The following is a 60,948-nucleotide window of genomic DNA, read 5'->3' as shown; positions in this document are numbered from 1 at the left end:
TCCGTTGATTTCTTAAAGTGTAACAACTTTTGGTGCTATGGGCGAATGTCTGATGATATGTACACCACCTTAGAGGAGCTTCTTGAGGGTCTTCCACATGCTGGACGACATGAGGTCGTGGTTCTTGCTGGCGAAATTGAGGAAGCACCTTAGGTTCCCTGAGTGATGGAGTAGCTTGTGTCGGTTTCTCAACGACAAGAGCAGGGGCAGGTGTGATGACCTCCTTCTTTCGAGCCGCCAGTGCTTCTTCAACATTGATAAACTCACTTGCTCAATCAAGTAGAAAATCGAAGTTTGCTAGCGGCCTTCTAGCAAGATCCTGAAAGAAATTGTTATCGGTGAGTCCTTGAGAAAAGGCATTCACCAAAACCCCCGTGGCGGCGGCAGCGGCAGCGACCTCCATAGCCACCTGATTGAACCTTTTGATGTATGCCCGGAGTGTCTCCTTAAGCCTCTGTTTGAGTGAAAAGAGACTTCCGGGAGTCTTGTAGTAACGTCGGTTGCTAGAGAAGTGATGGAGGAAGACCTTGCGAAAATCCTTAAAGCGGCGAATAGAATTCTCCGGCAAGCGCTTAAACCATCGTTGTGCTGAGCCTCCAAACGTAGTAAGAAACATGCGAGACTTCACACCATCCGTGAATTGTTGCAACAGGGCAGCATTCTCAAACTTGAGGAGATGGTCCTCTAGATCCGTTGTTCCTGAATTTTCTCCTATATTCAAGTTCTGATAACGTTTTGGCAGAGAATCTTCAAGTACGCTTTAAGAAAACGGAGTGACAATTTGCTCAGGAGAGCTATTACTCACCGGAGCTTTTCCGTTGTGTCTATTTCGGATAGGCACCTCAGGTGAGCTATCATTTACGGGAGCGTTCTCCTTGCGTTTATCTCGAATTGGTACTTCCCTTGAACACTCTTAGAGATATCTTTCTCGATCTTCTTGCTCGAGGGGGTGTGAAAGAGAACACGAGGACGAATCAGAGAAAGGGGTGCAGGACGCAAACGAGTCGGGCCTTCCTCTTGCCCGTGTGCGGTAGTTGATGTCGCAGGATTCAATGGTGGCAACGTACCACCGTCATTTGCTTGTTGTTGCAGTAGTAATCGTTGCTGGACTCGAGCATTAACCAGTAACTCTAGATCCTTGAGAGTCAAGGTGACGGTGGTGAGTTTTCCAGCTTCTTCCATCTCGAAGTTTCAGATTCAGGAGAGATTCCCACAGACGCCGCCAAATTTGATCATGTTTGAAAACAGCGAGATGGTGCGCTGATGACGACGATGATTTAGCTGTGGATTGGAGCGAGATCTTTGATCATCGAGGAGAGGTTTCCAACGATCTCGTGCACAATTAGACGATCCGACAAAGCTTAGTAATCAAACCCGGGGTGGGGATCCCTGGCAAGACCCTCCGACGCTCAAGTTAGTGCGGCTCCGGGGAAAAGGAAGAAGAAGAACAGTAGTGGAAATTAGGGTTTCAGATGCAGAGTTTGCGTACCTTGCCAACGGAGAAGATCCCTGCTTTTATACCACCTCACATAACCTCTGTGATCGTGAGATGGTCACTGGGTTGTTAGAGTTTGTTAAGTGATGGGAAAAGTACAACTTGTATCATGTGTCATAATTCTCCGATAAATCTTTTACTTACCCGTGATGTACCTCTTTTGTCGTTTGCCTGGCTAGGCATACACTAAGAATCTTATACTCGTCCGACCTTTATCCAACCGGTCATACATTGAGGGCCTTTATTTGAACAACCCTTAAGTTTTTATTTAGTCACTATCTCACACAGCTTATCACTCGATCAGGCTAGACCTAATACCTTTAATAGCCAGGTGAGCTTTAATTTTGACTACCACATCGTTATGCCCTTGGTCCAATAATTACAACCCATATCAGCTACCATGCTTGTTAAGTTTTAATTAATTATTCTGATACTTGGTGTTTAATAATGTCTGGATCTGGATGTTTAATTCTCGGCAGTCTCGACTCTGGTGGTGTCATTGGTTCTCTGTTATTTAATTTAATGAAGGCCACTTGGTTAGATTTTGGGCGAAGATTTAGTTAGCATCAGCTATATAGCTGAGACACGTGAAATAATTAATGGCTGTGTTTAATTAATCATGTACAAAGTAATTAATATAATAGAGGCGAGAGGAGTTCTTGAACTCCCAACTAAAAATATCTTTTTGGCCCAGAGTACAGAGATAAAGTTATCTTAAATTTCTACCCGAGTTCAACCACAAAAAGAAAAAAACACACACACACTTTGAAGAAGGGTTCCTTCTTTCTTGAAAATTTTGAGATAAGGATATTATTTAACTCAAAGTCAAAGACGATTTGTTAATAACTTTAAACAAATGGAAAATTTGTGATACTAAACAAGTTGCCGGTCAGTGCTACTGATTTTGACTTTGGGTACCCAACGATTACGGCGGATCGGATAAAGGAGCCACATTTTTCTCTTCTTCCTCCTCTCGCCCGTCAACTCAAAGCCCCCGTTCGGAGCTCAGAAACTCGACATCTCCTTCTCCTTCCATGGAGCTGCATCGCTTCTGAGCTCGACCGGAGACGACGTTCGATTCGCTTTAATTATTCGTGTCTCCGCCTTGCCAAAACCCGGGTATAAATTTGGGTGGAGAAGGTGCTTCCTTCCTGCTCTTGTGAAGCTCGTCGATGGGAAATTGCTTGGGCACCAAGGTCAAGGCGGAGAGCCCCTCCCCCGCCGCCTTCTCTTCGGGTACGACGTTTCACCCTTTTTGCGGATTTGAGCTATTTAAAAAGCTTCGGTGAGATCTCCGTTTCAATCAATGTATTCTTTTGTGTACTTTCTTCATGATTTTTTCAGTTGTTTAATCGAAAGTTGATGTTTTTAAACGATCTGAGTCATATTCGGATATAGTGGTTAGGGATTGTCGACGATAGTTTGAGTAGATTAGGGAAGTGCCAATAGTCTTCCTAATCCCTTACCCGAGCTGTTTGCTTCTCCGGTTTGAATGATTTATCATTCAATCGATGTTAGTTTTTAGTTGAAATGAAGATTTTGACAAGAGTTGTTACTTGATCAATCCGATGCCCAATTTTAGGTGGAGAATCTCAATACAGCAGCAGTAAGGCAAACGACTCGAGCGTTTCTAGCAGCAAGGTGTCTGCTTCATCTTTGCCTTCCACTCCGCGGAGCGAGGACGATATCTTGTCATCTTCGAACCTGAAGAGCTTCACCTTCCACGATCTGAGAACCGCTACCAGGAACTTCCGGCCGGACAGCATGCTGGGAGAAGGAGGTTTCGGTTCGGTCTTCAAGGGTTGGATTGATGAAATCACATTGGCAGCAGCCAAGCCCGGGACTGGACTAGTCATTGCTGTAAAGAAACTCAAACAGGAAGGGTTTCAGGGCCACAGGGAGTGGTTGGTGAGTAGCAATTCTTCCAGCCTTGAATTCTTTTATCTCTGCGAATTTCGGTATAGATTGATATTCAACTAATGGCGATCTTGAATCTTGTAGGCGGAGGTTAATTACTTGGGCCATTTGTCTCACCCTAACCTCGTAAAGCTCCTCGGATACTGCCTGGAGGATGAACAAAGGCTTCTTGCGTATGAGTTCATGCCTCGGGGCAGCTTGGAGAATCATCTGTTCAGGAGTAAGTTCTTTGTGATCGATGGCATCTACCTCCATTGCAATTCTAGCCTTATTGTTCATGCTCGGCGAAATCTGTTGCGGTTCAGGGAGTTCATACTATCAGCCACTTCCGTGGAATATCCGCATGATGATTGCCCTTGGAGCTGCAAAAGGGCTTGCTTTTCTTCATAGTGGCAAGGGCAAGGCAAAGGTCATCTACCGCGATTTCAAAACCTCCAATGTGCTTCTCGATTCAGTATGTGGTTCATCTCTCGTCCTCGCAATGCAATGTGTATATATATTCACTCAATTTGGATACTAATCGTTCTTCCTTTAATTTGCAGAACTACAATGCGAAGCTTTCTGATTTCGGATTGGCGAAAGATGGCCCGATTGGGGACAAAAGCCATGTCTCTACAAGGATCATGGGAACATATGGATATGCTGCTCCGGAGTATCTCTCAACTGGTAATTTGCTTCACTTTTGTTGATATGGGTGTGGTAGTGTTTCTGGACATGGTCTAGTACAATTTTACTTATCATCTAGAGACATTCTTCAATCTATCCACATTTGTTGTTATGTTTGTGTCAGTTAAATTCTGACCTCATTGTGTTCTTGATGATACTATAACTTGAGACATGAACTGGATAGCTGACTCGCTCAACTTTTAACAGGTCATTTGACATCCAGGAGCGATGTTTATAGCTTTGGAGTTGTTCTTCTTGAATTGTTGACCGGCCGACGGGCCATTGACAGGAACCAACCGTCTGGACAACACTATTTGGTGGAGTGGGCAAAGCCTTATCTCACGAGCAAGAGCAAGCGAAGCACTACGAACATGATGGATCCCAGATTGGAAGGGCAGTACCCGGCGACTGGAGCCCAGAAGACAGCTGCTCTTGCACTACAGTGTCTATCCATGGAAGCAAAGGACAGGCCAACCATGGATCAAGTAGTGACTGCTTTAGAACAGCTTCAAGATGCTAAAGACGGGTAGAAGTTCTAAGAACAAACCTAAATGAAGCAGACAGAGAGCAAGCACCGATTCATCGATGCCGCTTCACAGGAAGTGACAAGAAGTTGAAACCTAATAGAGAGGATAATAGAAAAGGTTGATTGTTCAGGGCCCTTAGCATTTGATCTTGCTCGTAACTGATCAACTGTCTTATATTTAGTAATCAGTCTGAATTAACTGTTGTTGTAAATATCTTGAGTGTTGCTCATCTAGTTCAAGGATCATGATCACCAACCCTTTCAAGAAATCATGATCACCAACCCTTTCAAGGGTTACACTCTCCTCCTCTATTTGAGACTGATTATGTATTGCAAGATCATGAAATCCATATGAAATCAGACTTTGATTACAAAGTTTGACTGCGATCTTAGTTAAACATTTCCATCCAATCCAGACGGCATCCAAAAGTTACATGAACTAGCAAAGGCTCATAGATAAAAAGCCCTTCGCTCAAGCATTTCTCCCTTTTTTTTTGTTTTTGAAAAAAAAGATTTAGTTTTTGCAGAATCTACTAAGCAACAACAGTGGTCTCAATTGGAATCTTGGTCGAGGGTTTATCATCCTCTGATTTCTCAGCTTCCTCCCAGAGCTCAGACAATGCTTCCTTCATGTCATGGAGGCTTTCCAAAGCATGGTCTGCGCCGTTGATTCTTTCAGTAGTACCAACCTGAATCCACAAATAAGCAATTTACATGATGGAAGCTTTCTAAGATTTTTTAGGCACCAAGAGATTTACCAAAACAGTATGCAATCCAATCTCTTTTCCCGACTGAATGTTCCGAATACTATCGTCGAAAAAAATCTAGAACACGGTTAGATTTGACAACGTCAACTAGGATTCTGAATCCTGCAAAGGGTGACGGCAAATTACATAGGAAATGCGACTTACAGTTCTCTGGGGATCAATGTTTGCAATCCTGAGAGCATGCTCCATGGCTTCAATGGATGGTTTACACAATATTGGTGTCTTTGGTAGATCAACATTTGGATCAGGTTTCGATAAGTAGCTAATTATGTCAAAGATGTTGGCTGAATTATCTTCTCTAGATGAAGAGGATGGTGGGTTTAGTGTCTCAAAGCAAATAACAGTATCAAAACAATCTTCCAGATCCAGCTTCTTAAGCACTTTAGCCGCATGAGCTTGATCACTATTAGTGAATATCTATTCATTCAGGTCGATTCATGAGCTTGTTAGTGAAGTGAAAAAAAAAACAAAGTTGAATCAGAGAGTTTCAACATCCATGCCCCAGAAACTCACAACTTTTCGAACTGGAAGACTCAGCAAGAGTTGATTTATAACAGGATCTGGCTTTAATGTTTCATATGGTAATCTTCCATGGACAAAGCTATTAAACCACGGGAAATCAGTAAACTCTTTGATTCACTAAAACCATAGAATGAAGCATGTGAAGCAAAGATAAAAAATCAATGATAGAGTCAAACCTATGGAAATCATCATAATCGAAGTTATAGCCAATGGCCTGAGAAACAAGTAGAAAGCTTCTCATTACTGCAATCGCACACCTTTGTCGAACATGAATATAACAATTACCTTTAAGCCAGCCATTGTCGTTCCATAGTGCTTATACAGAACAGTACACAACTCTAGTAAATTGCTTTCTTCAATCCCTAATTTTTCAAGCATATATTCTGAAAAATGATAAAATATACGTCTCAATTCTTAGGGAAAAGTTGATATAGAAACAAAATAGAGACCATACCTAAAATATTCTTGCGGCACTCGGCGGCAATTCCGGAACTCAACGGATAGAGGGTGTCATCAAGATCTGAAAAAAAAAAAAAAAAATCAAAGACAAGCAATAGTGAATTAAGAAAGGATTGGTATGCTATAACTTCAAACCTATCACCAAATAGCCAAAAAGGAAAACGTACCGAACAAAAGGCAATCATATCCGATATTAGCTTTCGTGCACATCTCCTTCGATTCCATATCTATAGCTCACAGCTTCGGAATCATAAACCTAAGGTTAGGAAAAAAGCTAAGCATGACGAACAAAGGTTTGATTTGGACCAATCTCTCCCAAAAGATCAAGTTTTCATCTTTTTGTTACCAATCATAGACCCAATGTGAGAAACCCCAAAAATAAATGGCAAAAAGTCTCGATTTTTTTATTTTGACCAATCATCACTCCCCAAAACAACATTTCAAAATTTCATTTTCTTGTACCATTAACTTCGTGCACTACCAATGCCTCGTGAAGATCTCGTTTCCAGGATTCATTCCAAGGTTTTAGAGAAGATCCGGCTTATAGGTTTCAATCGAAGGACGAGGAATGAAAAGTTATAGCGATCGAAGCTTAGCAAATAAGATAGGAAGCGAAGGCCAGTACCTTGGTCCTCCACGGAGCAGCGCGATTGGCAAAGAAGGGCGAAAAGGAAGGAGAAAGGTAGGAGGCGCACCGGTTTATATCGGCGACGGCGTCGGGTCGCCCCCACGACCGCCAATAACAAACGAGCAACACCCTACGTTTGAATTAATAATAGTACCCATTTCATTAGGAATATACTAAGAATAAATGTATAACCCGCATAATACGCAATATTATTTTTTTATTATATATATATTTTTAAAAAATATAAAATTCTATGATTCAATAATAACGTACCATCTTACAAAAATAAAAATTCTCAAATTGAAATTAGTGAAAAATGATGATAAAATATGTCAGCTTAAAATATACTATATAATATAAATTATTACATCCTACTCTCGTATGCAAGATATGATATAAATTAAAAGCTTTCTGCAAATTAGTTGTCCTATTCTCTCGTCGATTAAAAAAATCAAGCATTAAAATATTGACAAATTGGAAATTATCGCGTCTATTTATGGTATTTTTATATGTTATGTATAAAATATTAGCATTCATCTTTAATAAATATGTAATAATATTGAAAATTTTAGGGGATGTTTAATTAATGGATTTAGGGATGAGGGAAGAAATGAATTTAGAAATCAATCAAATTCATATAACTAAATTTTATTTTCATTCTATCTTACTATTAAATTCATACTCATACTCAACGTCACCTTAGTAATAAATTATTATAATAATTTTTTCTTATAAAAAATTAATTTAATATTATATTTAATCTTCATCAAAAATTTCAAAAAATATTTTTTTTTTTAACGTCATCAACACAAATATTTATAGAAATTTCTGCTCACAATGTTAATAACACAATGTGAGACTAAAAACAATAATGACAATATATATATATATATTTTTATATAAAATAAGAAAAAATTACTGATAAACTCAAAATATTTATAAAAGCTACCATAATGATAATATATATTTTTTTTATATAAAACAATAAGAAAAAATTAATGGTGAACTCAAAATATTTATAGAAACTTCATGTTAATAACACAATATAAGACTAAAAATAATAATGACAATATATATTTTTATATAAAATAACAAGAGAAAATTACTAATGAAAAAAATTTTTAATAATACATCACGACTGAGTCTCAAACTTTAAATTTTTGATTGAAAATTTTTCAATAATACACTGCAGTTGAATTTCAAATTCTAATAAAAAAATTTAATAATAAATTACAACTGAGTTTTGAACTCTAAATTCTTGATTGATGCATCTATAAAAATTATTAATAAACCTTAAAATTATTTTTATTAAAAAAGGAAAAAAATATTAACATAATTTAATTTTAAATTTCACCAAATTAATTAGTAAACTGTCATATTCTTAACAAAAATCGTAAGATATATTAGATATTAACATTAATATGATCTCAATGTAGAAATGAAAAAGATAAAAAGAATTTCTACTTACAAAGACAAAAAAATTAAAGCAAAATTTAGCTTAATGAAAATTTCTATGTTTGATTAAAAAAATAAATAAGACAAATCCAACATGCCAATTAATTGAATGAGTCCAGCATTTGCAAAGTATTGAATTTAAAAATGAAATGAACTTGCAAAAATATTGGAAAATTATAGAAGAACAAAAATATTGATTACAGGATTGCCACTTCAGAGTTCAGACACAAATAATCAAGAGTAATGTTGCAGAACAGAACCATTAATCCATAAGAATGTACAAAACTAGTTTCCAGAAAATAAAGAAATTAATCCCTAAGCACACAAAGTGAACTTTTAGACTGAGAGCAATTTTTTTCTGGGTTTCTATATACGAAAATGACTCAGTCAATCAAGATCAAAGTGAACTTCATTAAAAAAAGAGGAAATTCCAAGTCTCAAAATCCATCACACTTAACTTGAAGAACAAACACCCACTTAACTTTAAGGTCACTCACTAGACTAGACAAAATGCAATGTGCACAATTGATGGACGATCTCAACGCTCACTAGTCTTCATCTTCTTCAACCTTCTGGCCGAAGCCTCTTGGGCCAGGCCTTGCCTTCACCTTTGCCTTCTTACCTCCCTTCTTCTTCTTCTCCTCCTCCTCTTCCTTCTCAAACTTGTCCTTTTCTCTCTTCTGCAGGAAATCTTGCACCGCCAGGTAGATCACCTGCTCCACAATCAATTCCTCACTCACTCCGCGAAATCAAAATTCCTCCTTTAGGGAGTCGGTGGAAATCAACAGGAACACCGGCAAAAAAGAAGCGTTTTCGAAGAGAAGGTGAGATTGGATTTTTACCCCAATGGTGAGAACGGAGAGAACGACGAAGGCGACGAAGAGGAGAATAGAGATGATGGCGGATGCAGCGCTGTCCTCGGCGGCGGCGGCAGGGATCATCTGCTGAGCCTTCTCGATTGCTGCGTCCGCAGCTGGCGGCGGAGCTTCTTCCGCGACGGCTGCAATCCGCCCAAATCGAGAGCTTTGGAACCAATCGCCGCCCCCAGGTCTTCTCCTCCTCGGAGATAGAGGAGGAGAGGAGAGTGGAGCGCTTCTCCTTCCATTGAGGTAGAGATTGTGGGTGGAGAAGAATTTGGGAGGCGAGACGAGGAGGAGCTGGAACGGAGATGCGACTGCTACGGTTGCCATCCTTTCATCTGCTCATCCCCTTGGACAAGGAAGCAACGATATCTTTAATTCTAAGCGAAGAGCCGCCATTGGATTGTCTATTGACGGTCACGATCTGAATTTCAGACGCAACCTAAATTCTCAAGTACCAACATTCTTCGACTCTAAATGATTAATTTATTCCAACTATTCTTTCCTTTTCTAAATTTAACAACCAAAGATAAAATTCGGTTAGATTTTATTTACTTACATAGTGGCAAAAAATAAATACATTCGTCCCAGTGCTCCTGCCAATTCATCTCAGGATCAACACAGAGAAAATAAATCACGGACAACTACAAACATTTGGAATAGTGATTAACGCATAAGGGAAACATTTATCTCGATTTTATCGAGATTTGAACCTCAGATCTCATAATGATAACAAATCGAACCTCAGATCTCATAATGATAACACCTCATGCGTTAACCACAAGACCCATCCGAGAGGACAGATTTTATTTACTTGCATGAACAATATGACGGTGAAATGAAACAACTATGCACAAATAATATTGTCAAAAGGTTAAAGTAAGTTGTCAAATGCAAAGGAAGAGTAACACAACTGATCAAGAAAAAACACAATAAACTGTAGCTTCAGCAGTGGAGTTCATCAATCGGCAACTGTTAATTCACAAATCGACACCTTTTTTCTAAAAAAAAAGAACAAAGATCTCTCTATTCAAAAGCAAACTCTAAGAGATTGATACGGCCTATTACATCTTTCACAAGAAAAAGAAAACCTCAGGCAAAGAAGTTTTGTAAGATGAGAGCACTTACATTGGCACATTTCCTAAAATATGGCACCTAACTCAATTGATACGAAGAGAAGGTAAAACCTGCAGTACCTCCCGGGATGCATTTCAGCTCGAGCTTCTGATAAGGGCTGCAATTTACCAAACTAAAGATCATTAAAACCTGATCAAGCATTTGTAAGAATGATCAAAGAAATGCAGGATTAAAAAAATGGAAGATCCCAGCAACCTGCTATTTGGGTCATAATAGAAACCATTAATAGAACCGTCACTACACGAAAAGCAAACATAGTAGAAGCCGGCGATGGTCAGGCCGCAGTCTATTCCAACATTTACAAAGTACTGCTCTTTCCATCTCTGGAAGATGGAAAAATAATTCACAAAATATTACATACAAAACATATATGATTACAACAATTGTGCTATGATGGTTATTGAGTTACCATAAATATGTATGGATAATTACTCAGGTCCAAATTTTTGCCTCCATCAGCCTCAACCTGACTCTGAGGAGGAAAATAAGGGTTCAGTAAAGAAGAGTCACAGAGATGCAGATTTTATCAATAGATGAGTACCAATAGGGGAGTAAAAGATTGAAATTTCAACCAATGTCTAATATCATCCTCTGGCCTGCCAAAACAGTGAAGGAATCTATGTTAAAGGAAAACAAGAATAGCTTATCATCATTTTGCACTTTGCAGAATAGACATAGAAAGTAATAAAAACCGCAAAGCCATACGTTGCTTCCCACTTTCCGGTGAAAAAGGTGTAATTCCTTCCATCAACAAGTTCTCCCTCCCAGAAAGTAACTACCTGAGAACCAAGGAACCGAAAAAAAAGAAGAAAGAATTTAATTGACGAAGACTGCAGAACCCAGATAAAATGGTTACTTCCTATGGCTTTTGAGATGATAAATATAATGTTAAAAGCACTATAAACGAATACATTAATGCAGAAAGGATGAAGTTGGTAGATCTTACAGGGGTATCTGCTAAGGGGACGTTTAGTGCTTCCATTGTGCCACATAAATAACCATGATCGTTATCAATTCCTTGGATTCTCACATTAACCTTCCATGCTTCATCTTTTTGCAAGCTTGAAACGTTTTGGGTACCAGAAAAAGCCTGAAAAAGGAAAGGTAGCTATCACATAAAATGAGGACATGAGATAGAAGAATGAATGAAGAAATATGTTTGATATGGGAATATCAAAGGACCTTACAATTCATACAAGCCAAAAATTATTGCATAAACCAAGACGGTTAGTCCTAACAAAAGCCCTTTGTTTCAGAAATGTACACAAGAATAGAAATACTAACAGTTTAATGAGGCAACATAAGGAGATCAGAAGGTTTAAAGATATTAAATACTCACCCTCCCAGCACTCAGAAGACTACAAGAAGGAGGCGGAGGATGTCCAGCACTTGAATCTTGTCCTGCAGTTATTTTCATTCTTCAGTAATATAGATGATGAACTTTAAAGATTGCTAAGGGAACAAACATTCTCAGAAAGTATTAAATAACATCTAGGTTACAAAACTATATCAAGCATCAAATAGTCAGAATGCAAGAAAATGATACTACAAAGTGCATGCCATAGATGAGCAGTCACCTGAAGTGGATCAATTAAGCTGCAAACCTGCATGATTGCCATGCAAAACCAAAGACCAAAGACATTTTTACAACAAAGAAAGAAAAAGTTTTTCATGTCCAGAAAATTCAGATTGTGAAGTTGAAAAAAAAACAAAGCTTCAAACAGTCTTTATGCTTATGGCAAATCAATGGTTGTTATTAAAACATATATGTATTTAGTCATTAACCATGAAACTAACCAACTCATTCTTATTAATGGAAGATATCCAAAAAAAATAGAAATCATTATGTCGTACAATTCATACTTGTAATCGTATTATTTGTAATTAAGACTATCTTATAGCAATGAAATAGACTTTCATCTTTCAATCTAGAGACCTGTTCTTTCTACCAAGACTTTCATCATTAAAAGAGATTAATCATGCACCACTTTCAGAAAAGTTACTATTCCACGCTAAAAACCATAGTAGCTAATGAACCAGAAGATACATCAAAAAGAAAATCAGAGAGGAGACATATGAGGCTCAAGTACAGTCAAATAATGTATGATACGTAGACTTAAAATGAATTTATGATTAGTTTTGTGCACTACACCGGTCATATCCAATCCAATTAAGCCTATATTGCCGAGGCTTACACTGTCCATGGGCATGGCTTAGAGCTCAGATTGTGCCAATCTTTTACAGATGACCCATGCAGAAGTTCAGCAGCTAAATTAGTTGCTAATGCAGCAAATAATACCAAAAGTAACATTCAAATTGCATACAACTATCTTCCCCACAGATGTGTCCAACGGACCAACTAAATACCAACTCTCTAAGTAGAAAGAGAATGAATCCCAAAGATGAAAACACTATTTTAACCACAAAAAATAATTTTTTTAAAAAAAATTTCCTGAACCCGCATCATTCATCTGTAAGATTAATAGATAACGGAACTTCGTAAACCTAAATCGAAGGAAAAAATAGAAAGCAAATCTTCTCCACAAATGGAAAAACCGATCGCTGAAAGAAAAAGAAATTAATCTAACAAAGCACACGAACATGCCCAAACCTAGCTGCGACTGTGCAGAAAAACCCTAGGAAGCCTTATTTCAGAAGCATTTTAAGTAGAAAAAATCGAGATCGAAATCCTCACCCAAATCTTGAGAAGGCGTCGAGCTCTCCACTCTAACCGGCATCTTCCGCAACCAAATGCGATCACAAACTGGAGATCCAGAGGACGTCGACTACTGACTCGCTGGGAAGAGCGGATGAGCCGAGCCAGACCAAATGGGCCGAATTATGTCAGACACGAGCCCAATACGGCCCGGACATCATAGCTTTCAACAAAAATGATTAAAATTATTAGGATTCTGATAACGGCTCCTTCTTCCTCCGCCATTTTCTTTACTCCCTTACCGATAACAACACCAAAGCGAATAGCCACCAGCGAAGCAAAACCTAAAAAGCCGCACAGCAGAAAGAAAGAGTGTCAGATTTTTCTTGGGCCTCGTAAGGTCTCCCACGCCATTAATGACCCTCCTCCTCCTCCCTCCTGACCTTTCCATCTGCCACATTGCGCGCACACTCACCCCGTCTTAACTCCCTATCATCATCGCCTTAGATCTACGTCGACGTCCGGCCATGGTTGGAGAAAGGCGTGACCTTTGAAGGAAACATGCCTCCGCGCCTCCGGATCTTTGCGATGCTGCTGTCTCCTCCGGTTTCCTTCTTCCTCCTCGCTGTCTTTCTCCTCCTCGCCGCCTCTTTGTCCTGTGGGAGCTGTGATGAGGCCGGACTCGGTTTCCGCTTCTCTTTCGACGGATCGGTGAAAGATCGGAGCTTTGGGGCGGAGTTTGATCTCTACGGAGACGCGGAGGTGAGTGGTTCGGCGGTCAGGATCACGCGTCCGGCAAATGCGAGCTCGGGGCGGATGGCGTACCGGAAACCGATCAGATTCTTCGGCACCAAACTAGGGTTTTCTTCTTCCTTCTCTTTCTCTATCTCTCCCGCCGCCGCCGGCTTCGCTTTCTTCTTGTCCCCAGCTAGTGCTCTTCTTGAAAGGGGGAACGGCTATCTTGCTGAATCCTCGACCAGTCTCATGGCAGTGCGCTTCGCGACGGCAAAAACTGGTAATCTAAGTGGAAGTCTCATCGAGATCACTGTCTCCGGCGAGGTTTTAGCTAAAAGCAGCAATCTTTCCGTCAATGGCTCTGTGCCCTATCTTAACAGAGGAGAAAAGTTGCATTCTTTGATTGATTTCGACGGAGACTCAAAGATAATTCAGGTGAAACTTTGGCGAGACAAAGATTCAACGCCGATGAACTCGCCGACTTCTTACGCCGTTGATTTGTCGTCCAACTTCTTGCGGCGAGAGGCAGTTTTGGTGTCTTTAACCTCCTGGAGTCGCAATTCCACGCAGGGCAGCAGCATCTACTCCTGGAATTTCACGGCGAGGCATGGAGCTCCATATCTGATGCATTCAGAGCCCCTGGATCCCAATTCATTCCTAGTACGGCCAACTCAGAATCCTCCGGTGCATCCGAGGAGAGCTTATCCCTGGGGAATGTTCATCGCCATGGTGTTCGCTGCCGCATGCGGAGCCATGTTGGCGTTCTTCCTCATGTTCGTGTGGGCGGGGCTCGGTTGGCGGTGGCCGGTGTCTCCTGTAGAATTCTCGGTGGGGGTCGACTACGGAACGGCCGAAGGAACCGGAGAGAAGGACCTCAAGAGTGGTAATAAGGATTAGAAGCTTTGAAGATGAACCATGCATGCCGCCATTGCTGTACATTCACGTTACTTTGCGATTTCATGTTTATTTGCTCGATGGAAGCTGTAGCTTTTCAAGCAAACTTTGCTCAAATGCTATGATTTCCATCAAGAGATGGAAGATGGAACTGCTGCTGCATCTGCCATTCCTGTAACAGAAGTCAAAACTGTGCCGTGCAAAATTTTTAGGAATGAATTGGTTTCGTTATGTATTTCCATTGACTTGTCCAGAATGAAATGTCTGGCGATTTTTGGCAGCCACTTTCTATAATCTGTCTAATAATCGACGTTCTATGCGTTCTTCAGTTATTGGTAATAAATGCTCTTGCAGATCCTTTTTCTGAACGCTTCACATTCGACAGAGAGACAATTCATAGGTAGACTTTCACCATGGACGATGACAATGAACAGAGTAGAGAGTAGAGAACAAATGTATGTTTTTAGTATTCATAGATATTCAAATCACCATTTCATCAAAATTTGTAGCTAGTATGTCCATTGGATAATGATAATATCCTAAACACATTAAATAATTAAGTGGGATAGTTATGGGTACTTGATATTGTTGTCACTCTTACTAACCACCACTAATCCACCACCAACACCTTCTTCCTTGCCTAAACTAAGCAATGACCAAATAAACACTTGGGCTAACAAAGAGTTGTAGTTGCTAGGTGTGCATGCATGTCAGCATCCCATGGGCACCCCTCCCTCTGCTTATGCTTGATATTTTTGCTCCTTCCTTCCTTCCTTCCTTCTAATCCTAGGAGTCATTTTGAACATAGCTTTTGGATGGAAAGTGATGGAATTGGAGATAAGGAGTAAGAGATGGAGAGGATTCCAAAACAGAAGAAAAAACAAAGGAATGAGATAAGGAGGCTTAGTCGATCCAATTCAAGGCCACTTCTTCGAGTTCAATCTCCAATATCAACCATTTTTCTTTACCTAAAATTAACAATTTTCTAAAAACCTTACAAATTTCAAGTTTTTTAAAATCTATAATGAAGAGAGAGAGAGAGGATATAATGCTGGTTGAGAAAGAGAAAGTTGTCAAAGGTGGCAATCTTGGAGTGCCAGACTGCTAGGCTGAGGGGGTAAAATGAAAAAAATATTGAATTAAATAATATCAAATTTGAAATGATTGATCGGGTCGTTAAGATAAATTGAGAAGTGTTTATACTAATAATTCAGAAGTCCAGTATCTCATAATTACATATTTTATTTGATGAAAAATTTATATAAATATATCATAATTGAGTATCGAAAGTACCTAGGTACAACTTAACATCCTCTTGCACGGTAGTCCCAAGGTAATTTTGTGACTAAAAAGTTAAAAAAATTAAAAGAAGAGGGCTCATGTGCATTGGACCATATATAACAAAATGGAATACTATAAGAATAGATTCTAGGTCTCGAGTTACATTTTGACAATTATATAAGGTTAAAAGAAATTTTGTAAAAAATAAAAAACACACCCAACCATAATTAATATTTTTTAAAAAAATTTAATTAATTGAATTTGTTTTTATAGTACTCATTTTATTTAGAAAAATGCTAGAGCATACGACAAAAAAAGATTTCGATGATGTTAAATATTTCTAGAAGTAGATAAAATAAGTATATCCATATAGACTGTAGAGATAAACTTGTATGACGAGGACAAATTTTAATAAAATAATAAAAAAAATATCCATAATTTTTTATTTTTGTAAATTTATAAGAATGAGGAATGTTCTAGATTTTATTTTATATTCAATTTAATTTAGTTTGAATGAAGGGACGAATTTATTGAATTTATCAAATGGATTATGAGTTGAGGTCTAAGTGATTTGGACTAGTAAAAAGCAAATCACGAAATTACCGGGTAGATAGCGATTAATTTGCATATGATTTAATTTTAAACAGCTTGTCAACGAGAACAAGGCACGTGGACACGATTCACGTTCGCACCGCGGCTTGGCGCTATCAACCACCGCCCACGCCATGTGAACCGAACCGGGCCGGGTCGCGTAATGGCTATATTAATGAACCATACAATTAATTAATTACTGGATATTTCGCTCCATTTATTAATTTCTTAAACGCTTTGTCGGTGTTCATATAAGAGCGAGTGGGTGATCCGAGATAGGCTCAGTCAGTCGCTCAGAGAGGAGAGTGAAAAGCCGCACCTGAGCCGTAGGCCTTTTGGCTCCTGCATCTTCTTCCCCTCCGGCAAACGTAGCCGGAGCTCGGAGCCGCAACCTGTTTCCTTGCAGTTTTAGTATTGTTCTTGATGAATGCTTTCCGTCGGCGGGTAGGGTGAGAGGAGGCCTACGTTTTCAGTCACGAAAAGGTAAGGTTTGACTTCATTGAAAGAATAGAGGCGGAGGAGACGTCGAGAGGAGATGAGTGTTCAGGTCGCTGGGACGTGGTCCGCCTCCACGACGCCGTCGCAGGCCGCCGTCTTCGCTGCCGTTGTCTCCACCGTTGGGTCCGGCAAGCGGAAGGGCGTCGTGGGCTGCACGTTCCTTGGGGCTGGCGAATCGGCCAGGCTGCTGCGGACTCGGTCGATGGAGGTTGGGGGAGGCAGAGGAAGGCAGCCGCTTGGACATGGCTTTTTACGCCGCCGCGCCTTCGGCGCCAGGACCGAGTGCTTCCCTTCTGGCGGCGCCGATGATGGTCGGGCGGAGGAGGATAATGTGGAGGAGTTTGTTCAGAGGTTGGAGGAATCGATTCTCGAGCTTCAGCAGCAACAAGGAAATGGAGGAGACGCATCCCTGTTCTCTGCTTCCTTTTGCCTCAACACGAGCTCGCCGCCGTCGTTGAGCAAGCAAGAGCCTTCAACGGAGCCCCCGTGGGTGCCGGTGAGGCCGGAGCCTCCGGACTGGCCCGGCCAGATCGTGCCGGCGAGCGTGGAGAAGAACGCGAACAGCGTGGAGCTACCCCTGTCGCTGCGGATCATAAAGCGGAAGAAGAGGTGGGAGGACGGCGGGTGGCTCCGGGAGGCCGGGGAGTCGGCCTACTGTTCCGTGAAGCGGGCCTTCTCCTCCATGGTCTTCATTATCCGCGAGCTCCAGAGCTACACGCTCCAAATGCGGGAGGAACTCTTCTGCGAGGACTTCCAGGGGATCGTCGCGCGGGTTCACCAGGAGATGAATTCCTCCTTCGTCTGGCTCTTCCAGCAGATCTTCTCCTGCACGCCCACCCTCATGGTCTCCGTCATGCTCCTCCTTGCCAACTTCACCGTCTACTCCATGGGTCACCTCGACGCCCCTGCCATGGCGGCGCCCAATCCGCCGACCCAATTGGAGAAAGTGGTGATGGAGCACCGTCGCCATATCCATCCCGATCAATCGTCCATCAAGACCACTTCGATTGGCAGGACCGCCTCCGTGGGAGGGAACGGCGGAGGCGGAGGTAAAAAGGCGGGGCCTGTGGCGGGGGCCACCGGGGACGGGCGATCGGATGAGGGATCCGTCGCATACGGTTCCGTTTTCCCCGACGGGATCTCAACAGCCCCGGGGACCGTAACCACCGAGGAGGGAGCGATGGCGGTGGAGCATGAGGAAGCTAGGGTTTGGAAAGGGATGCTGGAGGAGGTATCGAAGATGCAAGGAAGCACAAGGGACGATGCCCTGATGGACGAGGAGACGCTCCGGCGGCTCCTCTCGCCCGTGGCAGTAGACCTCGAGGCCGATGACTACGCCGACTACTTGCGCACGGAGTTGACGTACCAGAACGCGCTGTCTCAGGACCCGGAGAACGCCCTTCTGCTCGCAAACTTCGCCCAATTCCTCTACCTCGTCCTCCGCGACCATAACAGGTAATTCTTCTCCCGGCAAGCTATTTGTAGAAATGCCTCAGCCGAAATTAGTGAAGATTGATTTCCGGCGACAGGGCGGAGTACTACTTCAAAAAGGCGGTGGGGACGAAGCCGGATGACGCGGAGGCGTTGAGTCGATACGCGAGCTTCCTGTGGGTGGCAAGGAAGGACCTAGCGGCGGCGGAGGAGAAATTCCTAGAAGCCGTCGCGGCGGATCCTGGCAACCCCGCCTACGCAGCCGCCTACGCCCATTTCTTGTGGAACACCGGCGGCGACGATACCTGCTATCCGCTGGAAGCCGGAGAGGCCGCCGCCTGATTTCTGCAAAACGACAAAATTAGTGGGCAAAATTTCATTTCACCCGAAGGTTTATCTTTATTATCAAACTACCCTCCGGAGGAGTAAAATGATATGAAATTGGATAATGTTAAGATATTTTTAGATTCCAGATAAATGTTGGGCTGAAATGAATTTTGCTTCATAAACACTGATAATTTTTTTTTGAAAATGTGGGTTTTGGCCATGGATTTGTAGAGGAATTTACGACATCTTTTATTATACTTTTAGTTTAATCTTCAATTGGATGATAAATTGCATCAACTTGTAGATATTTGTTTAGTTTATCAAAGTATATGACCTTGTATTTCGATTATGAAAAATTATGGATAAATGAGATGCCTAAGATTCATCAAAGAATAGAAGGCTAACTCATGGTAAAAAAAAATATCTTCAATTAGCCGAAAACTATGAAAGAATATATGTCACAATGGAGGTCTATACATTGTTTGTACATGGAGCATGGCCACATCAAAGTTGGTCCCTAGTCGAGGTCTATCAAAACTTCTAAATTATAGAATTTTTATAATAATTCATTATCGATCTCATAACTACTTGGCACCAAAATGCTTAGGACCTAATGAGTATGTCATCCTTAAAGACTTAATTCTAACATGTCTTTCAATCAATGTGTTGTAGCTTGACTCGATACGCATCAAACAATTCATAAACTCTCTGTATTCTAGCTTCTTCCTTCCACAGTGAACCACTAGTGGCAAGATGGCGAACCAACAAGCCATGCCCATTATCCACACACTACCCGTCCATATGCAAAACACCATTCCCGGTCTCCATCCTCAAAAAAGTCGATACGTATCGCGACGAAAACCATCCAACAACACTTCAACAAGCAACCGTCGGCGGCACTGAAAAATTCCGACAAGCACCTCCCCCGACTTAGGGACCTACAATTCCGATCGACTTTTCACCGAAAGGCCGAGCACATGGGCTAGCCTTGCAGAACACACGAGGCAATTAGTATTGTGTGGGATTGGGATTGGAATCCATGACTCGGCTTGCATCTGTAGGGAAGATGCCAACAACAAGAGGGGGAAGGAAAAGGCACAAGCATTATACTATTGACTCCATTATCTAGTTATTTCAGTGTGACAAGCAAGCAACAAATAAAAGATGGTTGTGTAGCAACTTAGCGGTAGGCATGATTGTAAAAGACAAGCTCAAGAGTGTTGAATGTAAAAGTTAATTAGGCTGTTTCTTCAGTCTCCTCTTATCTTATTAACAATGAACAACTCGATCACCATGTTTGCTTAACTTGATGTTGACATGTCGCCTCGTATATATCTTGTTTATTGGACGTAGTGAGTAGCAATTTGTGTTTACTAAATGCTTGGTGGACTTGGACGAATCAAATAGACTAAGCTAACATAACTATTAAGTTGGTTAGACAAACTTGGTGGATCGGGCAGACCGATCGAGAAGGAGGAAAAGGATGAACTAAGTCAAATCATTCTATATTTTATTCCATTAACCAAATTAATTAACCGCACTGAGCGGGCATGCTTTACCCATGACCAACCTTTACAAATCCGTACCAAATATAGATATTTCCTTCTTGTAATTCTAATCTCATCAGCATCCGCCTCCCTTTTGGCTCCCCTGCAGTTCCATGCTCGGTGCAATGGCCCAAGTTCTTCCCAAGGGTATCTTGCTCGACGATTCCTGTTTCTACGCAAATCTCATCGATGTCACTGACGAAACGGTCGCCCGAAGCGAGGAGTAGTATATGTTAGAGCAGAATTAAGCAAGCAACAAATCAAATTGCTGCTTCCTCTGCTTCGAACGTGCTCGTGAAAGGGCAGCTGCTGCAAGCCCACATGAGGTACGGCAACCGGTGGGCCGAGATCGCCAAGCACATCGCCGGCCGCTCCGAGAACGTAACTCCATCAAGAACCACTGGAACGCCACCAAACGCTGGCTGGCAGCAAAGCGCAGGGCCAAACGGAAGCCGTACGTCGTCGTCCAGCAGCAGCTCCAGGGCACCCACCTCAGTCGTCCTCCAGGACTACATCCGCGCGAAAACCCTAGATCACCTCAGCCCTCCGGTCCCGCTGCCAAATGCGCAGTGTGGAGATCGAAGAGGCTATGCATGACCAACTACGTACTCTTCGGCATCGATGACTTCCCGAGCAGCCTCAGCGGCGCCGAGCACGACGGCTTGATCCGGTGCTTTTTCAAGCCCGCGGTTGCACCATCTGGAGTGGCTTCTGACGACCGATCAGGTCCGACGGTCGACTTTATCGAGCCGGAAGATGATTCTTGCGGGAAGAAGAATCTGGATCTGATAGAGATGCTGTCCCTGCAGTTCTCGAACAACAGTAGTAGCTAGAAATTTACTGGCCGGATCTTTAATTATCTATCGAATACGGATGAAATTGGAGAAGGAAGAAGAGAGTGGTGCAGGGAGTTGAATGCATGGGTTGGGATGTGTGTTGACGTGGCCATATATATCTATATATGAAGGTTTCGATTTCTATGTAAATATACAAATGGTTCTAAGAAATCGATCGTTAACATTTAATTGTCGGGAATCATTTGCAAATCGATCGTTAACTATAATTGCTGGGGAGCATTTGCAAATCGATCGTTCCAAGAAATCTGAGAAACGGTCGGGTTTTACTTTCAGTAAGGAAAGTTTATATTTATCCCTAACTAAAAGAATATATATTACAGTACGCATTTGTATATTAAAAACATTTTGAATGACTTGAAAACCTCGTAACAACTTAACATTTTATCTAAATCCATCTTAACGCAGCGCCCAACGGTTGAATTGGCAGTGAACTGAGAATAATGAGATTGTAGTAAAACTCTTCTAAGAACTCGGTCGCTAATCTATTGCCTATGATGAAAGACATGACAAAAAACGAAAGCTGAGTATAACAAAATTATAAATGAGAAGAGCAATGATATGCTCAAGGAAAAAAAAGTTGTAAATGAGAAATAGTTCATCTTACTGGCTTTGCATATCATTGGTCTCCCAAAAACTTACAAAAATGATTCAGTCACTGACTATTACCAGAGTGCCGAAGAAAAAAAAAAGACATACCATTGTAGGAATTAAATGCAATCATCTCTTGTTAGATAGTTTTGAAAGATGTGACAGTGGATGGAGAAGAGAAACTTGGTGACAGTTCTGGAGAGACGGGTCTACTTTTTCAGCTGAAGACTAGAGTAATGTAGGCCGTAATTTTGAACCCTTGGACCCTCGTTCAGCAGCAGCGCCACGGTCAGCAACTTTTTGAATCTGGTCTGAAAACTCATTTGCCTGCCGTGAAAACTCAAAAGCTAAGTTAGAAGAAAATTAAGAACAGGAAACCAAACCATCCATGCTGCTTCAACAATTACCATGAAAACACTAAAGCTTAAATGACAATCTATTTAGTTAAAAGTAATGTTTAAGGATTTTAGATGCCAAACTCTCATTATGTTTATGATGGGGAAAAGAATCGACACTACTAGGTTATGATTCATGTAGCAAATTTGTCTCTTTAACTTCAACCATTCCGTGGTAAAAGGATGGTCATTTGTATTAACTGAAATGTGAGAATCCTCATGAGAATAATTATTTTATTGGCTATGAATTTCTTTGGAGCAAATATACATTCATGTTTGGTTGCTAAAAAAATTGAACACAGCATAAGTTATATTTCAAATTTATAAGAAATAGAAATTCTTTGCTAAATGGCTAATACTTTTCTATTTCTTCCTAATTTATTCCATCCTTCAAACAATATATTGAATTATTCCAATCAGAATAACTATACATATTGTACAGTCCAAACTAGCTAATCCATCTAGACATGTCACTAGGTCCAAACAAGCCAATTAGAGCGGTAACTAGCTAATCCATCTAAACATGTCACTAGGTCCAAACAAGCCAATTAGAGAGGTAAGTCCAAATGGGCTTGTATTGGATGGTTAGGTGAGCAAGATTTCAACTGTTCTGCAAAATGTCCTCCATCCTAAATTGGAATTCTTACAATAAAAACATCACCTCTGGGATTATTAACTTGGTTGGTGAGATGGTCACATAAAAAATGTTGTTCCAAGAATAATGACAAAAAAAAAAAAAAAAGATATAAGGAGCATCAGAACACAACCTATGAAGTACTTAAAGGAAATAAATTAGAGGGAAAAAAGCATTCCACCCTTACCTTTTCATCTATCCACATTAGAGTGCTCAGCTGATTGTCAAGTATTCGCACAACAACATCAAGTGGATTCATGGTATCAATCATATCCAGGCCACCTCCCTAAACAAGTGTATATAGAATGAGCATTCACAATTTCAAGATTTCGATCAGACACAAACACTTGCAGGATTATACCTGAGAAGCATTCACTGTTTGAATTATTGATTTCACTTGTTCAGTCATATTTTGCATTTCTCTTTCAATAAACTCTGCTTGCTCATACCTGACATTAACAGATGATTCAGCATGCAGGTAATGATATATAGGTATACTTCTCAAACTCTTCAATTTGCAACATCTTCTAAGGAAATCTAGGAGAAAAATAAAATTTAAACAAAAAAATAATGCTAATACTGGCAAGTAACTACAAGTATCACTTTGTATACTAATGCAATTTTGAGTGGGTACACGTTATTAGCTAAATTGTGGCTGCTTTGAGACCAATTCATAAATCTTATGAAAGGTGCCTCTGCTTGTTGTCTGTCATAATGCCAAAGCTATTCTTGAAACGAGTATCAAAGATCAAAGTACTTTCTCCCACTTCAAAAAATGTGGTATTTCTCCCACTTCAAAAAATGTGGGTACCACCACTTCAACTACAATAACAATATTAACATCAACAAGCCGCGTTAATTTCAACTATTTAGGTAGGCTACATGGGCTTGCCCCCTCTATTGAATTCTGTGGCATATATCTCTCCATTGCCTCCCACCTATGCAAATAATTAACTAATTGTCATACAAATGTGAGACTAGATATCAGTATTTGACTTTTGATGCTGATATAAACTGTGAGAGATATAAAGCTCCAAAATCTCTTTCTATTCCATCAGTTTGACCTCAAGATAATTTCAAAATGTTGAACAGATGAAAAGAAGACAGGTGAGGAGATGAGCAGTCCATGGAAATACAAGAGGAAGAATGTTTGCACATTTGAAGAAATAAAGTAAACACCAGACATGTCAATAGTAGCATTGATATTATCCACCGAAAATAAAAGTTCCTGAAGCCGTCTCGAAGGACAGTAAAAGGAAAAAAAGAAAATGAACAATATGGTTTATCTAATATTGATTGTTAATGAATTCTCGTCAACAACATTGAGTGTCACATCTCAAATCAATAATAGAGTGAGTTGGAGTCATGGAAATAATATCTCTTGCAAACCAACGGTAAGACTGTATACATTGACCATACCAAGGGGCTTCCTGTAATGATAGGAGGTCTATATCAAAACAACGGTAAGTTATAGCATATTTTTAAGCTTCAGATGAAAATCTTTACCAATTGATTGTCAGTGACTCACAACAGTTTTTGCTTCTATATCACAATAAGGGTGTTTGGTTGATGGATTTGGGAATGAGGGAATGGAATGATAGTAAAAGATAGTGTTTGGATTGTAGGTTTGAGAATGACAATTTGAGAATGATTTCTAGATTTATAAGAATCAACCAAACCCATATACCTAAGTGGGTATCATTTCCATTTCCATTCCCATTCCACCCTGCTATCAAACTCATACCCATAGTCATTCCCATCATTAAACCAAACGCCACCTAAATGTTGCTAGCACCAACATGTTGAGTGGTGATGGCTCATCATGGAATATACATGTGCCAGGTGAGCATACGGATTAGAGTGATTCTGCTCCTAAAGGCAAACACTATTTTGCTATACATTTGAATTGGCTATGTTTCAGATCTGTTTTCAGTCAATATTATCATTTATTAGGCAATAGTGTAGCTTACATTCCCTAGTTTTTATTCAGCTACACTTTTCTCAAAGAAACAAGTGCAAGAATCTATCAATCAGACCATTTGATAATCCCACATATTTTGATGCAGGATTTATCAGGGGGAACATATGCAGACTATGTAGCTCCAAGGTTTTTACTCCAAAGAACAAATTACAGATTGCCATAAAATTAGTTCAACAATTCTGGAAAAACATTTTTTAATCATATAATAAAATTTATTTTGAAAACCATCCAAAAAATAAGTATGCCAATCATTACTAAATGTACTGAACAAGAACAGCATCATTCACAATATCATTCTAGGATTTCCAATAGAATTTATTTTCTCTGCTAGTATAAACACAACCCATCCTAATGAATGAATCAAGATCCATTTGAATTAATCAGCTCTAATTATTTCAAGCAAATTCTAAAGATTGCAGATGACCAACTGCAACATTAGTTTGTTCTGGTACTATGAGCAACTGCTATCTCCAATTTAAACTTTAGCAGGAAATTAAATAAGAGCATGAAGTACTTAGCAACTACAATCATGTTACAACCTACCCTATCCAATGTACATTTGTATTGAATTAGTATTTTGAACTAGAACAATATATTTCGTTATTTATTGTAGAAATACAGTAAAATTGAAAGATGCTACAACTCAATATTATAAAACCACAATAACGTCAAAGGGTAAGGAAGGAAATAAAGTGTAATTCTAAAACTTCAATACGAAATTAATCACTCAACTAACATTGAATCTCTCACTGAAGTAGCTTCATCTTCTAAAAGCAATGACCGTTCGTCTTTGTATATGCGCTCAGCTTCCGCTTCCATGCTCTCCAGAGCTTTGTCAACCTTGAGGCTCAAAATATAAACCGAAAATTAGAAGACGAAAAATATGATGGAGCATTTAAGCCAAAAGCTTCTTTAAATCATCTAAATTAGGAATTTGGTCAAGATTATTGCAAAAGCATTTATGGTTCAAGGGCTGGAATTTGGATTGTGATTGGCAAGAAAGTTAATAAGATCTCTTACTCGAATTTATGCAGGATGGGTTTATGCGCGATTGGTGAATGTGCAGTCAATTTTATGGTTGGAACATAAATAGATAGGCAACCTTTCATGTCTACACTTTGGGGAATGTATCAGATGTAGAGCGAGTTCAAAAAAAGTCTAATGTTCAACTATGTCTTTACACAGTATATATTTAAGATGAAAAAACAAATCATAGTACAACAGACCAGTTTAGCTATTGTAAAAAATACTTACCAGTTTGGCCAAGAACCAAGTCTCACAAGGACAGATTTTTAAATGCTAATATTATAAGGCTAACATGAACCAGCAAAGGCACAACTACAACTATGGTTCCCTAAAAATTAAATATATATGAGCCAAGTGAATCGAGAAACATAAGAGCATGCCCACAAATGGCATTTGAAAGAAAAGGTAAAAAGTAATTCTATTAGTAAAATCTGAGAGCCAGTTGCAACAAACCTCCTGCTGATGTGTTTCAATTAATTCAAGTTGTCGTTGTAAGCTAGTTTGATACTCAACAACTTTTGCCACCTCAGCCTAGAAATTTACAAGCAAAATCAGGCAAGTAGATGTGATTAAATCATTCAGCATTATATATAAGTAGAGAATGAAGTGTTGTATCAATTCCATGAGCTGGCAGTCTAATAATAATTATGGAATGAAAATACATACAATAAAGCTTCTCAAAGAAATGTGTGCACTTTACAGTAACTTCAAGTTCCTAGCCACCAAAATATGATTATGATCCAGTTTGTGAAAATATGGCATGATTAACAAAATACTAACCTTTTAAGATCTAACAGGATTACATTTGGAATTCATTATAAAGAAATAGACCAATAACAAGTTAAGTTTATACATTAAAAACAATATACAGCATATCTTAACTAAGGTTGGTTAAACTAGATAAAATATGAAAACAATAGCCACTAAAATTGGGTAAATATAAAATCCTCATTTCAAATTAGATGGTGTTGCGTTGAGTAGATTGTTCCTATACTATACTATAATATATGGACCAAAGCTTCAAGAATTGTGCAAAATCCAATAGAAAGAAAGCCATGGAGTCCAGTTATTGATTGGCAAAGAATTCAAGGATTTATAAGATGAACCTGCAGGATTTTTTTTAAAATATAGAAACCAGCTTGTTCACATTCTACCTCTAGTCTAATAAGAATTTCACGGTTTTGCAGAATCCTCATGTCCCATTCAGCTATTGCTGTAGCCTGCTTTTGGAATTTTGTAGTGCGCTCTTGCAGCTCAGCATTCCAATCCTTAATAATCTGGTAAAACATAAAGTCAAGTATATGAATAGAAAGAAAAGGATGGCACGCAAATATAGCTACTTCATTATTATATTTTGTTATATAAAGTAAATATTTTACCATAAATATATTTTTCCAATATTATTCAAAAATGGACCACATATGCACTATGTAGTGGGTCAACCAGATATTGTCTTCATAACTTTTTAGATCCTCAGTGAAATGACAATGACCAATATGACTTCAAGTACACGAAAGTATTTCATCCTTGAAGAGATTTCTCAAACAGAATATCACTAATACTTGTCATTTGACAGAAACTAGTATAAAAGCATACTTCCTCAACAGTTTTTCCAGCAATCTCTGATGGTAACTTGGGTGCTTGGACAGCTGAAGTGGTTGTAGAAAGTCTGTAACCCATAAACCAAAAGGAGAAAATCAACATACCTCTCAGATAGTAGATATGTGTAATCACCACTCCTTTAGTGGGAAGAAAAAAGAAACAAAAATAAAAGGTTGGTCAAAAAAGTGCACAAACCCGTGACTCGCAGCTTGAACAGCTGGCGTTAAAGCTTGACTTGTAAGAGAACTACTAGACAAACTTGAAGATGCCGAAATGGAGGAACCTAAGGAAGAAAAAAGTTAAGAATGCACTTAGAAATTATAATTTAATCAGTAAAACATGAAAGCTGCACATTGCAATGCAAAGAATGTGGTTAATGCACACAACAGCATATCAAGAAACATAATATTGTAATATCAAGCACAGTTAACCAAATATAGTAAGACATTTGAGATAAAAGAGTTAGCAACAAATTGAATCCTTCTCTCAACCCGCCCACTAATATCTTCTACCCTTCATTGTGGCCCCTAAGCCTATTTATCTTGTTATTTGGGGCATGAACTCTCACATAATGCATTCATTTTTACCTCTCATTATTAATATACATTTCCCCTACAAAGAAATTTATTGTAAGAATTTTGATATAAAGAGTTAAATGACAAATTCAATCCTTCATTAAACCATGCCAACTAATATCTTCTACATTTCTTGTGGACCCTAAGCCTCTACTATCCTGTAATCTGGAGCATGAATTCTCACATAATACATTAAGTTTTGCCTCCCGTTATTAAGTACTTTTCTCCACAAAGAAATTGTATTCTATAAAATACTTTAGTTTCACAAAGAATATGGTGGGCAGATTAAGTTTGGTCGAAAACTGGATAAGTTCATTTCAACACTTAAACATGTATCATTTGTCCATATGATCCAAGCAACAAAGTTAGTGGATTAGCTTGTCATGACCCTGATCAATGAGAGAATTTGGCCCACAAGAAAGGACGCATGCAACATGTTCTAAAATGCGTATGCCCAATTTTTCTGAGATTTTTAAGTTTATCATATATGAATATACCTAACAAAGAGGCAGCTGGTGCAGGTTGAAGTGGAATGGATGTTATTGTTGATGCCGTGCTGGAGAGAGCAGCCGCGGGTGTTGATACACCAAAGCTTGGGAAAGCAAGTGTAGGTGTGCTACTTGATGTCGTTTTTGAAGCAGCGGCTGTGGCGGCAGATGCAGCGGCTGCTGGAGATGATGAAGGAATTTGAAATGACAGAGGAGATGTAACAGACGAAGGGACTGCTGTAGCAAACAACGAGGAAGACGTAGCTACAGGTGTCACGGCAGGCGGAGAAGTAGTGCTTGCAGTTGTGACAGTTGGTGCCACGCTTGATACGGGCAATGCGGGAGAAGACCCAAATCCAAATGACAGAGTTGAAGGCTTTGCAGAAGTAGGAGCGGAGAACATAGATGCACCAGAGGGAGTTGATGTAGCAGCATTGGTAAACCCAAAGGAAGGTTGGGACACAGCAGATGTCGGAGTCGCAAAAGAAAAGCCAGTTGCCAAGGTGGACGTGGTAGTAACAGGTGAGGACGAAGTAGTACTACCAGACGACACGGCATCGAACGAACTCGGAGCAAAGGAACTGCCACTCCCAAAGGAGAAAGGAGAGGTCGAAATGCTGGTGATGGCAGGAGAGGAAGTAGCGGCAGCAGAAGAAGAGAATAGAGGGGACGCAGAGGAGGAGGCAGGAAACGGGGATACGAAGGATGGAGCTGAAGCAGACGTCGTCGGCACAGAAAAGGCGGGGGGAGATGAGGACGTAGCAAACGAAGGCACCGAAGGTGCGGCACTAGCTGACGAAGCAAACAGTGTCTGAGCCGAGGACAAGGCCGGCGCCGGCGCCGGAGGGGAAGCGGAAGTACCTAACAACGGAGAGGCAGCAGTGGAAGACGAACCGAAGCCGAAGTTGGGAGTCGAAGCCCCCAATCCAAAACCAAAATTAGGGCTTGAGGAAGCGGAAGGTGCGGCGGATGCTGAGGGAAAAGGGATAGGTTTGGGAGCAGAGACCGCCTGCGAGGAAAATAGACCGGGGGCAGTAGAGGCGGAGGATGGAGCAGATGGCGAGAAAAGACTAGAGGTAGTAGCAGCGGAAGATGGAACCGATGGCGGGAAAAGACTGAAGGTAGAAGCGGCGGAAGATGGAGCAGACGTCGAGAAAAGACTGGAGGTAGAAAAGGCGGAGGATGCGGCCGATGAGGAGCCAAAGGTTGAGAGGCCGAAGAGAGATGGGGATGAACCAGCGGAGGAAGAAGCGCCTAGGGAGAAACCAGTGGCGGAAGATGAGGCGGCGCCAGCGGCGGTGGGAGCGAAGGAGAAGGGGGAGGCGGAAGAGAGGGAGAAAGAGGAGGAAGCGGAAGAGACTGAGGGTTGGGATGGGAAGGAGAAGGACGAGGACGAAGAAGACGACGAGGAAGAAAAGGAAGAGTTGAAGGAGAACGCCATGGTTTCGGCTCTCCCGATCTCCTTCCTGCTCGGCACCGGCGGAGGAGATTTCTAGGGGTTTTGGTTCGTCGCAGTGTTACACAGTCGTAGTGAGAAAGCTGGTACTAATGGGCTAGCCTGTTGTTCGGCCCACTTAGAAGTTAGATCGGCAAAAGCCATAGGCCCATAGGAAAAGCACAAAAAAAAAAAAGATAACAGCATAATAATTATTTATTTTGGTTAAAAAAAATCAAAAGGGCCCAAATTAAGAGAAACTGAGCGCTCTGTGTTTTTCCAACAAATTCAATGCGCCTCCCTTTTATGATTTTATTTTAAAATTATCCCGTGTTATTAGCAGCTTTTACAATTCTTTTAGGGTGAATTAAGAATTTAAAATTTATATTATATACAAACTATCTATTAATTATTACTATATGTAAAAATTATTATTATAATACGTAGAAACTATGCGTAGCTATTATGATATATTTATTGTGAGGTTAAGATTTACAATATATGAACACTATTATATTAAAATATTAATTATTAATTTGTTTAAAAAAAATTTAACTTAATTAAAATATTTTAAAAATAGTTGTAAAAATAATTTTAATATATTAGTGTTCAAATATTTTAAATTTTAAACTTACAGTAAACATGTTAGCAACACTGTGTAAACTTCTACACATTATAAATACTAAATCATAAATCTTCAACTCATTTTAGGTAGCTTTAAATCAGAAAGAAAGGAAAAGATAGAGTTGGAAAAGTAAAATAATAATAATAATGTTTGAGAGTTTTTAATATAAAAGAAAAGAGAGTGACGAAAGGGAAAGTTTTCCCTTTATAATTAAAATATTTGCTACCTAAAAATAAGAGAAAATGAGGAGAAATTTTTGTTGGAGGGAAAAAGTTATTTCCCTTTTTTTCCTTCCTCCACTCCCAAATAACAAAACATATCTGATCCGGCTAGAGTCGGGGTTCAAAGACATAAGATAATATACTGCGAACAGTCCCCACATAGCACATTATCGAGGATCTCCCAAGCATACTAGTGCATATGGAGGGTCGGACGTGATGTGAGTGCCGGCCGGCCGGACGGGAGGTGAGTGCCACCCGGCCGTACGATCGGTCGGAGATCCACGTCAATGACTCGAGGAGCGTCACGTGTCCAGCATCCGTTGATTCAGCTTTCGGACAGGATCAATATCATTTCTCTTCTCTTACTTTCTCTCTCATTCATTTCTTTTTCTATTGTTTTCATTTTCCTTCAAACTTCTAAACTAAGTTTAAAGAAATTGTAATTACTAGATAATCTCTACATATTATAATAACTACTAAGTAACTTCTATATATTATAAAAATTGCTCAATAGCAGCTCAACATTAGAAAATATCCGATATCTATTATACATTTTCAAAACTATCTGATAATTTTAACAATATTAGATTAATAGATAATTTTGAAATAAAATAAGGAACATCAATTTTATTCTTTTGGAAAAAAGATGCCTTTGTGATGATTTGTAAAATGTGGGTTTTTTATTTTTTTCTAAAAACAAAATAACTCCTTACAAGGATTTTAATAATTTATAAATCTTTAAAAGGCACTTTACAATAATATTATGTTTTTTAAAATTATTATTACTACTATTTGGTAAAATAGTGACATTTTTTCATTTGACATACGGTTCTATTATAATCAGAAATATACAAAAAGTTAAAGTATTTCTTTTACTAATTTACTAACAAGGACATACTAATTAATTAAATAAAAATAACATGTAAAGATATAAGAGACTTGAGTATTTACTTTGTTACAATCTATGTAGTTGTTAAATCAAGGTAATTGAAAGTACTATCCATTTCCTTCTTTTACAAGGGTAGGAGGCGGAGTAGTTTCTTACAATATTTGATCTTATAAACAACTAAAACTAAATTTAGAAATAAATACAAAGTTTGTTACTAAATATAGAGGACAACGTCTCTATTTATAGCCAAATGATCGAAATGACTATTTTATTAACGTGTCACTTTGGAGGCGCCTCGTACGATTGAAGGCGTCTCCAACCAGCTGTTCTTTATACATGCATAATAGTTGGTTTTTTGATTTGGCGACATCGGAAGTGCCTTGGTTTATCGAAGAAGCTTCAATTAGGCTAAGTTAGACTCTGCTGCTTATCAAATCATCAACGACTCCTTGGCTTTTGAAACACCTCAATTCAACTAAGGCGCCTCAAGAGGCTGACATTCGAGGCACCTCGGTTGGACAACCGAGGTGCTTCAAGTCTTCAGGGCGCCTCATGTCAATATAAGTATCTAGAATGGTTAGTTAATCATAGCAATTGACCATTCTTAATCTCACTTGCCTAGATGATGATTCGAGACGTCTCGAGTTGAACTTAACCGAACTCAATTCCAATTTTCTCCTTGAGCAAACTTTCTCTTGGCTTCTCGTCCCTAGGATGTTCCATGTGTGTCCTTCACACTCTACCAATGTATTATTCCGCAACTCCTCGTCTTCCATATGCACCAAGATTATCGGCTCTCTTCATGCATCATCCTTATCACTCACTGCATCTTCCGTTTGACTTATTGTATTTCTAAATTTCTACATACTCAAATACAAGACATCAAACACGTAAGGCTTAACTTAACTTTGTTAATTAAATTAAGATTAATTTAAAAAAACTTACAGGTTAAAATTTCAATTAGTACTATAACATATTTTACTCGAATGGAATAAAAATTTAGAACGTTCCTGCTTAACAAGGAGCCATTTGCGCTTATAAATTTATTAGATGGAGAATTCCGTCCCCCTCTAAGATATATAAAAAGAAAAATTGAAAGCCTAAAAACCTGAACGAAACCGTGGCCCATGATCCGTCTAAACAACGGGCCGTCAAAATGGCTATCGGCCCGATTCAGGCCCAGTAAATGGCCCGTTTGAATGGATAAGTGGATAGCCGGATAGACAGATATCACCTTGTTCGCTACTTTCTCAACTCGGCTGAGCAAAATGCCGATCACCTGTGCGGCAACTCCTTCCCTCTTCTCCTCCTTCCTCACTTCCCCGCTCTCCGCCTCCAGATCTCACCCCTTTCCCAATCTCTCTCTCACCAAGCACCTCCGCCTCGCCGTCCGCTGCGACGTCGCCGCCCTCCCCGTGCTCTCCTTCTCCGGCAACAAGGTAGGCGAGGTCCCCCTCTCCCTCAAGTCCGCCCCCGCAGAAACCTCCCGAGCCATCGTCCACCGCGGTCTTGTCACTGAGCAGCAGAACCAGCGCCGAGGCACCGCTTCCACACTCACCCGCGGAGAGGTCAGAGGCGGCGGGAAGAAGCCTTACCCGCAGAAGAAGACCGGCCGTGCCCGCCGTGGATCGCAGCGCACTCCGCTTCGCCCCGGAGGCGGCGTCGTGTTCGGCCCCAAGCCCCGCGACTGGAGCGTCAAAATCAACCGGAAGGAGAAACGCCTCGCACTGTCGTCCGCTCTCGCCAGCGCGGCTGCGGCTTCTGATGCCTTCGTGGTGGAGGACTTCGAGCAGGAATTTGAGACGGGGCCAAAAACTAAGGATTTCGTGGCGGCCTTACGGAGGTGGGGGCTCGACCCCAAGAGGAAAGCCATGTTCCTGATGACGGAAGTGTCGGATAATGTCCTGCTCTCCTGCAGGAACCTAGGGACCATCAAACTGCTAACTCCCAGAATGCTGAACCTATTCGATATTCTTGACTCCGAGAAATTGGTACTCACAAAATCAGCTGTGGAGTATCTCAACTCGACTTATGGGGAAACCACCCAAGAGGAGGACGAAGGAGAGGAGGAAGAAGAGGAGGATGCTCAAGGTTAGTTTCTTAAGATGGTTTATTTCTGTCTCCTGCGAAATCATTTAATTGCCTGTTGATAGCCAGAGCTAGTTGCTTGTTTATAGCTCGCACATCAAAATTTATTGGCTGCAATGTTAGGATAAGGAAGTAAATAGTAGGTATTCTTTTTCATTGTGGAAGTAGCTTGCAACAAAAATGGTTGTCATGATTGCTTAGTTTCACTCTCAAAAAGTCCTTACCTTTTGGCAGGAATTGACATTAAAGATGAACAGTATTATACTTTTTCTATGGTGAAACATTTGATAGTATTTCAAATGATATGCCAGGTTATAATTCTATATTTCATCCAATTGTCAATTAATATCTTAGAATAAAATCAAAGGTTTTTTCATGCATTGACAGGAGGATAATATAAGTGAATGAAAACTGGGACACTTTACAATAAATTAAACATCTTTCTACATATCATGATGCATATTATTAAGTGGACGTTATTCATAAAATTTTAAAACTAATAGAATGCCTGAGGAGAGACAGAGGGAATCGACCAAAAACTAAATCCTAACTCGATAAGACTCTTATTGCATCTCCTAATATAGCTCAGTTTCATTTCTTAATACTTTTCTAGGACTTCTCAGGGAAACTCAACTTCATCCTAGTTGTGCCTGATAACTCTTGTACTATTTTAATACATTTTTCTTTGATTATCAAAATAAATAACAAGTGAAAATTGGAAACATACATGAGTTTTGTTGTTGAAGTTAGGGAGTTCCATGCCTATAATTTAACCTGGGCAAGTGTGATGTTCTATGATGTACTTCTATTGAGGGGCATTGCACCAAGCAACTAGTGTTTCTAGGATGGAATGAACTTCATCTTGATTCAACGTAGATGATGATAGGAATGAGAGGTCATGTTAAAGCCATAGAGCTCCATGCCCATAGCCAGTAGGACCGCATAGACAAGCTCGCAATGGTCCATGGTGTTTTTTGTACTTGTCCATATGGAGCTATGGGGGTGGACTCACTAGCTTCTGCACATTTCTTTGGAAATATTGTTCCACACTTGATCATAGGCAAATGGAAGTATCTGCAACCTGGGATGGTCGTTTCTCTCCTTTTCCTTTAAAGGGTATATAATTGTCTGCAGCCTTCTCACTAGAATCTTCAACATGTTCTCACCCCAAACATAGTTATCTTTGTCCAACATTCATAATATAGTGCAACGGCTTGGAACTACGGTCTCAGCAATGCCTTCATCTTCTAAATTGGCCTCATCAGTGTAATATTTATCCTGTACCTTATGCTGTTTTCATAATTACTTTCATGTGAAGTTACATGAATTTCCGTAAAACAGAATATTGTTGAAGCCTAGTCAAACACACACACACACACACACACATGGAATGTTAGCGTGGTGATATAACTTGAATTTGGTGGAGGGTAGAAATTTCTTAAGAAGATTCAAAAGTGATCCATGATTCATGTTCTAGCAGATACTGGGCTGCATATTAGTTTAAAAATCTAAGCTGCAAACTTATTTTACCCAATTTATATTTTTATGGCGGCAAGATATGGAACCAACCGATGCCTAGTAAAGGCATTTTCTCCTACTGAGCTTCACAAATTTAACAAAGAAAAAATTATTAATTTTTTGAATCAATATTCTAAACATAGTAAAACAATAATGCACTTCCAACAACACTATGGCCTACAAACAATCAAAAATACATTTCTCCTGTCCTAGTTATGGAGATGCAGGCACATAGGTCCCAAATTTTGCGTCTCTGAAATGACTAGGCATTTATTATGTAGATGCCACGCACATGAATAATTGGATGATGGATCATCTGGAGAGGTCAATGTTAAGATGTTTTGTTTCCTGAGACCCAAAAAATTGAAAATAAGTAAAGCAAAGAAACATTTTGAAACAATGATCAGATTCTAATGTATTAGGTTCGGCTTATGAGAGAACAAGTATACTACTATTATTTCTTGAATGTTGTTGAGCTTTTATTTAGCATCTCTGTTAAATCGGAGAGAATTTTTAGGGTAGGAATAAGAGGGAGTTTGTTTATTAAATCCAGGAATTTTGAGAAAGCCATACAACAAATATGGCTTCCAGAAATAATATATGATGGCTAACAATCATCTTCTGACTCTTTTTTTGGTGGTTTCAGGAGATAACTAAAATGATATTAATTAACTTTGGTATCATGAAGCGCAGTAAGGAGACCCGTTACATTCACATTTGGAACTTAAATTTTGCCTCGCGTCAAATATATGCTGATGAAGCAGATCCAATGATTGTTTCTTGAGTCCATTTTGTCAGATGTATCTGATGATCCTGTAATCTCTAGATTGCAGCATCGTATTCTTATGGAGGTTTAACTGATACTTTTGAACTGTAAAGGTTGATCGAATTTCCTGTCCAAATGTTGTTTTTTTTGCTTCGTGTATGGAAGTCGATAGAATACCAGAATTGGTCCTTTACTTTTAAATGTTGTAAATTTGTTTGTCTGATCTGCCTTTAGAATGTAAAAGATATGATTTGTCTGCTTAACTTCATTTTTAAGGATCGTCATTTTGTTTGTGCTCTCATGTGCACATGGAATTAGGGATGAGCAAAAATTCTCTAAAACTGAATTAATGTAACCAAATCGGGTTTGGTTTTTATTTTTTAAAATTCAATTTGGTTTTCAATTAATTTGGTTCAGTTTTTATTTTAAAAGTCACAATTTGGTTAAACAATATTAATTTAATTAGTTTTTATTTAAAAAATATGATTAATTAAATAAATTATGTAATTAATTAAATAAAATTTAAATTTGATTATTTTGGTTTTTAAATTTCGATTAATTCAGTTAATTTGGTTGAAAATCTATTTAATCAGTTTGATTTGTTTAGTTTTTTATGCAAAATTTAGGATTTGTACATATCTTTCCATGAAATAACCTACTAATAAACATTCAACCACTCAAAACTTAGGTAAAGACAATAAACTATATGTCTTCAACACACAAATCATATGATATCAAACTTGAATCATAAGTGCTGGAAATTAGGACCACCTAGAACAATAATTTGATGGATTCTTGGAATCCTTAAAAAAAACATGAACCCTAGTTGTTGTGATATGATCCCGCCAACAAAACAAAAGAATATTATATTAGAAGTCATAATTAGGTTTGAATGTTAGAAGAAGTAATAATTAGATTAAACGGTTAAAGGGATTACTTAAGGCTGCTCCATGTCTATTCACATTTTGTGATACAAATAAAATTGTATTTGATATTTAATATCATAAAGAAACTAGAGTGAAAGCTAAAAGTAATAAAAGGTAAATTTGCCCAAAATTTTAGGAATTGGATAGAGATATAAATGAGAAAAAATTGTTGGCCAAAATGCCTCTTACAATCCTAAACAATGAAATGCTTCCAAATAATATCATTTTTCCTAGAGATATAAATAATTTTTTGTTTAAAAAATTTTTTACTAAGATTAAATTAAAACAATTTAGCATTGATGGAGTGAGAATCTTGAGTGCTCAAAACTCTCCAAAAGTTTACATGATAATAAGCACTCCAATAACTCTAATCTGGCCATCTCAATCTGTTAATACTTGTTTTAGTCTTTCAGAAGGTCAAATATAATCATTGAATTCTAGCTATTTGATTGAATTTCATTTTTAATCAACTGCTTAAGTCTCCAATTGATTAAAATAATATTGAAGTAGTTGTTTTATAAAAATATTGTTTAAAAATTTACGTCCAAGCTAGTTGTTAAAAAAAGGAACTATTTTATAATTTTTTTAATAAGGCATCTTTAATTTTGATTAAGTCATTTATTTTGTAAAATTAATAAAATAATAAAATTAAAAAGGTGATTCCAAAACTGATAAAATTAATGATTTAAAAATAATACAATACAGTGTGAATATATAAACAAGTGATACAAATGAATATAGTTATATTTTAAATTAAGTTTAGATGTAATTTTATTTTATTTATAGTTTATATTCTGTAATTTCTGTAAATTGTTGTAACCGTTTGATTAATTTTATATAAATTTGTGCATTATATAAATATTACAAACGGTTTATGAATGGCTAAGCTTATGGATTTGGCAAGTAAAAAAAAAATTGTAAGAAATTTACAGCGGAATGATTACTCACATTCACTTCGTTTTTCTTGTCAGGAATGGAAACATTTTGTCGTTTTTGGGCTTTTTCCTCTGTCCATCGGCGACGACAACACTTAAAATTAGGGCTCGCGGCTCAGCTCGATCGCGATTTTCTTGATCGTCATCATCTTCACCTACCTCACTCTCGCTCCTCCTAGTTCGGTTCTTGGTTTTGCCGGCGCCAATCTTGGAAAGAATGGTTTAGGGTTTGGTTAAGCGTCGGAATCCGCCGCGGATCTGGTCGATAAGGCTAACCTGGAAGTAGGTTTAGAGGGGGGTCTTCAACCTGCTGGTTGGAAGAAGGATGGAGCCGAAGAACTGCCAGATGAGGCTTGAGGTTCCGGACGCCGCGTTGGAGTTAGTGCTGGGTTACATGGACGACCCGCTCGATAGGGAGGCGGTCTCGTTGGTATGCCAGCGGTGGTACAACATCGACGCCCGGTCGCGGAAGCAGGTGACGATTGCTATCTGTTACTCCACAAGCCCCGATCGGCTCCGCCGTAGGTTCCCCAACCTGGAGTCGCTAAAGCTCAAAGGCAAGCCCCGCGCTGCCATGTTCAACCTCATCCCAGAAGAGTGGGGTGGCTATGCTGGTCCGTGGGTTCGTGGCCTCGCCGAGTCCCTTAGTTGCCTCAAGTCCGTCCACTTTCGCCGTATGATCATTGAGGACGAGGACATTGATGTGCTGGTTAGGGCTAGAGGGGACAAGCTCAAGTCGATTAAGATTGACAAGTGCTCAGGATTCTCAACAAACGGCCTCATGACCATTGCCCGTTCTTGCAAGTAACCATTTACTTCACTTGAATGAACTGTTCTTAATTGCTTCTTTTAATCTTTGCTCCTTTTGGCCTATCTTTTCTTGCTATATAATTTTGTGGCTATCACTGAGAGTTTTTTTTTTTTTGGAATGAACTGTTTTTTTTTTCACTGAGGGTTAAAGGTATGGTATTTTGTAAAATAAATATCACCAAGGACAAATTTAACCTTATTTTTTTTTATTATTCTAAAAACTTGAACCTATGAAAACTTCTTGACTAAAGCAATTTAGTATAAGGATCCAATAATGCCTCCTGTACTCTTCATTCCTATACTTGCTGCAATTTTTTTTTTTTTTTGGTGAAAAGAGCCCCTCCAAATGGTTTAGTGAAGATGTCAACCTTTTGTCCATTGGTCCTGTAATACTCAACGTGAACAGCACCTTCATTCACAAGCTCCCTTAAGAAATCGTGTCAAATTCAGATAGATTTTGTTTATCCATGAAGAACTAAATCCTTCAAAATTAAAATTGTTGAAATGTTGTCATAGAATAGGATTGTTGAACCTTCTTAAACATGCTTGAGATTCTCCTAAATATCATGCAACTAAAGTAAATGATATCTTGGAAAAAGAAGGGGGAAAAAATTGTATTTAGCTTCTATGATAGAGAGTGCAATAGTAGGTTGGTTTTTTGAATCATACTATTGCTCCACTTGCAAGATTAAAAACACAATTCACACTAAGCTAAAGTTTCTCAGTGACAGTGTAGACAACAATATTAAGTGGCACATTGCCTAATAGAAAGCATCATAGCCAAGAGTCTTTTCACATATCAAAGAATTCTTTTTTGTTGCCTCCCAATGGTTAGAGAATGGTTTTTTTGGGTAAAACTATGCTTACTAAACTTACAACACACATAATGTCTATTAAGTATAATAAGTTTCCAACCAAACTTTAAAACATGATTGAGTTAATCAACTTCCCTTCAATGTTTGTTTCAATTTCAATCCTGTAATAAGCATTCTCCATTCTATATAAATATTTTAAATCTCTTTTGCATAACTCTTTTGAGCGATGAGAATTCCATACTTGGATCTAAGAACTTTAATTCCAAGGAAATGGTGTAATTCATCCAAATCAATCATCTCGAATTGAGAGTTTTAAATCATTTAGTATCTTCAAATCATTACTAAAATAAGATCAACACAAGGACTTACAAAAGGTAACAAGGTGAAGATTATTCAAGATTGAAAATAAATTCAGATTGGTGCATTCATAATGAAAGGTAACAATGTGAGGAATATTCAAGATTGGCATGCAGATAATAAATTGAAGATTTAATTTTTATTGTGTGGTAATTAGCATTTTTTTATTTTAGTAATATAGAAGAATAATTATAATCCCAATTAAAATTAGTAGATTTTTATTTAGAATATTTATCTTCACATTTGTTGTAGAATTGAGTCTATAAAAAAAAAAAAAAAACTCCTTTATTTTTATCATCTTTGCAATAATATAATTTTCAATTTAATTTCTCCATGTGAGATTTACCTATTGGTGAAATAATTTTTTTTCACTTTATCAATTTTGTACCAAGATCTCGAGTGGTTCAATTTCGATAATGTCTATTCCCTTTAATGCATGTTCTTTGTGGAAGTTAAGAGGATTTGATTCAAAGTCACACATTTTGACTTGCTTAAAAATCAATGGCATAGTTGTGTATGTTTTTGTTTCTGTTCTTCAGTCATATTTGGAATTACAAATGGGTTGGAATCATGGTGTACAAATGTTTGCTACTCGTAGATTGTAAAGATCAGTGTAATTATTTAGCCACTATGTACAAGTAACAATTAAACAAACAAAATATACAAAAAGTTGGCAGACCTAAGCATATTTCATTTGGTACAGCTAATTTGATTAATTATCTGGTGAAAGGAATCCAAGGCTTCTTTTACAATGCAAATCACTACAACTTTGATTAATTTGCTCTCTCCTATAATGATTTTCCTATAAGTTTATCTGTTTCAACCTATCCATGAATACTGGTTCTCACTTGTAACATGCAGAAACATGACAACATTATTCTTGGAAGAAAGCTCAATTGTTGACAATAATAGTAATGACAATAGATGGATTCGAGTTCTTGCTCTTAACAACTGTGTGTTGGAGGCGTTGAACTTTTACATGACAGAACTCAAAGTTACACCGCAAGACCTTGAGCTACTTGCCAGGAATTGCAAATCATTATCTTCTTTGAAAATCAGTGAATGTGATATCTCTTTTCTAATCCATTTTTTCCAAGAAGCAACGTTACTAGAAGAATTTGGCGGGGGATCATTTAATGATCAGGTTGGAGAGATCAACATGTATCAAACAGTTAGATTTCCTCCAAAGCTGTGTTGCGTTGGCCTTATGTATATGGGTACAAATGAAATGCACTTATTATTTCCATTTGCTACTTCGCTCAAGAAGCTGGACTTGCAGTATACATTTCTCCAGACTGAGGATCACTGTCAGCTGATCCAACGCTGTCCAAATTTAGAGGTTCTAGAGGTAAAGGCTGCCTGTCTATAATCTTTCATTGTGATTCACCCATGCACTTGCCCGTTATCCAAAAATCTAATTTACAATCTTAACTGATATCAGGTTAGGGATGTGATTGGAGATAGAGGGTTAGAAGTCGTGGCCCAGACATGTAAGAAACTGAAAAGACTCAGAATTGAGCGAGGTGATGATGAACAAGGCCTGGAGGACGAGCAGGGTCGAGTCACACAAGTTGGTCTATCCATGCTAGCTCAAGGATGTCCTGAGCTAGAGTACTTGGCAGTATATGTCTCTGATATAACAAATGCAGCCCTTGAAGCTCTCGGCACTTTCAGCAAAAACCTCTGTGATTTCCGGCTTGTTCTGCTTGACAGAGAAAAGAAAATAACAGATCTACCCCTTGATAATGGTGTCCGGTCTCTGCTCAGAGGTTGCACAAAGCTCAAGAGGTTTGCTCTCTACCTTAGACCAGGCGGACTGTCGGATTTAGGTCTTGCTTATATTGGAGAGTACAGCGGCAATGTCCGCTGGATACTGATGGGCAATGTTGGTGATTCTGACATCGGATTGCTGAGGTTTTCGAGAGGATGCCCGCGCTTGCAAAAGCTTGAGCTAAGGAGCTGTTGTTTCAGCGAGCGTGCTTTGGCTATTGCAGCTCAGCAACTGCCTTCTTTGAGGTACTTGTGGGTGCAAGGGTACGGGGCATCTCAGAATGGCGCTAGTTTTTTGTCAATGGCACATCGGTTCTGGAATATAGAATTAATTCCTCCAAGCCAGGATACTGCTTCCGAAGAAGTGGAAGATAGGCGTGGAGAAGCGCAGATACTTGCCTACTACTCCCTTGTTGGTCGGAGAAACGATTGCCCAGAATCTGTGATCCCACTCCTGGCATGAATTGATTGTACGTACTTAAGCTTTTATTTTTTGTTTCTGTTCAGTTGTCTCATTTCCCCCCTCTTTCCCTTTGATCTCTGTATTGGTCGCGAGGGAAATACATGCATCTCATCTCAGCATAACAATTTGAGTAGTTAATCTGATGTTCTACTTTGTTTGACCTTCACTTTTGTTCGATCCGAAGAATTAAATGCAATTGCATCCACCTTTACACTAGTAAGTTCCATAACGAAGGACAAGTTCGGTTTGATCGTCCGCATATGAATGGTCAAGTTTCCTTGAAGAAGAGGAAAGGATCACAGAAGCAGAACATGGATTCAGAGCATAGTCATGGTCGTGCTGCTGGCTTAGTGGGTTGGATTTGGCATCTTCGCAAGGGCTGTGGCGGCGCGCATGTGGTGCTGTATACATGCGCAAGCAATTACTTGCCATGCCATCTAATGGCACCGGGTGGGAAAGCACCGAATGCCTGGACGTCTAAAGACGATGGGTATGAAGGAGTGATGAGATTTTGGACGGATGAGAGTGGGTGCGTATGGATGTTGGATGAATACTACTTTTTATGATTGAATTTTAGATGTCTATATGTTCTCATATACGCATTCAGTTCGTAAGGACTATTTTTAACTAGTGCATATGAATCTTGTATGTCTTTTAACTTGATGAGCTTAATTTGACTATTTTTACATAGTGCATATGAATCTTGTATGACTTTTTAACTTGATGAGCTTTAACTTGAATCATAGAGATTGAATACTCGAGTGTTAATGGAGTTTATGCACAAGGGCATGATGTGTGATCTTGATTGAGCCTAGTAACCAAACAATGTAGAGAAAGCTGGTCTATTGGGGCAATTGGATAAAAATGTCATTTGAGACGAGTGTTAAATAATTATCAACTACAAAACTACTTGTATAGAAATATCTGAAAACTTTAAAATGCTTATCAACTACGAAGAGTAATTTTTTTTTTTATTAGTGAGTCACGGAAACATATTGAGCTACCTTACAACCTCACAGATATAAAAGCAGGAGGCGAAGGTTTGCTGCCTAGACTTGATAAACAGTTCACAAGACTATGAAATACTTCAACGACCAAGTCCCATGCTACCTGTTAAACTAAACTGCCACAACCAAAAGAGGCAAAGAACAGACTCCTGGATTATTTTTACCGTCGCGAACTAGATACATGAACAGCAGCAACTCTCTGACAGATCTGTCACAATAAAGAGTACAAGACATTACAATATGAGATATTAACCAAAGCAGTATGGAGTACTAAACCTCAAGATATCTTGAAAAAAGTCCCATTATTTTAATGGTAATAAAGGTTCTAACTCAGACCTTATCTACTTCTTATGCATGATTCTGAATTTGAGACGAGCAGAGATAACCTCCAAGTGACAGATTCACAGATAATTTTTGGCTTCCATCACTTAGATTACCTTCCTCCTTGCATGCAGTGTGGTTGATTTGCTTTTGCCTTTGATCTAAAATTAGCAGCATCACACTCTAAATTGACTAAAAGGAGAATGGATGGCTCCCTAATGATACGAAAGGAACTTCTGTACCCCCTAATTGGTATGAAGAGGAAGATATTATTCCTTCACCATGTGAAAGTTTGTGCTTGAACATTAGAAGGAAGCTGGGAAGAGAGAAAACCTCTCTCAGCGATCCACACAATACACAAACCATGTTTCTAAAGCCTTGATAAAGGTTGGTATGAGCCAACTTGAGCCATACCCACAGCTAAATAGCCTTGCTTTCTCTCAGAGTACAGCACAAGAAGTTCCATTGGGGTTCAACCCTTCACACAACAATGTGCTACCATAACAAGTATGAATAGTACACCACACAACATAAACTGATAAGCGATATACTTCCAAGCAATAATAGAATTATAGCAGTAGTTCCCTATTGTAGGCATGGATTAAGGCGGTTAAAGAAGTCAAAGCCGACCACACTCGTTGCTCCCAGCCTGGATTTAGCTATCAACTAATTCTTCACTGAGACACATTACCAAACCCAAGTGTGTGTGTATATATATATATATAAACCAAAGTAACTCCTGATTAAAAAGGAAGGCCGCCAATTAGCATCTTGTCAAAATCCTGACTAACTTTCACAAGTAGAAATCATTTTCAAAACATGAAAAAAAAAACCTAAAGGACAGAGAACAACATGGGTAATGTTTAAAGAAGGCAAAACTAAGGGAGGGGCAGCACTTTCTTCTGCAGTCTGAAACAATATAGTCAACAATATAACGACAAGCTCAGTCCAGATGTAGTGGTAACAACTAAGCATAGAAGACACAAAAGAATAAAATCACATCAAAATATAAATTAATTTTTGTTCCAGATCACTTGCACATGAGAAATAGCAATGAGCTAAAATGATGGCAAATATTTTGCAAGTATCGAATAGAAGGAAATGGATGAAGGAAAAAACCCATAGTTCAAAGTACCTTCTTTAAATATTGAGTGAGAGCATACTCATTGAGTTGGTACTTTAATAGTACAGAGAACCTGATAAATGAGTTAAACAGAAATCCAATTTAATAGTGGATTTTTGAATGCAAGAGATTCAAGACAACGCCAATTCACTTGAAGAATACCTTGCCACCATTCACCTCGATTGGCAGCATCAGAGTCATCTGGATTCTCCCCATTGCTATCTTTATACTGAGACAATTGAAAGGCAAAGATTCATGTCGTCACAACATTGTTCTTCCTAATTTTTGCAATTTATTGCGTCACTTACAGTTTTTGGTGATCCAGAAACTTGAGTGGATGCTGAACTGTCATAGAAATCACGACCACCATAGTGCACAGAAGAGCTAAAATAGGCAGATTCTTCGTATGGACTAGGAGCTACAGGTTCTCCATCTTTGTTCCGCATCATTTGTTTCTTAGTTGGATTGCTCTGAGATTTACCACCTGCAGAAGGATAATTTGATAAAACGTCTTTCAACCTAAATTCTAATCCATCAGAAATTCAGAACCAAACAAATCCTCATGAAACCTTGTGTCATGGAATTAAGACTTCAGCCTCGCTTAAATGATAGGAAGATGATAGTGTGATCTCAAAGATTTTACTTGAACAGTTCCAAGATACAAAGTTCAATTAAACTGATCGAAATCCCTAATTGAAATGAAGGACTAAAACAAGCCTACTCATTCAACGACCTGGAGCTACGCCCTGAGCGTTCCCAGCTTGTCCATCCATCTTTGGCTTGCTCAACGTCCAGTACAAGTCGCTCTGTGAAGAATCTTTACCCACCACCTACAACGCCATTTCGGAAGTCACAAGGGAAAAAAAAAACATTTTGAAGGTTCAACGACAGAGAAAAGGGAATCAAAATGACGAGAAAGCGACACGCCCATCGAATGATCGACATGCAAGAATCTAATTTCAAAACCCTAAAATTTAATCCAAATTCCACGCTCCCCCAACCAACCAATCAATCAATCAATCCACGAAATCAAAAAGGGAAAACCTTGACGTACCGCGGAAGCAGGGGGGAAGACGGTGCTAAAGTAGCCAGGCGACGAGGAGGACGAAACATCCTTACCCGCGGGGAAGAGCTCGTCGGCCACCGACGATGAAGACGGCTTCTTTCCTCCACCTTCCATCCGATCTTCACCCTAATATTGTCGCTACGATGCGTGCTGCCTCCGGATCGACCGAGCAGAGGTATAAATAGACAGGGGAGGAACACGTGAAGAGAGCCGATAAGGTTTTAAAGCGAAGTGGGGAAGGAGATGCAATGGCGGCGGCACTGCTGCTGCTTCGATCAGGCGCTGTGTCGGCCTCAAAGCCGCCCAGGTGGCCGCATTAATACCCTACTCGATCCTTCAATCTCTCTGCGAGGAAATCTTTGCAGATCTCTTTCCATGTCGATCTATCCATGACTAATTAGAAAGGAATGGATTTGGATCGGGATCCGATTTTATATTTTTGATCTCCGTCCTTATTTATTATATTCATTCTTATTCCATCAGATTTTTAATTTTTATTTCCATTTTTATATCCATGAAAAATCAGATATCCATTCTCTTACCACAAAACATCATTATTCCATAAAACATAATAAAATTAATATCATATTAAAAATATATAATTAAATAAAATAGACCTACTTCCAATTTAATCATATTCAAAATAATTAATAAGTTTTAAAATATAAATACAGAACCTTCTCTCAAATTAGTAGGAAATTAATATCACTATGATTAATCTCAGTGTTTTGAAATTAAATTACATTTAAATGAAAAAAAAACCAATTGCTTTGATTATTTTTTTAGAACCCTAAAAAGTTTTTTTTCCCAAAATAAAATATTGAAATCACAAGAGGTTATTTATTATTGAATTTTAGTTCTATAGATTAACATTATTTCAAATCTAAATTTAATAAAGTTTTGACTTGGTTTGATTATTTCAATTTTATGAAATCTATGTATTTGCAAAATCGTAAATTATTATATTTTAATGTGCATGATCAATTTCTTAAAATATTGTATAGGAAAGCATTGCAAAAAAAGATAATGCATTTCAGTAATAAAATTCTTTATACAGTGTCCATTTAATTTGTTTTATTGTTGGTAAGGTATTTAAATTTGAACATTTTGAATAAATGCAATTTACTTTTACTTTATTCGATCATTTAATTTAATTAAAACATTAAAAATGATGGACCCAGAATTGTTATTGGTTAATAATAAGGGCCCCGCAGTTCTACTCCGCATCAATCTCCGAGATGTTAACAACGGGCAAATGGAAACAGTCGAGAAAGTCTAGTTAAAAAGGTCAAAAACTGCGAGAAAAGGCGAAGAAGAATACGAACATACTCGAGAAAATTGATTAGATTTCGGCGTTGCGGCAGAGGCGACGACGTGAGCGAGGGTTTCCCGTTTAGGGTTTCGAATCTCGTTTCCAGGCGAGGTTGTCGATGCACGCCGGAGCTTTTCCGGCTTCGCTCTAGGGGTTCGAGGCGCGCACGCGAGGTGGGGGGAGATGCATACGGACGCGCGGGTGGGGGTTGTGGTGGAGGACAGCAGACAGAGAGCTCTCTCGTCTGGCCACGGAGGTGGTGGTGTTGGTGATGGGAAGCAAATGTACTCCACGCAGCAGAAGAGCCAAACACCGAAGCAGCGCTTGCAGCACCAGCCGCAGATCGGAACGGCGGAGCACCTTATAGCTGGTGGCGTCGCTGGTGCTGTCAGCAAGACGTGTACGGCTCCTCTTGCTCGCCTTACTATTCTTTTCCAGGTATCCTTATTCTTCGCCTCCTCTAGCCTTTGAATTGAAAGAAATTATTCTTCATTCTTTTTACCTTCTCATGGTCTATTGATCCTTGGAATTTTCTTCTATTAGAACCCTCCTGCAACTCGCAAATACTTGGCGTTAATTACTTTCTGTTCTAGGATTCGAAGAAGCTTTATAGAATATATTATAAGCTGGGTTTTGGGGGGCGACAATGGAATCTGACGTTTCAATTTTTCCACCTATAATAGATTGATTAGCATGAATAATCATTGTCTCTGAGAACTCATAACATTGAAATTGTATTTTGTTGCTGCTACATACTTGTCAGCATAAAGAATTGCAAAAATATAGTTAATCCAGAGCTTCATCGAAGTTTTATCAGGAGCATTATTAACACAAGTACCACTTTGGAAGCTTAAAACACAACTTGGTATCCTAAAAGGGAATTTGGCAGGCGCATCTGTTTTAATTGCTTATACTGTTTTAGAGATTTTAGCCATTCGATGATTTTCTCCCTTTATCATGTATCACTTAATTTGGTTCGAGCTATTAAGTAATTGATCTATGATATCAACTAGATTTTTAAAAATAGTGTATTCTTTGAATTAATTTTCATTTATTTAGATAATTATCTAACTTACAAAGTCAATGTGTGTACTCCAATTTTTAATTTGGACTGCAAAGATGCTGTCACTTCATTTTCTTTTTTATATGCCATGGCTTTTATTATGGGTTGCCACATTTAGGTCCAAGGAATGCACGCTGATGTAGCCACTCTGAAGAATGCAAGCATATGGAGGGAGGCTTCTCGAATTGTTTCTGAAGAAGGTCTTCGAGCATTTTGGAAAGGGAATTTGGTGACAATTGCTCACCGTTACCATATTCTTCTCTAAATTTTTATACTTATAAGCGATACAAGGGTGTAAGATGGAAATTTCAATAGCGCTAGTATATTAATTTTAAATAGATCCAGTCTATTATTTATAACAACTAAATTAATTACTTTTGCAGTTGCTCCACATGATTACTGGGTTAGATAAGACTACAGATAATGTTGCTGCAGATGTTTGTGTAAGATTGTTTGCTGGTGGTTTGGCTGGAATAACAGCTGCATCAGCTACATATCCATTGGATCTTGTGAGGACACGTCTTGCGGCTCAGGTAACAGCATACTTTTTTTTATATAATAACAAGCGGTATTCTATCTTTTAGTCTTTATGGATAACAAAATCTTATTTGAAGCTCTTAACTTTGACATATCCAAAATTTCAAAGCATATAGATGGTGTGAAAATGGAATGAATTATAATAATCTGTTGATTTCACTGTAATTCAATTATAAACTGAAACTTTCATTTATATCATTTCAGGATTTGTGTTGTCTGTAGATGTAATTGTATTATATTTAAATTTACAATATTTTTCATTTATGATTCTGACTGTTAATTTTAGCTGTATAGTTATGACTGTGATGATAGTTTGATTAGGTAATTGCAGGATTAGTTGATTCATAACATTTTATATCTCCTAATCATTTGCAGACGCGTACTATGTATTACAGGGGCATGTCACATGCTTTGTATACAATCTGCAGAGATGAGGGCATGCGAGGCTTATACAAGGGAATTGGAGCAACATTATTGGTTAATTTCCTATTAACCTTCATAATGTTATTAAAATTTAGTTATGTTCTGGATTCCTAATGACCATTGTTGGATTGCAGGGTGTTGGACCTAGCATAGCAATTAGCTTTTCAGTTTATGAAACTTTGAGATCCTGCTGGCAAGTTGAAAGGTTAGTCATTTTTTGTGATTTGTGCTGGTGGTTTCTTTCTATATAAAATATGTTTTTTATTTTATAATATTTATTTATGTATCAGGCCACATGATTCTCCTGTATTGGTTAGCTTGGCTTGTGGAAGTCTTTCTGGTATAGCATCATCTACAGGTATGTTACTAACAAACATATTAATATGCTACACAAATAGAGGTTAATCTGTTTGACATAAAATAGTTATTGTGGAAAACACAATTTATCTTCCTAATCTATCAATTATAGGATTGCTGTGAACTAAATGAGTCGCTAGTTCTTAAGAAGTGTCATACATATAGAATTATTAGTTTCGAGGAAGTGAATACTTAGTCTCAAGGAAGTCACAGAAAGAATGTGCAGGGAGAAAATGTGTATATGCTTAACAATTCCAGCTTGGTTATTTTTTATGGATCACTCTGATATAACATGTTGTTGGGGTGTCTGTCATATTTCCTCTTAGTTATCTTAGGTCTTTATTTTGATCAGCATAATTAGGAAAAAATGTTGCCTTTAAGTTGGTTCAACATTGGCAGACAATGTAGAAGTGGGTGATGAAGTTAATTGACACAATACCATCTTCATGCCTCAAACGTGATGAAGCTGACTCTGATACCTCTTCATGCAGTACAACTGTGTGCCTCAATTGACAATTTTGCTGTGCAATAGAAGGAGAGGAAGGAACAAGAGAATTTTATTTAATGATTCAAAATTTTTCTTGATCAATAGTTTCAATTATCTTATATATTTGCTTTTACCACCTTGGTAATAAACCTACTCTATTTGAAAAGGTTAACTAAATAAAATAGCAGTACGTCTGGGCACAAACCAAGAAAAGGTTCAAGCTTTGAACTGGTTTGTTTATTTTTCACCTGTAAATCTTAATATGAAATCCAGTCGGCTTCAAAATAAGCAGTATTTTGAGGAAAACAGCCACTGTAATAATTCTTGAGGGGGCTATAATTGATGAAGTCACAGAAGTGGTTAGTGCATGGACATTTAGTAGAGATAGCTCATGTAAAGAAATTAGATTCATAAGTGAACCGGCTGATATTTGTTTGTGAATGTTTTGAGCAGAATGTCCAATATTTGATGCTTGTGTTGACAGCTTGCCATTTGAGTCATCCATTTTTGTTGTGAAATTGTAAAAATATGTTCTACCTATAGTTTAGGAACCTCAAGATAAGATCTCGTTGGTCCCACAATATGTGGAATTGGGTTATGTTTGTGTTTCAAGTAAAATAATAATAATTATATTTTTAGATTATATGATAATTTATTGGTTTTTTTACTAATTCTGGCAGACCTGATAAATATTGCACTGAGTCTCATGAGACTGGACTAATATAGTATCTATAAAGAATCCATATATTGTTCAATTCATTCAATACATATGGGTTACAATCAATGATACTAAAACTTTGGAGGTCCTCCCTCCCTCATGAGATTACTGATCAAGGCATACTGTCGTGAGATTGCTGGGATCTACACTCATCTTGCGTCAATAATTCAATGAGTTGATGACTAAGAATCAATTATTCTGTCATGCCCTTACTAGTAATTTGCAGAATTGCCTAGTTGAATTTGCTTCTGTATAATATAGTGCACAAATTTGTGTGCCCCCATTGTGTTCTAGTGTGTTATGTGCGGACACTGAACTGATGCAACGGAACAGTGCAACCTGACTTGAAATATGTGCTAATTTCATGATTGTTTTGCTGATTATTCTTTGCAGTTTCAAGCATTGTTTATGCATTGCACTAGGTACATTTTTAGGAAGGAGAATGCATGAACCTTTGTGCCTCATGTCATGTGACTGTGTTCTTAGGACAGAATAAGAATTCAGGTTGTTAGCCACACTTTCCTTGTGTTTTTCTGCAGCAACATTTCCGCTGGATCTTGTGAGACGGAGAATGCAGTTGGAAGGGGCAGGCGGAAGGGCACATGTTTATACTTCTGGCTTGATTGGGACATTCAGGCATATAGTTCGGATTGAAGGAATTCGAGGTTTATATCGAGGTATCCTGCCTGAGTACTTCAAAGTTGTACCCAGTGTAGGAATTGTTTTCATGACCTATGAAACTTTGAAAATGATCTTGTCAAGGAGATCAACAGCTGAATAATGCACTGAACATTGCCATATGCCTGTGGCACTGATGCTACTGACTCATTTTTTCAGTTCCATTGGTACAAGATAAAATAGTTTTCATCACAAAGGCATCACATGATGGTGAGTTTTGCTGTTGACGCCATGAAGGTTTTTGACGTACATATATTATTTTTTTGTTCAAGTGCAAGTACAAGTCAGGTTACTGATTACAGTTTCATGGGTTTTCATAAGCCTTGGTACCATGCAGAACGGCTTATAAAGAAATGGAGTTCTCCCTCTTTATTTGTTGATATGTACAATTATGATTCATCAATTGCACTGAGTAATCAGGCAACGTTCTCCGTCCTTTTTTTATTTTTTAGCTGAAAGATGATTCTGCTGCAGTTGAGTGTCAAGTGATAAAATTACATGGATTATCCTCAATACAGCCAGGGATGGAGCTCAAGACATGTTTTGGGCTCGCTATAGCATCAGATAGTGGATCTGGTGTATCTTCTGGAGACCTTGTGATCACCAATTGATTTGTTTCAACAGTGAAGTTAGATACCTAACAATTTGTTCATTGTAATTGGTTGGTCACATGGCGACACTCATAATATAATAGGGATTCAATTTGCTTATTCATGATTTTAATTGGTGAATAATTGTGTACCTATATCATTCTTTGTTATCAGTCGTCGCCTTGATTAGCCAGCACTGGTTTTAATTTATTAGATATGAATCTGAATGCTTGACTTGGATTTATGGTAATAAGTAAGAATAAAGATAATATAAATTGGGAAGTAACGTGTTGAACTCCACCAAATATTTTAAATATTTTTGTGACTAGTTCTAAACAAGCAGAAATTTTCAGTACCTTCTTCTGCATGACATAGATTATATTATCCCATTCACTCTGTATGAAAACATGAGAAGTGACTTTGTTAAACACGGACTGATTTGGTACATGAAAGATATGAAATATGTAGCTATATTTACAAGCCATAATTAACATCGCAAGAGCCAACCGATATCTGTTTGCATAACCCTGATCAGTTAGTAACTAATTTCTCTGTATCTGCAGCACATCCGAATACAGGAAAGAACTATATGATTAAGATATGGTTGCCGAAAGCTTTAAGATGAAAGCAATTTGAATTAAGTATTCGAGAAGGTGCCGTTCAAGCTGAGCTATAAGAAACCTAATAATAGAATGCCTTCTCCATCACATCTTTATTTAAACTTGAATGATTTTTAAAAACAGGGACTTTAGGTGGTAGTGGAAGGCGGCTTCGTATGATAATTACGTGCTACCTAATTAAACATTATCATTGAATTTGGAGAAATTTTCATTTTTGTCCTCAAAGCTTTTTCCGTCTTTCGAAATACCGACATAGTTTTGAAATTATTATTTTACGCACCTCTTATAATTTTTATCTATTAATTATTGAAATGCCATGTCTATTGTTATACTGTGCAAAATTGCAGAAGTGTATGGTAGATTCTTTTTTTTTTAAAAAAAAAAAAACTATAGTTTTAAAATTTTCAAAATTTAGAGTCAACATTGGTCCCAAAGTCTCTCGATTTCACTAGTTTTCTAAAAAAAAAAAGATTCGGAATTAGTTGAGGCATTAAAATGATGACTAATGAGTAGGTAGAGTTTGACGCAGCCGGTAGAGAAAGTCTCGATTTTTAATTAAAAGTATGGTTGATAGGTGGTGCCCAAGAGTCAATTGTTCAAATAGAGTGGGTGTGGATGTCATCGAAAGTCATCACCTAAAACTGCCAAGTTATGACCAACGGACTCTCACATTTGACTTCCAATCCGTTTAGAAAATATGCATTCAATAAAATTAAATACGCATTTCTTTTTCTTTTTCTTTTTTGATAAATTGCCAATAATATTATTAACTAAGAGACATGTAAATTGGTCAATCAAAACACAATTCTTACGACTGAAAATACAAGGAAATTGCCAAACGGCCATTGCATAACAAACAAACTCTGGAAGGGCAGCAGTGCTCAGTAGTAGCCATTCACAACGCGTCCTCCGTCGATCACAATGACTTGTCCGGTGACGTAGGACGCCGCCGGCAAGCAAAGGAACGCCACCACCGGAGCCACGTCCTCCGGCACTCCCAGCCTCCCCAGCGGCACGTGCGCTGCCTCCCTCTCCACGAACTCCTTGTTGTCGAACGCCTGTCGATCGCCCCAAACTCATCAAACCAAACTAAAACTAAAACTAAAACTAAATTTGTATCTTAAATTTCACAGTTAGGCCTACCGGCTTCATCAGCGGTGTCTCCACGGCGCCGGGGGCGACGCTGTTCACGCGAATGTTGTCCTTCGCCCACTCGCAAGCAAAGCTCCTCGCAAGCTGATTCAGCGCACCTAAAAATATCGCCAGGTCAGTTAGAATTTCTATTCGATGATGATTCAATTCTTTTTCTAGATCTAACAATCTCTAGACCTTTGGTGATGCCGTAGATGGAGAGGTATTCGAGAGCGATGATGCCGGAGATGGAGGAGTTGAAGACGATGCTGCCTCTCCCGGAAGCCTTGAGCAGAGGGTGAGCCAACTGGCAGACGTGGAAAGCCGCTTCGACGTTGGTCGTCATGATGAATTTGAAGTCGTCCGCCGTGCACAGCGTCGCCGGCTTCGGGTACCCTGTTCCCGCATTGTTCACCTGCGATGAATTAGGGCAATCAAGAGAAGAGAAGAAGAGGAGATCGAAATTGAGGAGAAGTCATATAGATATATACGAGGATGTTTAGCTTTCCGTCGAAGACGGCCTTGACATCCTGTAGCAGGCGCTCCCGGTCAGCCGGCGAGGACACGTCGCAGACGGTGCCGGTGATCTTGAAGCCCTTCTTCTCCCAGTCCTGCAGGCACTTGTTGAGCTCGGCTTCGTTTCTGGAGCAGGTGTGGACTGCGGCTCCCAGTGCGGCCAGCTCTTCGACGATGGAGAATCTACGAACAGAAATTAAAAAGACGCATGACGATCGAGGTGCGATCGAATCGAGAATAATTAATTAATTAAATCGGTTGCAAAAGACGTATGAAAGAAAGAAAGAAAGAAAGAAAGAAAGGGAAATTACCCGATTCCTTTGGTGCCGCCGGTGACGAGAGCCGTGGATCCGGCGAGAGACCATCTGTTTGATAAAATGCCGTTGTGGGAAGCCGCCATGATTCTGGATCTGTGGGAGTTCAACCCTAAGGACTCTGTTTACTAGTTACTTACTAGCTAGCTAGCTAGAGATGATGGATGAGTGGCGAAGATGGAAGAAACAGATTTGGTTTAATAGAGGACGGAGGATGGGAAGTCAGAGTTGCGTTATTGGTGGGTGGGGGAGTTGGTGGGGGATTGGTAAAGGAGACATCTTTTTCTTTGTTTAGTTTTCATTTATATTTTTCATATACGGACGGCTGGAGATGCGCCAACTCGATCCATTATTGCACGTCTTTACTTGGTCAGTGGATCATTTCATTTATTTCTCAGTTGGTATATATATAAACTTTAAAAGTAAAATTAACGACATTATTGAACATAACAATATTTAAAATATCTAATATTTATAAAATTATAAATAAATGATCAAGTCTAACTTATTTTACCTGAATTATATATATATATATATATATATATATATATATATATATATATATAATAGAAATGATTTACACGGAAAAAATTTAATAGGACTTGCGTTTGTATTGACTTTTTTTTTAATTATTTATTGTGGATATCTTGGTTTTTATGTTATAGTTTTTCTACTATTGTTTTTTTTAGAATTGTTTTTGCAGATATATAATAAGATTCACAGCATAATGGGTACGTAAAGGTTAGTCCATGAACTAATATTACATGAACTAATATTATTGAATTAATGTTTGTTCAGATGTATCTATCCTTACCATTCATTTTCCTTGTACGTTGAATCAGGGGACCTTTGAATGCGTTCTTGTATTCACTTCTAACAACCATATATATTAACTTCTTTCTTTTTCCTTGTACGTTGAATCAGGGGACCTTTGAATGCGTTCTTGTATTCACTTCTAACAACCATATATATTAACTTCTTTCTGCTTTAATTTGACAATTGACATGCATGAGCCTCCTCATTCACACTGTTTTACTTTATATATATATATATATATTTTGATCCTGTCCGAATGCTGAATCAACGGACGCTGGGCACAGGGCACTTTCCGACTGTTGACGTGGATCTTCGACTGGTAGCACGAAGCTCCGGCGAGCACTGCTGCAATCGAGTAGGGAAGGAGTTCGTGGCGGCCTTTCAAGCCTTTCAAGTCGGCCAGGCTTCCAGAGAAAAAGTGGCTCCAAAACTCATAGAGATACTACCTCCGTGAAGGATGAGGGCCTTTATATAGAGGCGTGAAGGCGAGTGTACACATAATAAAGTGTACACGTGTCCATGTTGTACCTAGTAAGAGCATCGATCAATTCTACTTGCATCTTCTTCTGGGTCCAAAGCGTATCTCGATGGAATGACCGGAATCCCGTCATAGATTTAGGTATGGCCTCTGTTGAAAACGTCGCCTTTATCGAAAAGATGTGCATGTCCTTTTCCCTTTGCCGGATCTAGTGTCTGTGGGACATTTCTCTCGACATCCAGGCGGATATGTCTGGAGAATGGTTTACTTGGAGATTCTCCATCACGTGCTTTGTGGAGACTATTATGATACGTTACCTTATGACTTTGGTAGAGCGTGCAGATCCATTTCGTACTGCATTCTTCTCCAGGAACCACGATTTCGTGACGCCTTCAACCATCGGTGAACAAGGCGTTTGATGTTAAGTCGGACCCATCCATCTCCGGACGTTGATTCCAGGACCGGTAAGCGTGAGGGCGGCCCTCTCCGGATGGACAACTGCCACTTTGACTTCCACGTGGCGTTGACTCCACAGGACGGGATCCCCTGTTCTTACTACCGGATCATATATATATATATATATATATATATATATATATATATATAAAATTATTTACAATTACATCAAATCATAGCTTATTTCAATCATAATTTGTTACAATCCCTTCGTAAATTCATCAATCTCCTAAATTATAATTTATATCGAGATGGATGATGAAATCTCCCAAAGTAAATAAGAGGCCGTGATGTCACAAATAAAGTCGAGTTATAGGGCGTTAAAGGGACGACAACCAAACTACTAGTTAGATTCAAACTGTGAAATTAATCATAATTCAACAGTAATTTCAAATGATCCATCTTCTATATTTTTTGTATAGATAAAAGATCTGATATCAAAGTGTAATTGAGCATTCAATTTACTATTGTCCTTGTTGATATTATATATGGCAAGTCTGTTTAGGCATCACCGAAAATTTGGAGATAGCTAGTCACAAAGGTTGTTAACATTCTTCGAATAAAAAACAAAATAAATAGACATTTTCAAAATATAATTTATTTCCTTTCTCCACTCCTCTCTCCTTCCAAAACAAACGCGAAATAAAAGGAAACTGTGCGATCGTCGTAATCAAATTTGATTTCTACATTCATATATTCCTTTATTCGACAACACAAGCATCCAATACCTTTATTCATATTTCTAATACAAGTAACTACTTGAGATTTTCTTTTCATAAAGACAAGCATGCATCGATGAGTTTTCCACATTGAGATTATTTTATTGACATATAAAAAATATTATCTTTGGAAATTAAAATTATATATAAAAAAATAGACTTCTAGAAATTAATTGCTATTTATTGATTTGTTTTTTTTTTTAGCTTATCCATTTATTTCCAATCAATAGGAATAGGGATATGTAAAACTCCTTTTTCAAGTTGCATGCATCAATTAAATTAACTTGAGTCTAGTCATTTCCCAATGATAAATAGTACGATGCAATGCAACAACCAAAATAATGAACTGTTTGCAATCAATAGGAATAGGAACCTGTTTGCACTTGTGCTTACCTAAACTTGCAAGATTAAGTGTGAATGAATATGCAGCTACAATGTGGAAGAAAAACACTTTCATATTTAGATTACCAAGATGGAAACTAATGAACTGTCTATTCCTTAAATTCTTGTTTCAATAAATCAAAGAATTCAGAATAGAGGTTGCGGCACCATGCCTCATTTTCTAACTTCTCAAAAATATTTGCAGCATGGAAGAATAATCACTTCAAGAAGATATGTATCCTCCAACATCTTAGTGTAATAAAGTCTGACACATATTCATTGCCACTGTTGAACTTAAGTTAAAATTTTAATGAACAAATCCAAAGAATGGTAAAGTATGAACATTCCATATCCATCATGACCAGAATCACAACAATATTTGTCAATTTCGATCATCCTTCATTAGGGTTGTAAATAAATCAAACGTTTGTGAACAAACTTGATGTTCGACTTGGTAAGAACTTGTTTATGTTCATTCAATATACACAAAATTGATTAAACAAACAAGCTTGAATACATATGTGTTCAACTCGTTAACGTCCATGAACAATATTTCACAACCCATATTTATTAATAAAATTCTTTTAAATATGCTAAATAAATAATAAAATAAATAAATAAATTTAAATTATCAAACTCAATAACCAATCAAACAATTAAAAGTTTCAAACAATCAAACATGTTTAAATTGAGAGCTCGATAATATCTAAATGAATCAAGCTCGAATCAAGCTCAAGTCAAGCTTGAATTGAGAGCTTAATAACATCTAAATAAATCAAGCTCAAGCCAAGTTTCAAACAAGCTCAAACTCATAAAAAATAAACCAAATCAAGGTTGAACACTCATTTCAAAAGCTTGGTTCATTTTAAGCTCGGCTCGATTACCTTATCAAACAAGCTTGAACATCCCAAAGCTCGGCTCGGCTTGTTTACAACCCTATCCTTCGCAGGCATCTTATAATTCCGAAAGAACAATTGGGTAGTCTAAATCTTATCATTTAAAAGACAGCATGCATGCAGAATTCAAGAATGACAAAGCATGATAGCACAATCATCACAAATTACAAGATCATATGTCCATTTAGAGACAGTTTTTGAAGTTTTAGCACAATATAACATCTCAAACATATAATTTGAAGTCTTAAGAGTTAAAACATTACAAAAGCAAACCACAACTACTGTTTTTATAGCATAAGAAAACCCTACTGACCGAATTATTTGTCCATCGTGCTTGTGCTTGGCACTCTTATCTTCGCTTGATTTCCTCCCACCATGCACATTTCAGAACCATCACTCCTCTGCTTTCTGTGTCAATCATGGTGCCTACGAGACTTCTTCCGTAATTTGGCTTTGTCACTACCGCCATCATCAGAATCATGATGCCCCCGTTTGTGATGGTGTCGGTGTCGTCTATCAGATTCATCTTCAGAGTCATCAGATTCATCCCTCTTCCGGTGGCTCTTGCTCCTCTTTTTATCCCTCCTACTCCTCTTGCTGTGCCTGTGCCTGTGCCCGTGCTTGTCCTCTTCCACATCATCGTCCGAGCCCCTACGTTTCCTCCTCTTCTGTGTCTTCTCGTCCTCTTCGTCACTATCAGATTCATCACTATCATCAGACCTCTTCCTCCTGCTCCGCTTCCCGGACCTCCCTCTGTGCCGATGGCTCACCTTCTCCCCTTTAGAATCATTCGCTCTCTGGCGGTCGGTGCTCTTCTTTGACTTTTTACCGAATCTTGCGGCAATGATCTTCTCAATCTCTGGATCCACATCAGAGTCCGAGCTGTCAGTCTCCTCTTCTTCGTCTTCATCGTCCTCCTCGCTGCTTTCCGGCTTGAGTCCGTTTGACTTCTTGATCTGCTCGAAGACAGCGGTAGCAGCAGCCTGGAGGGCGGCGTCGTTCTTGTCCTTGTCGGGATCCTTGGCGCTGAGGAAGTTGCGACACTGGAAGGTAAGATGGCCGACGCGGCCGCACTTCTTGCAGGCGCCACGGGCCTCGTTGGAGCCGGAACCGGTGACGCGTGCGAGGGCGAGGAGACCTTGGAAACTAGCGTAGGCGTTTTCCGAGGATGCCGCGGCGCCATCCTCTCCGGGGAGGGCGGATCCCTTGTCGGCGTCCTTGTTGGTGGGAGCGTAGGGATCGTAGCCGATCGCACTCTGCCAGATGCCGTGAGTCTGCAGGGCTGCGCTACTATGCACCCGGTTGTTCGCCGGCATGCGAACGCGGCCCGCCGTCGCCGGCATCTTGTTCGAAGAGGATTGGGGAGCCTAGGGTTTCTTCTTCGAGATTGGGGATTTCCGACGTTTGGGAAAGGGAATGGAATTGGATTGCGATTCGATTATATATATTGATATTCCTCTTATTTATTATATTCTTTTTTATCCCATCATATTTTTAATTTTTATTTCCATGTTCGTTGAATCGTATATTAGGAATTGGATATCCATCGCTATATCATAAAATATTACTATTTTTTATTTTTAAAATATATGAGTTGAAATATTAAATATTTAAAATTATGATTAAAATAATTTTTATCGACTAAGAGTTATTTCTATTCATAATTTTATTTTTTATCAAATTAAATTTAGTCAATAATTTTTATTTTTATTTTTAATTTTACTAATAATTTTTTATTTTTTATAGGTTAAATTTAAATTTGATTGTTTTTAATTTTTTACTCGTTAAAATTGGATTTGATAAAATAATTTATTTTTTATTGTTTGTTTGGTTTTTTTAATTAAAATTTCATTTATTTGTTTTAGATTTGATCAAGAATTTTTATTTTTTATAGATTAAAATTAAATTTGATTGTTTTTAATTGTCTATCATATTTGATAAATAATTTTAATTTTTAAGTTAGATTTGTTTGGTAATTTATTTTTAATTTTTATTAAAATTTAATTTAATTTTTATTAATAAAAAATTAATTTACTGATTAAAATTAAATTTGATTAATAAATAAAAAATATATATTGATTAGATAATTGTTTTTTCTTTTATAAAAATTATTTACATATTTAATATTCTACTTATTATTTCTTTATAAATTTTATTTTTATATTTTCTTTCTCGCTCCTCTATCATTACCATTATACCGTTATATTGTGCTTGGCTCCAAAAGTTATTATGCATATTTTTAAAATAATTTATTAGTTAAATATTTTTATTAAATAAATTTAATTGATAATTTATTAAAATTAATAAAATATAGTTTAATTTATGGAGCTTCCATAGATATATAGGATTTCGAAGAAGGATTTATTGTATATATATATACTATATCTATTATACACTATGGTTATTTTTTTTTAAAAAAAAATAGTAATTAAAATTATAGGATTGAATGGGGGGAGTGGGGGTGAATAGCACTCGTGATTTTTATTTTCGTTTCGGAAAACTATCGAGTAAAATATGCAATGGAAATAAATAAAACAATTGCAAACACACGAACACCAAGAGTTTTACTTGGTTCGAAACATGAGGCGACTCCTACTCCAAGGCCCACGCTCGTTGACTGTTTACTTTGAGCAATCACTATAAGCTCGGAAATATACAATTTTGATTTACAATATAAAGTAAAATGGAAATTATACCGACAATGAAAAATGGAGAGTTTGAAGTTTTAGGTCGTCCGTGTCGAATTACAGCTTTGTAGAATCGATCTTTGAGCAACACACGGA

At 38.4% G+C, this 60,948-nt stretch overlaps 12 protein-coding genes and 1 pseudogene across 16 annotated transcripts; 6 read left to right on the top strand and 7 right to left on the bottom strand.

Moving 5' to 3' along the window:
- Positions 1–2,397: 2,397 nt before the first annotated feature.
- On the top strand, positions 2,398–4,763 carry LOC122055291 (receptor-like cytoplasmic kinase 176). Its single transcript, XM_042616659.1, has 6 exons — positions 2,398–2,731; positions 3,078–3,403; positions 3,497–3,632; positions 3,718–3,866; positions 3,955–4,078; positions 4,286–4,763. The coding sequence occupies exons 1-6, from the start codon at positions 2,668–2,670 to the stop codon at positions 4,606–4,608; spliced, it is 1,122 nt and encodes a 373-aa protein (XP_042472593.1). The 5' UTR covers positions 2,398–2,667; the 3' UTR covers positions 4,609–4,763.
- Positions 4,764–4,932: 169 nt separating this feature from the next.
- LOC122055292 (uncharacterized protein C24B11.05-like) lies at positions 4,933–7,135 on the bottom strand. 2 transcript variants are annotated; one of them, XM_042616660.1, is made up of 9 exons: positions 6,978–7,135; positions 6,520–6,608; positions 6,348–6,413; positions 6,179–6,276; positions 6,070–6,107; positions 5,885–5,972; positions 5,516–5,788; positions 5,363–5,428; positions 4,933–5,293 (listed from the first exon to the last, which is right to left on the bottom strand). In XM_042616660.1, exons 2-9 carry the CDS (start codon positions 6,575–6,577, stop codon positions 5,138–5,140), a joined length of 843 nt encoding a protein of 280 aa, XP_042472594.1. In that variant the 5' UTR covers positions 6,578–6,608; positions 6,978–7,135; the 3' UTR covers positions 4,933–5,137. The 2 variants fall into 2 exon arrangements, with proteins under 2 accessions (XP_042472594.1, XP_042472595.1); XM_042616661.1 differs by having other exon boundaries at positions 5,139–5,293; positions 5,363–5,411.
- Positions 7,136–8,828: 1,693 nt separating this feature from the next.
- LOC122055290 lies at positions 8,829–10,024 on the bottom strand. Its single transcript, XM_042616658.1, has 2 exons — positions 9,278–10,024; positions 8,829–9,148 (listed from the first exon to the last, which is right to left on the bottom strand). Exons 1-2 carry the CDS (start codon positions 9,623–9,625, stop codon positions 8,984–8,986), a joined length of 513 nt encoding a protein of 170 aa, XP_042472592.1. The 5' UTR covers positions 9,626–10,024; the 3' UTR covers positions 8,829–8,983.
- A 134-nt stretch (positions 10,025–10,158) lies between these two features.
- Positions 10,159–13,278, bottom strand: LOC122055289 (glucose-induced degradation protein 4 homolog). 2 transcript variants are annotated; one of them, XM_042616656.1, is made up of 8 exons: positions 13,128–13,278; positions 11,772–11,833; positions 11,379–11,522; positions 11,138–11,211; positions 10,974–11,028; positions 10,842–10,904; positions 10,628–10,755; positions 10,159–10,529 (listed from the first exon to the last, which is right to left on the bottom strand). In XM_042616656.1, exons 1-8 carry the CDS (start codon positions 13,168–13,170, stop codon positions 10,451–10,453), a joined length of 648 nt encoding a protein of 215 aa, XP_042472590.1. In that variant the 5' UTR covers positions 13,171–13,278; the 3' UTR covers positions 10,159–10,450. The 2 variants fall into 2 exon arrangements, with proteins under 2 accessions (XP_042472590.1, XP_042472591.1); XM_042616657.1 differs by lacking the exon at positions 10,628–10,755.
- A 107-nt stretch (positions 13,279–13,385) lies between these two features.
- On the top strand, positions 13,386–14,954 carry LOC122055288 (lectin-like). Its single transcript, XM_042616655.1, has one exon. The coding sequence runs from the start codon at positions 13,650–13,652 to the stop codon at positions 14,718–14,720; it is 1,071 nt and encodes a 356-aa protein (XP_042472589.1). The 5' UTR covers positions 13,386–13,649; the 3' UTR covers positions 14,721–14,954.
- Positions 14,955–16,749: 1,795 nt separating this feature from the next.
- LOC122055287 lies at positions 16,750–19,029 on the top strand. Its single transcript, XM_042616654.1, has 2 exons — positions 16,750–18,542; positions 18,617–19,029. The coding sequence occupies exons 1-2, from the start codon at positions 17,125–17,127 to the stop codon at positions 18,858–18,860; spliced, it is 1,662 nt and encodes a 553-aa protein (XP_042472588.1). The 5' UTR covers positions 16,750–17,124; the 3' UTR covers positions 18,861–19,029.
- A 2,800-nt stretch (positions 19,030–21,829) lies between these two features.
- On the bottom strand, positions 21,830–30,058 carry LOC122055285 (nuclear pore complex protein NUP62-like). The gene is made up of 9 exons (XM_042616653.1): positions 28,548–30,058; positions 27,671–27,758; positions 27,470–27,542; positions 27,028–27,150; positions 26,327–26,404; positions 25,584–25,687; positions 23,228–23,315; positions 23,054–23,152; positions 21,830–22,164 (listed from the first exon to the last, which is right to left on the bottom strand). The coding sequence occupies exons 1-9, from the start codon at positions 29,977–29,979 to the stop codon at positions 22,066–22,068; spliced, it is 2,184 nt and encodes a 727-aa protein (XP_042472587.1). The 5' UTR covers positions 29,980–30,058; the 3' UTR covers positions 21,830–22,065.
- Positions 30,059–32,714: 2,656 nt separating this feature from the next.
- Positions 32,715–36,359, top strand: LOC122055284 (50S ribosomal protein L4, chloroplastic-like). The gene is made up of 2 exons (XM_042616652.1): positions 32,715–33,799; positions 35,961–36,359. The coding sequence occupies exons 1-2, from the start codon at positions 32,977–32,979 to the stop codon at positions 35,969–35,971; spliced, it is 834 nt and encodes a 277-aa protein (XP_042472586.1). The 5' UTR covers positions 32,715–32,976; the 3' UTR covers positions 35,972–36,359.
- Positions 36,360–37,989: 1,630 nt separating this feature from the next.
- Positions 37,990–42,819, top strand: LOC122055283 (coronatine-insensitive protein homolog 1a-like). Of its 3 annotated transcripts, none has more exons than XM_042616651.1 (4): positions 37,990–38,745; positions 40,785–41,271; positions 41,365–42,163; positions 42,374–42,819. In XM_042616651.1, exons 1-3 carry the CDS (start codon positions 38,267–38,269, stop codon positions 42,154–42,156), a joined length of 1,758 nt encoding a protein of 585 aa, XP_042472585.1. In that variant the 5' UTR covers positions 37,990–38,266; the 3' UTR covers positions 42,157–42,163; positions 42,374–42,819. The 3 variants fall into 3 exon arrangements, with proteins under 3 accessions (XP_042472585.1, XP_042472584.1, XP_042472583.1); XM_042616650.1 differs by having other exon boundaries at positions 42,341–42,819; XM_042616649.1 differs by lacking the exon at positions 42,374–42,819 and having other exon boundaries at positions 41,365–42,322.
- A 276-nt stretch (positions 42,820–43,095) lies between these two features.
- On the bottom strand, positions 43,096–46,096 carry LOC122055282. The gene is made up of 6 exons (XM_042616648.1): positions 45,662–46,096; positions 45,341–45,437; positions 44,916–45,091; positions 44,770–44,836; positions 44,620–44,680; positions 43,096–43,371 (listed from the first exon to the last, which is right to left on the bottom strand). The coding sequence occupies exons 1-5, from the start codon at positions 45,785–45,787 to the stop codon at positions 44,664–44,666; spliced, it is 483 nt and encodes a 160-aa protein (XP_042472582.1). The 5' UTR covers positions 45,788–46,096; the 3' UTR covers positions 43,096–43,371; positions 44,620–44,663.
- An 846-nt stretch (positions 46,097–46,942) lies between these two features.
- Positions 46,943–51,444, top strand: LOC122055281 (annotated as a pseudogene).
- Positions 51,445–53,244: 1,800 nt separating this feature from the next.
- On the bottom strand, positions 53,245–54,602 carry LOC122055280 (noroxomaritidine/norcraugsodine reductase-like). Its single transcript, XM_042616646.1, has 5 exons — positions 54,417–54,602; positions 54,081–54,288; positions 53,788–54,004; positions 53,602–53,708; positions 53,245–53,516 (listed from the first exon to the last, which is right to left on the bottom strand). The coding sequence occupies exons 1-5, from the start codon at positions 54,503–54,505 to the stop codon at positions 53,340–53,342; spliced, it is 798 nt and encodes a 265-aa protein (XP_042472580.1). The 5' UTR covers positions 54,506–54,602; the 3' UTR covers positions 53,245–53,339.
- Positions 54,603–58,322: 3,720 nt separating this feature from the next.
- On the bottom strand, positions 58,323–59,599 carry LOC122055279 (CAX-interacting protein 4-like). The gene has a single exon (XM_042616645.1). The coding sequence runs from the start codon at positions 59,506–59,508 to the stop codon at positions 58,579–58,581; it is 930 nt and encodes a 309-aa protein (XP_042472579.1). The 5' UTR covers positions 59,509–59,599; the 3' UTR covers positions 58,323–58,578.
- Between the last annotated feature and the right edge of the window lie 1,349 nt (positions 59,600–60,948).

Source organism: Zingiber officinale, chromosome 3B (genome assembly GCF_018446385.1).
Source record: "Zingiber officinale cultivar Zhangliang chromosome 3B, Zo_v1.1, whole genome shotgun sequence".
NCBI classification, from domain to species: Eukaryota; Viridiplantae; Streptophyta; class Magnoliopsida; order Zingiberales; family Zingiberaceae; genus Zingiber; species Zingiber officinale.
This window is presented reverse-complemented; position numbering and strand designations above follow the sequence as displayed.

What these genes read in the sequence shown, in the direction of transcription:
- LOC122055291 (XM_042616659.1), top strand. Translation starts at nt 2,668, where the DNA reads ATGGGAAATTGCTTGGGCACCAAGGTCAAGGCGGAGAGCCCCTCCCCC. An exon ending in AGGGCCACAGGGAGTGGTTG is followed by an intron (nt 3,404 to 3,496) that starts GTGAGTAGCAAT and finishes TGAATCTTGTAG; the next exon opens with GCGGAGGTTAATTACTTGGG. An exon ending in TCCGGAGTATCTCTCAACTG is followed by an intron (nt 4,079 to 4,285) that starts GTAATTTGCTTC and finishes AACTTTTAACAG; the next exon opens with GTCATTTGACATCCAGGAGC.
- LOC122055292 (XM_042616660.1), bottom strand. Translation starts at nt 6,577, where the DNA reads ATGGAATCGAAGGAGATGTGCACGAAAGCTAATATCGGATATGATTGC. An exon ending in ATATGATTGCCTTTTGTTCG is followed by an intron (nt 6,414 to 6,519) that starts GTACGTTTTCCT and finishes TTTTTTTTTCAG; the next exon opens with ATCTTGATGACACCCTCTAT. An exon ending in GTCTTCCAGTTCGAAAAGTT is followed by an intron (nt 5,789 to 5,884) that starts GTGAGTTTCTGG and finishes CTGAATGAATAG; the next exon opens with ATATTCACTAATAGTGATCA.
- LOC122055290 (XM_042616658.1), bottom strand. Translation starts at nt 9,625, where the DNA reads ATGGCAACCGTAGCAGTCGCATCTCCGTTCCAGCTCCTCCTCGTCTCG. An exon ending in TCTCCGTTCTCACCATTGGG is followed by an intron (nt 9,149 to 9,277) that starts GTAAAAATCCAA and finishes ATTGTGGAGCAG; the next exon opens with GTGATCTACCTGGCGGTGCA.
- LOC122055289 (XM_042616656.1), bottom strand. Translation starts at nt 13,170, where the DNA reads ATGCCGGTTAGAGTGGAGAGCTCGACGCCTTCTCAAGATTTGG. An exon ending in GTCTTCTGAGTGCTGGGAGG is followed by an intron (nt 11,523 to 11,771) that starts GTGAGTATTTAA and finishes TTCCTTTTTCAG; the next exon opens with GCTTTTTCTGGTACCCAAAA. An exon ending in AATCTTTTACTCCCCTATTG is followed by an intron (nt 10,905 to 10,973) that starts GTACTCATCTAT and finishes TTTCCTCCTCAG; the next exon opens with AGTCAGGTTGAGGCTGATGG.
- LOC122055288 (XM_042616655.1), top strand. Translation starts at nt 13,650, where the DNA reads ATGCCTCCGCGCCTCCGGATCTTTGCGATGCTGCTGTCTCCTCCGGTT.
- LOC122055287 (XM_042616654.1), top strand. Translation starts at nt 17,125, where the DNA reads ATGAGTGTTCAGGTCGCTGGGACGTGGTCCGCCTCCACGACGCCGTCG. An exon ending in GTCCTCCGCGACCATAACAG is followed by an intron (nt 18,543 to 18,616) that starts GTAATTCTTCTC and finishes TTCCGGCGACAG; the next exon opens with GGCGGAGTACTACTTCAAAA.
- LOC122055285 (XM_042616653.1), bottom strand. Translation starts at nt 29,979, where the DNA reads ATGGCGTTCTCCTTCAACTCTTCCTTTTCTTCCTCGTCGTCTTCTTCG. An exon ending in ACCAGCTGCCTCTTTGTTAG is followed by an intron (nt 27,759 to 28,547) that starts GTATATTCATAT and finishes TTTCTTCCTTAG; the next exon opens with GTTCCTCCATTTCGGCATCT. An exon ending in AAACAGTGAATGCTTCTCAG is followed by an intron (nt 23,153 to 23,227) that starts GTATAATCCTGC and finishes ACACTTGTTTAG; the next exon opens with GGAGGTGGCCTGGATATGAT.
- LOC122055284 (XM_042616652.1), top strand. Translation starts at nt 32,977, where the DNA reads ATGCCGATCACCTGTGCGGCAACTCCTTCCCTCTTCTCCTCCTTCCTC.
- LOC122055283 (XM_042616651.1), top strand. Translation starts at nt 38,267, where the DNA reads ATGGAGCCGAAGAACTGCCAGATGAGGCTTGAGGTTCCGGACGCCGCG. An exon ending in ACCATTGCCCGTTCTTGCAA is followed by an intron (nt 38,746 to 40,784) that starts GTAACCATTTAC and finishes TGTAACATGCAG; the next exon opens with AAACATGACAACATTATTCT. An exon ending in CAAATTTAGAGGTTCTAGAG is followed by an intron (nt 41,272 to 41,364) that starts GTAAAGGCTGCC and finishes AACTGATATCAG; the next exon opens with GTTAGGGATGTGATTGGAGA.
- LOC122055282 (XM_042616648.1), bottom strand. Translation starts at nt 45,787, where the DNA reads ATGGAAGGTGGAGGAAAGAAGCCGTCTTCATCGTCGGTGGCCGACGAG. An exon ending in TCTTCCCCCCTGCTTCCGCG is followed by an intron (nt 45,438 to 45,661) that starts GTACGTCAAGGT and finishes ATGGCGTTGTAG; the next exon opens with GTGGTGGGTAAAGATTCTTC. An exon ending in TTTCTGGATCACCAAAAACT is followed by an intron (nt 44,837 to 44,915) that starts GTAAGTGACGCA and finishes CAATTGTCTCAG; the next exon opens with TATAAAGATAGCAATGGGGA.
- LOC122055280 (XM_042616646.1), bottom strand. Translation starts at nt 54,505, where the DNA reads ATGGCGGCTTCCCACAACGGCATTTTATCAAACAGATGGTCTCTCGCC. An exon ending in ACGGAAAGCTAAACATCCTC is followed by an intron (nt 54,005 to 54,080) that starts GTATATATCTAT and finishes AATTCATCGCAG; the next exon opens with GTGAACAATGCGGGAACAGG. An exon ending in CATCTACGGCATCACCAAAG is followed by an intron (nt 53,709 to 53,787) that starts GTCTAGAGATTG and finishes CGATATTTTTAG; the next exon opens with GTGCGCTGAATCAGCTTGCG.
- LOC122055279 (XM_042616645.1), bottom strand. Translation starts at nt 59,508, where the DNA reads ATGCCGGCGACGGCGGGCCGCGTTCGCATGCCGGCGAACAACCGGGTG.